This window comes from Pseudochaenichthys georgianus, chromosome 4 (assembly GCF_902827115.2).
Source record: "Pseudochaenichthys georgianus chromosome 4, fPseGeo1.2, whole genome shotgun sequence".
Classification (NCBI taxonomy): domain Eukaryota; kingdom Metazoa; phylum Chordata; class Actinopteri; order Perciformes; family Channichthyidae; genus Pseudochaenichthys; species Pseudochaenichthys georgianus.
The window spans coordinates 16,116,016-16,188,104 of record NC_047506.1 but is presented as its reverse complement, the minus strand read 5'-3'; the positions used below and the strand labels follow the sequence as shown (position 1 = coordinate 16,188,104).

Here is a 72,089-nt window from a genome sequence, read left to right as displayed (position 1 = left end):
ACCATTGGGTCAGTCAGATGGGACTAACGGCTTAACATAGGGCATTTGGTTCAGAAATATGACTCTCGTTACCGCAGAGTGGGTTGTTTTTAAGGCTATTCATACTGCTATGCAGAGGATGCCTGTAAAGTTGGCAAGCGGTTAAAAGCCCCTACTATTTTTAAAATAGGCCTAATGTCAGGGGCCTCTTAGTTCTACATGTATTCACATTATATGGACAATGTTTCCACCTGGTAAAACTAAAGGCTGCACGGTAATCAGGCTACAATACAACCATTCTGTTCTGCTCTAACGATTCAATTGATAGATTCTACATCAAAACAATTAGCTTTTATTGTTTCCAATGATAACGTCATTTTAAGTGGAGGAATGCAAACCTGTTTTCAAATGTAAGGTTTTGAATTTGTTTGACATTTCTCAGTAGTGACACCATCAGACACCCAATATCATTTATGCTATGCCTTCAGTGATAACACAGATGTTAAGGGGATGAAGCTTTTCCTCCCAAATCAGATATGCTTTGTTTTTCAACAAAGGTATACATTTCCTGCATAATATATGTTTCTCACAATTGTTTGTTTTTTTGCAAGCTGCACACAGGTGATACTGAGTCTTCTCGAGTAATAGATTATAAACTACACCATGCTTAAATAGACTCCTAAGTTATTATTTCATATGTGACATATGTAAGAAAAGGGAGGGAAGAGTCAATTATATTGAGTAATTGATTTTATATTGGAACATTTATTACTCAAACCTGTTTTATGGAAGAGAAAAAATATATATTTCTGATAAACTAATATGTTATCAAATGGTGAATTAATATAACATTTAGAATCATTGATAAGGGGTGATATCCACAGGGACTATCTCACCTTTAAATTACAATACAATTTCTCTACTTTGGACTGAAGAGTATATGATTCTTGCATGTTAAATAACTAACACAAACCTTACATTTATGCATGTGCATGTGTCGGGAAGGCTCCCAAATAATTCGGAGGGGCCTATCCTATTTTTGTAATTAAAATGATAATGTGCTAATCCATTACTTTGAGCTGTCTGCACTCAGGAAAACATCCCTATCAAGTGTTAACCCAATAACTAGGACAGCTCTGAAGGCCAAGGGTCAGAGAGAGAGGGTCACACTCTCCGGCTGCAGAGGGCATCCCCAGCCACGGGCAAGGAGGCACGAGGTCGTTCGAGATGAGAGGATTCTAATCTTCAACTATCTGAGGAGATGGGATGCTTCTTCACCATTCTGCTCGGTGGGCTCAGGCAGACAACCCTGCGGGACGAGCGAGGACTTCAGAGGCTTCATACAAGATGTCTTCCTAACCTCTCCCACCACGGGGGGAGACCTGGATGCGCCACTTGGAATACGCAGTTTTGTCTGGCACTACTCTCAAGCAGCAGAAGGAATGCAGGCGGATGAGCTTCCGTTTCACTGGGGGGATCAACTACAGTGTTCACTGATGAGCCACACAAAAGCAGAGCAATTGGGGGGTTAAAATATGGCGCTCTGATGGCGAAGAGTTTGAGCCAATCAGCACCTCAGTGCTAATCTACAGTATCAGGATGCCTTTACACACCAGACACTCGTTGTCATAAAGAAAGGAGGAGAACGAGTCAGAAAGACTGAAGGACGTTCTTCCAGCTCCCGTACAAAGATGAACTTTGAATTGATTTTTTTTACAGATGTACAATTAATGACTGTCTTTATATTTCCAATGACCAGACATGTGTTGAATAGTGGTGATTAATATATTTTTGCCAGATCAGATTACACTTTCGCACTAAACAGAATTAATTAATTAATATTTTCAGATTGAATAATAAGATATTTATACTATTATCACAGATAATGTTAATATCCATAATCGTCCAGCAATCAGGCTTAACAACACTACTCTTTAATGTATTATCCATGCACAGACAGACCTACAATGATGTTTCAAGTACTGAATTAATTTCAGTTTTGGCCCAAAACAAATATTTATAATATTTCATATAACAATTATGTAGCATATTTGATCCTCAAATTAGAGAAGTATAATTTAAAGAAATTGATATTATACATTCAACATTAGATAAACACAGAAGAATCCTTTCCAAGTACCATAAGTAGATGCTCAGGTAAGTATGGCTAATAGAAAGAATTGATAGACTTAATTTGGTACAGATCAGTGGTAGCATTCACAAATGTAATAATTCAAGTTTTAAGAACGTTTAATTCTTCCTTTCCAGGTTTTTACAAAAGTCTTTGAATATTTGCCTAACTTTTCCTTTTCAGATTTTGAACAATGTACTTGACTGAAATGAATGTATTGATTTGACTAAGTGCCTTACTCTTGACTAAAGCGTATTTAAGTAAACGTAAAAGTAATTCTAAAATTGAGGACACTGCACTTTTGCAGATTACAGATTGATCAAATCACCATTGTGAATTTTATACCCTAACTGTGATTTTTTTAGCTGGATCTCTTACGATCCTAAGTTTTAAAATGCTTTTGACTAGTGATTGCCTTGGAGTAAATCTTTAAAGCGGCAAGCTGGTTTTGATTTTATAGTTTGATGAATGAAATTAACTAATGGTAAATGTTAAAATATATTAGTTTAAAACAAATATTTAGCTATTGTGCACCTGTGTTTTATGTGTGTTCATTATTATGCTTTTGACAAAAGATGATCAAACACTGATGGGAGATGATTTTTCCTATTATGATTGGCTGTATCAATCATTGTGATTGAATGTTTCAATCTTATTCTACTTTGTGATGTAATTAATGTAAGGTGAGACCACACTCAAATCTGGAGATGCCTATTGATTTAAGTATTGACCAAATTATTATTAGAGCCTTTTCTTATCAAGCTCCACATTTGTGGAATCAGCTTCCAGTTTGTGTTCGGGCGGCAGACACCCTATCCGTTTTTAAGAGTGCGCTTAAGACCTTCCTTTTTGATAAAGTTTATAGTTAGGGCTGATTAGATTCAGCCCCTAGTTTTGCTGATATAGGCTTAGTTTGTCGGGGGACATCTTACTTCTTCCTTCTCTCTGTCTGTACCTGTGTACTCTCATGTTCCGATTAACCCAGCTTCCCCACATTTCTTTCTTTTTGGTGTCTATATACGCCGGGATCCGGAGTCATGGATAATCCTGCGGTCCTGTGTCCTGGATCGCGACCGCTGGATCTTGAGTCGTGGCTGTGGTCCTGGATCATCGGTCCTGGATGGATATCCTCGTGGATTCATCTTCCTATTATACACACATGCATTTCCAAACATTTGGACTACCTATGTTGCAAATGTATTATCTTTTCAATTTACACACGGCATCTATTGCACGTCTGTCCGTCCTGGGAGAGGGATCCCTCCTCTGTTGCTCTCCCTGAGGTTTCTCCCATTTTTCCCTTTAAACTGGGTTTTCTTCGGAAGTTTTTCCTTGTACGATGTGAGGGTCTAAGGACAGAGGGTGTCGTATTGTCATACTGATATTCTGTACACACTGTGAAGACCACTGAGACAAATGTAACATTTGTGATATTGGGCTATATAAATAAACATTGATTGATTGATTGATTGATTATTAGACTAATGTTTATAGGTTATCATAAATGATAAAAAGAGAGGACTGTTAGAGAAATTATTGACCTAGACTCCTAGATATGACGTACAGGACCAACCCTGACGTTTGTTTATCTCCTTTAAGGACATAGGCTGCTTGAGCCATAATGTTATTGTTCCCATTCTGTGACCGGTCAACACTAGGTCACAGATGGTCTGTTGTTGTGGGTGCACTGGGACACTTCCTTCTTTGTTGTTTGTGGACTCCAAGATATGACATCTTCGAGGCCATAAGTGACGGACGCAAGTGACTCAGTGTGCCCAACTGGTTAAACTATCTTATCTAAATATGTTGATTACTCTCTGTGAAACCAGTTAAATGGGCTAACGAGAGAGAGGTTCTCCGGAATTGACGTGACAACTCTCCCGTGCAGTCTCACCGTGACTGCTGTGACTTGTGATGTGAATGCTCCGGCCGTAACTCCAAATAAACCTCCAGTGTTTGACATCAAAGCTCCTGCTCTACCGTGTCTCTTTCCTGAGTCGGTGACTCCCACTACATTGCTACACAGAAGTTTCCATTACAATTATGATGTGATATGAATGATAATGGGACACATCGACGTCTGCACTCTGTGTACTTATGTTGTGGCAGATATTTAAGTATGCGTTCTTAACGCTAATGTTATAATAGTCAGATTGCTCTGAAGATGGGAGGTGATATTCTATTCATTTTCACGTTCACACAGTCGGTGATTTTTGCCGGCCGTCTTTCCTGCAACGGCAGTTTTTCTGTATTTCCTTTCTCTGCACACCGAGCTCTGATTGGTCAGCAGGCGGTGCATTCACTGAGTTGATCTCTTACCTCCAGTTTCCACCGGGTCCGTCTGCGCCGCGCCGTGTTACGGCTGCGCCGCGGCGGTCGTAAAGATCGCGGCCACTCTAGTCAATGGGTGCTATTCCACCACACGCGCCGCGTTACGGCTCAGATGCGTCCCAGAAGCGTCCCAGAAGCGGCCCAGAAGCGGCCCAGAAGCGGCCCAGAAGCGGTTCAGCGCTTCTCTAAAATTAGGATGAATCCTATTTTTGCCGCGGCGCAGCCGTAACATAAGGTCGGGCAGGCAGCTCCCCCTCGCAGGAAGTGGAAAGGTGAGCATCCGGGCCAGGCCCATCCCCCACATATACTAATTTAGCAGACCCCCCTCCTTCATCACAACACCTCCACTACGATACGCACAATGGACGACGAGGTTTTCATCATGGAAGTGGAAAAACACACTATTTTATATGATGTAACCAATGCTTACTACAAGGACAACATCAGAAAGGACAAGGCCTGGTTTTTGCGGAGTGGAAGGTAACAACTACATATTAATGTTTTAAAGTTAATTAATACTTGTTGGTACAGTACAGAGCCATTCAATAAACACAATTTAAACAGACACAAAAATAAAACATTTAACTACGTAGCCTACTTACTTTCTTGTAGAAGTACAAATGTCCAGGATGCCCGAATCAATAACAAAACTGCGAGCCTGCACGCACGACGCTACGCTTCTGAAACGCTTCTGGGACACGTCCGGTGGGTTATGGCGCTAGAGGAGGTCGGACCAAAACCGCGGCGCAGCCGTGACACGGCGCAGACGGACCCAGTGGAAACTGGGGGTTAGCCTGCAACCTAACCTGCTCCGGAGCAGGTTAGTCGCACAGCATAAGTTACCATGGAGATCTAGCCCGCTAAAAAGAGAACCAGCATCGTAGGACCGGAAAGCCGGAGTTTTCCCTGAAGTTAGCCGTACAGGCCTCTGTTCATTACCCTCCACACCAACATGAGCAGGAACCCAGATGAAACGAGTTGCTATGCCTTTGTTTTGCATTTTATATAAAATTAGAAATATTTCATTTATTATGTCCATTCTAAATGAAGAATGGTCAAGAATCTACCTGATCGTATCTCGATAATGCTGAAAAGCTGTCAGATGCAATTACACTATTATGTATTTCTTTCTCCTCTATCTCCTCTATTCTTCTCTATTATGTATTTCTTTCTCCTCTATCTCCTCTATCCATTTAAATGACAACAGTATTCACTTGTTGGCAGTGGTGAATACTGACACATGGTCTGTTACCCTTTTCTTTATATGTGTATTACTCACTGGGATATAAACTGCTGCCCCTGCACGCCCTGTCTCTGGATCTTTGGAACCATCGGTAAATATGATTGAGTCTGAGTGATATCTTGCAAAATAATTCTGGACTATGCGCCATACTGGTAGTTCTTTCTTTTCCTTTGACTCCTTTTGTATATTGAGGTCTACCCTTGGCATTGGGAATAACCAGGGTGGAATGGACGAGATTGGAACTGTGGGGCAATACTGAATTTGATTCAAACCTATACTTGCTGCTTTAACATCGCCAATCCATCCAAAACTTGTTAAATGTGACTCATTGTGCTCCCAGCAGTCTTTCAAAATACTTTTTGCAGGATGACTATCACTATGCCCCTGAAGGTTTACCCAGTATGCCAACATTAACTTCACTCTTCTTATCCTTAAAGGCATTTCTCCCATTTCCACCTGTATTGCTGATACTGGAGATGTTTTAAAAGCTCCACTACAAATTCTCAGGGCCTGAGCTTGTAGGATCCAGCTTTTTAAGGTTTGATTCCGCTGCTGCCATGAACGCTATACACCCATAATCGAATAAAGGTCTCATGAGTGCCCAATATATTCAGAAGTGATGACCTACTCGCTCCCCACTCCTGTCCTGCCTGTCCTGCCAAACACAAGTACATTGTTGACCTATTTACATTTATTTTGAACTTTTCCTATATAATTGCTCCATGTTAGCTTTCCGTCAAACCAAACACCAATAAATCTTATTGTATTAACCTGTTCAAGAGGTTGCTCATACAATTTTTGTAAGGTTTCAGCGTTAGAGTCTGTGAGCTTATTGTTTTGTGTTTATTCTGGTGGCCTTGCCGTTTATTTTGATGTTGGCTCTGTCCTCTCGTTTCAGATGTCATCACTTCCTGTTGTGGTGTGTCACTTGCCAGCTTGATTGTGATCTCCTGTTCTGGATTGTTTGCACCTGTGCCTCATTAACTGTTGTGTATACAGTATGTAGCCCTGTTCTCCTGTTGTCTTTTTTCGGTTCGTCTTGTCTACCAAGTCCATGTCTGTACTCTCTCATGCACACTTTGAGCTAGTCGAACCTAGTGGACTATTTAGTAGTCCTAGTAGATCCTAGAAACCTTTTTTTGGATAATAAAAGGTATTATTTGAAATCAAGGAAGAATCGTGCATTTGAGTCTTTGTGAATCCTTCGTGTCAGAACGAACCGACGTAAAAAGATGGACTCAGCCGATTCCACCGTGTTAAAGACGGCTTTGCAGGCGCAAGGAACACGCCTGCATCAACATGAGGAACAGCTGACAACAATGAATCAGGGGGTTCAGGACTTAAATGCCCGTCAGCACAACTTCCAGTCAACAGTGACAACGACAATAAATCACCTGGCGGAGAAAATGCGTGACATTGTTACGCACCTCGAGGCACGTCCTGCTGTTCCTGCGGCAGAGTTTTCCGGTCCAGCGGAGGTCGGGTTTGCTGAGATCCCCGTTCAAATACCCATGCCATTGTCAGCAGAATGGGCCCGAGACTCGCCTGTTTGCCAGTCGTTAAGGTTATTCATGGTTTCTATGAAAAACATTTTTGACCAGACAGCACCCGGGAGAGAGTCAGCGAGAGCCCTGGTGAAAATCAAACAACGGCAGAGGAGAGTGGCGGATTACGCGATCGAATTCCGGACCCTGGCAGCGGAGAGTGGATGGAACTCAGCAGCTCTTTTTGATGCGTTTAGCGGATCCCATAAAGGATCAGTTTGCTCCATTAGAGTTGCCTGTAGAATTCGACTCGCTCATCGCCATGGCTATCCGGGTGGACCAACGTCTAGCAGAGAGACGTCGGGAGAGAGGGGAGAAAGCAGCTTCCACTCCACTGTTCGGACGGGAGTTACAGAGGGAACACTACGGTTGGCGGAGTAATACCCGGACTTCGTCTCCAGAGCGACCAGCGCCCCCTAGCGCCGCGGAGGAACAGATGCAGCTCGGAAGAGCCAAACTCAGGAGCGTCAGCGCCGCCTACGGGAGCGGCGGTGTTTCTACTGCGGCCAGCAGGGTCATGTTCTGGCAGCCTGTCCAGCAAAAGATCAGGCTCATCAGCGGGAAGAGGGATGCTGGTGAGCCGAGTGACTTCTTTCGACCCTTCCTCAAGAAGACTGACTCAGGTACAAATGAAACTGAATGATAAAACTGTGACTCAGGATGCATTAATTGATTCTGGGGCTGATGAGAGCTTGATAGACTGGGAGCTGGCTAAAGAGTTTAACTTAAACATTGTCCTTTTAGATCAGCCATTAGAGGCTAGCGCGTTGGATGGCCGCCTTTTATGTACAGTTACTCATCGCACGGAACCCATAGAAATTGTCATAGATCAGGAGCACCGTGAGCATATTAGCTTTCATTTATTTAACTCAGCTCAACAGCCTCTCATTTTGGGTTACCCTTGGCTTGTTAAACATAACCCTCACATGGACTGGCTTACAGGAAAGGTTAAGGGGTGGGGGAGTGAGTGCTCTCGTTCATGTTTAGCCTCTCATACAGTTTCGAGTGGACCGCACAGATCTGTGAACTTTAAACAAGCGTCAGATAGGGACAGTGTCACTTCTTCTAAACATTCTGACTTTCCTGACTTATCCAAAGTGCCAGAGTGTTACCTTGACATTAAGGAGGTGTTTAACAAGACACGAGCTACTTCCTTGCCTCCCCATAGACCGTATGATTGCCCCATAGAACTTCTCTCTGGCTCTACTATCCCCAAAGGACGGTTGTATTCTCTCTCTGGTCCTGAAAAGGAGGCCATGGAAGAGTATATCGGATCATCACTCAAAGCTGGCTTGATTTGGCCATCATCATCCCCAGCAGCAGCAGGTTTCTTTTTTGTAGGGAAAAAGGACGGTTCATTAAGGCCCTGTATTGATTACAGTCCACTTAATCAGATTAAGTTAAGAACAGATATCCCCTTCCACTCATCTCTACGGCATTCGAACTGTTACAGGGAGCCAATATATTTACCAAGCTTGACTTAAGGAATGCATATAATCTTGTGCACATCCGGGAGGGGGATGAGTGGAAAACAGGTTTCAATACACCTACGGGACATTACGAATATTTGGTGATGCCTTTTGGACTTTGTAATGCACCTGCTGTTTTCCAAGCCCTCATTAATGATGTGTTAATAGATTTCCTGAATGTTTTCTGTTTTGTGTATCTCGATGATATTCTCATCTTTTCTCCAGATAAGAAAACTCATGTTAACCATGTTCACCTTGTTCTTCAGAGACTCCAGGCTAACCATTTGTTTGTAAAAGCCGAAAAATGTGAGTTTCATGTGAACTCTGTGGCATTTTTGGGCTTTGTGATTTCCCCTAACAAGGTGGAAATGGACCCACCTAAGGTCAGCGACGTGGCTAATTGGCCCACGCCAGACTCTAGAAAGAAGGTTCAGCAATTCTTGGGGTTTGCTAACTTTTACAGACGTAAACATACGCAATTTCAGTGCTATTGCCTCTCCTCTCCATGCCCTTACCTCTCCCCATGTTCAGTTTGTGTGGAATCCACAGGCAGAGAAATCTTTCCTGGAACTGAAGAGGAGGTTCACCACAGCTCCCATCCTGACTGTACCTGATCGCCACCGACAGTTTGTAGTGGAAGTGGACGCCTCCAACGACGGCGTTGGAGCTATACTGTCCCAGAGGTCAGCGGGGGACAACAAGCTTCATCCGTGTGCATATCTCTCCCGTAAGCGATCTTCTGCTGAGAGGAATTACGACGTGGGAAATCGGGAACTGTTGGCTGTGAAGATTGCTTTGGAGGAGTGGCGGCACTGGTTGGAGGGAGCGGAGCAGGATTTCCTGGTCTGGACGGATCATAATCATATAATCGTATTTTTTTAAATCAAGGAAGAATCGTGCATTTGAGTCTTTGTGAGTTCTTCGTGTCAATTTCAACAATATAGGAGCAATGTTATGACGTTTTGTAAAACAAATGACCTGCGTCTTAGCTACTGACAGTTTGAATCCCCATTTATTTGTCCATTTCTCCACTTCAACTATTGCAGCTTGTATTTTCTTTCCAACATGTGCTACATTGCGGCCTTTTGCCCACAAAGCCCCATCATCTGCATACAAAGATGTTCCCACACTTGGATGAACTTGATTGAAAATGTCATGTATCATTATATTCAACAGCAACGGACTACATACACTACCTTGCGGAGTACAATTTTCCACAGCATAAACACTTGAATATTCTGCACTTACTCATACTTGTATTTTCCTGTCCAGTAGTAACCCAATTATATGCATTACCACCAATTCCCAATGATTTTAACTTGATTAGTAGTCCTTCCTTCCAGAGCATGTCAAAGAAGACTGCAATCACTACTTCCTTGTTGGTCTGTGCTTTCCTGATGTCTGATTCTAAGCACAATATAGAATCCATTGTATTCCGACCCCTACGGAACCCACTTTGATAAGCGGACAAAAGAGCTTTACTTTCTAAGATATATGTTAACCTTTCTGTAACCATTCTTTCCATGATTTTGCATAAATTAGATGTCAGGGCAATAGGTCTGTAGCTAGATGGATCTGAAGGGTCTTTCCCTGGCTTTAGGGTGGGCACAATTATCGCTTGTTTCCACACTGAAGGAAGTTGGCCAGAATCGCACACCCTATTAAACAACCTTAACACAATGACTAGGGTGTTATCTGTCATGTGTTCCAGTATTTTGTAACAAACACCATCTTTCTCAGGAATGGTTTGACGAGCACTAATAATTGCTCTTCTCAACTCAAACATACTAAAATGCAGGTCCAACTGATCCCCTAACATCTTCTTCTCTATCCAATATTCTTGGGTTTTCCATTAATGTATTATTCCTGCACTGCCTGGCTTCCTCTGTAAGGTTATCTGAACTATGAACTTTCCTAAATGTTTGAGCTAGAAGTTCCGCCTTTCCTAAGTTTGTGACAGCCATTATGTCCCCTCTGCTCAAAACTGGCAACTCATAATTCCTTCGAATTCCCCCCATTCTCCTAATAATGCCCCAAACATATGCAAGCTGTACTTCTCTTCCAATACTATTGCAATATTGCCTCCAAAAAGTGCGTTTTTGTGTTCTTATTGTTCTCCTTAGCCTGGGCCCTTTTATACTGATTCAAAGCTTCCTGAGAATGGAGTTTACCTGAATGCTTTATTTCTGTCTTGGATTTGCTACATTCACCATTCCACCAGGGTACACTCTTGGTACGCCTAACTCCTGCAATTTCCGGAATTGTTTCTTTAGCTGAATGAATGATAACCTTAACCAGCTCATCATTGAATTTATTTATATCATCATAATTTTCCTCTTGAAATGTTTTACATCCATTCATACTTACAACTTGGAAGGCATCCCAATTAGCCTTTCCCAATTTCCATAGGCATTTTCTTTTCCTTTTCAAACCTTATGTTGGTCCACTCCCAACTTTAGTCATTACCGGATAATGATCGCTGCCCACTGTAGTATGCTTTACCACATTCCATGTACTTATACCTGCTAAAGGTACAAATGTCAGATCCAGTGGCGGCCGGCCCATAGGGGCGCTAGGGGCGCCGCCCCACCTCTTCCCACATACAAATAAAAAAAATATATATATATATTTAAAAAAACATTATTTTATTTTTATTTAAAAAAAACAAAAACAGACTGTCTGTGTCATGGAGAATACAGTCGCTGGTTTATTTATGTCTGTATAGGCCGTTGTTGCGAGTGTGGACGGTCGGAGCATATATAACGTTAGCTTAGCCAAGCTCCATTTAGAAAACACACATTTTAAAAGGGTTTTTCGCCTGCCGTCTGTCTGCAGACTTGTCAAAGCGTTAATTCATGGTTTTTACTAACCGGTATCAGTATGTTGTTACTTCGGCATCATTTTGAAACGTGTATTACAATTAAATCACGGTCAAATATGTTCATCTTGTTGTAGTTGTAGACCCCTTGCCAGCGATTCTCTCTCTAGTTTAGCATACTCAGCCCGACTCAGCCTGGTTGTTCCTGGCCCTAGAACCACGATTTTATGGGGCCAGAAAAACTGTGAATTAGGACCCGCCAGCCGCCACTGGTCAGATCGAGTACTGTTTCTATATTCTTCGTGCAATTATATCGTGTTCCTTCTCCAGTATTAATGCACACTAGCCCGTGGTCATCTATAAATTCCTCAACTACTGCACCATTTGCATCTGTGCTACTGCTTCCCCTAGCGAGTTATGTGAATTAAAATCCCCACACCATATTACTTTGTCTTGTAGTGAACCCCCAGCATCCTCTAATATACTTTCATCTAATTTCCCACATGGATTATAATAATTTACTATATCTATAGGTCCTCTATCATTCCATACCCTTATAACTATTGCTTCATGATCTGTACTTACATGCATAACTTTGTAACTTATACCACTCTGTATGAATGTTGCAACTCCTCCCCCTCTGCCAGAGTCCCTATCTCGTCTTACTGTAGTATATCCCTTCACAATAAAATCCAGTTGTAGTTTCAGCCATGTTTCCTGAATACAAAGTACATTAACTTTCTCTCCCAGGTTGTCAATATATATTTTTTAACTCTTGTCCATTTGCAATTAAACTTATAGCATTCCACTGCAGTACAATTAACACCATCAGGATGATCCAGTCCATGTCTGAGGTTATTGGACGTCATCATTTAGGATATCTTTCACATTTTCCCAGTGCATCCCTTTCACATCAAGGTACTTTTCAGCTGATTTGACAATTATTTTTGATTCTTTCATTCCAGCTTGTAGTCTACGCTGAACAGTTGATAATCTCTGCCATAAACAGTATACAAACTCTCACTATCAGAGTGTCCTCCTTCAATTTAACACAGTTGTGGACTTTTTCTGTTTCTTTGCTCTTATTGTTGTTTCCCATTGTAACCTTCGTTCCTTCTGAAAATGTCTTTGCTGCCTCTACATAGCTAACTCCCTGCATCACCCTGACTCGCTGCACCTCTTCTGCTTTCTTGCTAACCTCACATCCCCGGTACGCTGAGCTATGCTCCCCTCTGCAATTGCAACATTTCAGCTTTGCCCCTTCTTCACATTTGCCGTATTCATGATCTCCACCACATCTGCCACACCTTTGTTTTCCCTTGCACACTGCCGCCACATGTCCAAATCTCTGACATTTAAAACATCTTAGTGGTGGTGGAACATACAGTCTCACATCATAACACATATATCCAATAAGTATCTTTTCCGGAAGCCTTTTTTCATCAAAGGTGATCAGAACCGAAAGACAATCTTCTTTAATCCCATTGCGGTTTGCTTTCATGCGTTTGACATCACTTATTTTTGCATTTGTTATATTCCCTTTCACATCATCAGCTGCTATTCTGACGGGGATTCCTGTCACAATTCCCCGTAAAAACAGTTCCGATGGTGAAGTATGTAATTTACTTGCCCTAAATTAGTTTTCTTTTCAATGTGCGTTTAAATAAGTAACACTTAAGCAACAATGAGAACATGTTTTAAGAACTCATTCATTTGTAAATTAATATCAGATTTTCTGAACTTTCTTTAAAAATACGTTTTGGAGAACTTAATAAAAATGCTTTTGTCAACGCCACGGTCATGCCACACCCTCAAACGAGAATACCGCGGTGTGAGACTTCCTGGTCTTCTTTGCAGCGGTTCTTCAGTTGGACACGTGTTTGCGTTGGATTCTCTTCAAATCATCGTAAAACAAGTAAGCATACCTCCTGAGTTATTAATTACTGCCAACTAGCAAGTGTTATTTACTTTTCTTGTATTCACTGTTTTGAATGAAACATCGATATTTTAATGCATGCCAGCGCCATTACTGCTGTTAAAGTTAGACCCTGTCGTGCTCATGTAGTCTATTTCTTCACGCAAAGTTGTTGGACAAAGTTTGCATCAAGTGCTTACCGACGCAACTCTGTTAAAAGTGGTTAAGTTATGAGTACGTATTAAGAATCAACTCCGCAAACTGTTCCCCTATGCCGCTCTAAACGTTGGCCGGGCACCGTGATGCGGCCGCGGGGCTCAGAGGCTCTCCTGCCGTGCATGTTGTGCGGTAAAATACCTCCGTTATAACTATTCCCTACTACTTTATAACCCAGCGGTTATGTAAGAGTAAGTTACTAATGCGCCTATTTGATATTAATTCCTCTGTATGTATTTCGCCGTTTGTTTTACTGTGAGCAATGAATTATCTTTCTACAATCTTAGTGTACCCAATTTAAACTCATAGTCTGCAACATCGAGTTGTTATTATACAAAATTAAGTGCAAACTATATTTTTCATGCTATGCAACGCTATAGATGCACATCCGTGTTGGAATCTGCAGGAGAGTTAAAGGGAAATGGAAACACTTTTCAAACTGCTTTCCATGCGACAATATTCCCATTAGGAAATGTATTTATCTAGTCTATTTCCAATGTAAACGATCGAGATATGCACATTTATTTTTTTAAATACGCGCCTAATGACCTTGGGCGCTTCCATCGATCCGGGACTTTCCCAGTGACGTCACTGTGTGGGTACGGCTTCCTGGGCCAAAGCTCAATACAGCTGCAAACAACATGGCGTGCAATGCACCAGTAGTTTCCAACAAAAGAAAACGGTCGTCGTCAGGAGTTTATTGTATTGCCCCAGGCTGCACAAATGGTTTTTATACAAAGAAGGAAGAAGTACATTTCCATAGGCTGCCACTAAAGGATGAGAATCTGCTCAAAGCATGGGTTATTTCCATGAAACGGTCCGATCCGCCGCTGAATCAGTATGCACGTGTGTGCAGCTAACACTTTACAAATGACGATTATGTCCACAAAATGAGGTTTGATGAGTCTGGATGCCTGGTTCAATACAAAACATCGGATTTGAAGCCAGGATCTGTTCCCACAATATTTGATTTCTCATCGTATGCAGTCCGGAACACCGACCGTCCCAGCACGTCGGCCGCGCAAGACAATGACACCAGTGTCAACAAACGTGAAGTTCGAGCCACCAAACGAGCTGCTTCAGCTACCGAGGGAGAGGTAAATATTGCAGCACTACCAGATTACTAGCTCACACATGTATTTGCTGACACAATGTGACCTTATTAATTTATGTATATATATATATATATATATATTATGTAATAATGTACTGGAACTGGTGGTATCCCAATCCACGAGTTCAGAACCGTTGGTACTTCCGGCGGATTCCGGATCAACTACCGGAATATGTTTCCTTTCCCCTTTAACGTTAGCTCTCAGTAGCCAGTGACAGAGGTGATTTCAGTTAAGATGCATTCAGGCGCAATTCAGTAAAAGTGTGTATTAGGCAAAGATGCATTTCTAACGTCAGCAAGATGTGTTCAATGTATTACAGTAAAATGCAGTCTTTAGCGAGAAATATCAATAAATACATTTGTATTAACCCACCGGTATCATTCGATTGGACTACGCAAATTAGTAATTAGAGACAAAAATGTCCACTGCAAAAGACTTTGATAAAAACATTATATTAAAAGGTTTTTTTTAGGGGTCGACCGATTATCGGCCAGGCCGATTATCGGGGCCGATATTCATCATTTGACCGATTATCGGTATCGGCCTTTTTTTTATAAAATTGCCGATAACACTTTGGCTCTGATGCGGCTGTTTCTCTGTCTGCAGTCACCACTCTGTACACGAGCAATGTCCCGCCCACAGCGCTATCTGATAGGCTATTACTGAAGTGTCAATCAACACTGAAGATTTTCCGGGCGGGAGCCAGCCATAGAGGCGGGACCTTCTCAGATTACAGGCAGGTGCGAAGAACGCAGACACAGACAGAGGCAAGCAGCAGCGCTGAGCGGCAGAGCCATGCATGTGTTTTGAAGGTAAATCAGTTGAAAGCCGAAGTTCAATAAACATCCCAATCCCCTATGCTTAAATTGCAAAAACAGTACGATCTATTGATCCAATTCTATCAGCTTCCCAGTTACACAGGGACGCGGGAAGTCAGTTAGCGTGCAGTGTCTCGCAGCGGAACTGTGGTGCGGAGGGGGGGGCTGCGAGTGAAGCCTCGCAGTTTTTCAGGTTGATATGTGAAGCTCATTAGCTAATGTATTTAGCAAATGTTTAGCAAAATATTAGAAGTGAGGCTACTAGTCTAACGTTAGGTCTACTGTAATAGCCTCACTTTTAATAGTTTGCAAAACATTAGCTAGCACTAGTGTTTTGCAGTTGCTAGCAGCTTATTGGGATTTTATGCTAGATAGACAGGCATTGGTTTGATATAATAAATTAAGCATTATTGTTAGTTAAGCATGTCAGCCTGCAGCCCCACTTCTTGTCTCTCTCTAACTCATAGCAGATGGCTGCACTAAAGAAAAGGGCTCAGAGAGGAAACCAGTTGTAATTTGTTTAAAAGTTCATTAAACATAATATATGCTTAAATGCATTTCAAAGAAGTTGTGTTGGAGTTTGTGTTACTCTACATTTTGACACCAAGATTTTCTGATTTTACTGCAAATGTATATCGGTTCCAAATATCGGTTATCGGTCTCCTTGATTACTAATAATCGTTATCGGTATCGGCCTTGAAAAAGCCATATCGGTCGATCCCTACTTTTTTTCACAACTTCACACAAGTCACACATTAGTCATCCGGGACAAAAATGTCCACTTCCAGAAACTGCTCTAAAATGAAAACAGATTAATATTTTTTTAAACTGTTTGGGGTTAAATCTTTCAATCAACTTCAGTCATGATCAAAAATACCAAATGTTAAATTATGTTCAGGATTTTAACCCTTAAACTGCCAGTTTGAAAACATGAATTTGCGTTTTCTATGAAAAACATGCACAAAAAGGCAGTTATTTTCCATATAATGAATGTTGGGTGGGTCGGCTTCTTTTTTTTTTTTGTAACAGTCTTTGATATGTCAAAGATTAGCAACAAAATAGATTTGTTTTTGCATTATTGCTTTTTGCACAAAAGCAGATTGAACAAAAAAAGTCACATTAGTCATTCGGGACAAAAATGTCCACTTCCAAAAACTGCTCTAAAATGACAACAATATATGTCAAAGATTAGCAACAACATCTATTTTGGTGGATTATTAGTTTTTGCACATAATCAGATTAAACAAAAAAGTCACATTAGCCACTCGCGGACAAAAATGTCCCATCCACTCCCATTATAACCACATATTTTGATCTCTCCGCCATACCGGTATAAAATCATGCATTTTGTAATGTCAGGGTTTTATATTGGAGTAGAATAATTAAATGTGTCCTTTTGACTGTATATGACCAGATGTGACATTTTACCATTGAATTACATGCTTGTAATTTCTTGGTTTCTTTGCCTGTTGTATAATGGGGCCCTGACAGCCATTGGAATACATGTATGCAACTAATATGATGTAGGTGTGTTGGTATGGATGTGGAAGAGTGGTATCAGCTGAGAAATGTGTGTGTTTGTGTGTGTGTCTAGATCAGGGGTGGGCAATTATTTTTCCCAGGGGCCCAAATGAGCAACTGAAAATATTTTGTAGGGCCGGGCCAAAATGCCGAACTCAATTATGCCTAATATACATTTTATTTCTATATAAAAAGCAGTAAATGGCATTGTTTTGACCGCTGGTAAGAGTGTATGTTATTATTTGGCAATTAAAAGGTGAGGTTAGCTTTCAAAAATATCATTTATTCAACTAGAATTTCCAAAATGATAAACATTTTCAGTCACATTAATAACAAAGGGCATTTTGAGTTTCATATACTATTGAAACAAGGATTTTCTTAGCTTTCTAAAGACATCAAATCATCTTTGTAGCCAAAATAAACAAGACATATCACTGAACTGTGTAACTGTGTAAAGAAAAGTGTCCCAGTTTTGTAGCCTTTTTGACTTTACATGCCTATATTAAACATTTAATGTTTTCAGAACTGCGCAAAAAAAAAGATCAAGTGTCCCATTTCACTTGTTATATTTCCACATTTTGGTGTTCTTCAGTTCTTTTTTTTCATTCAGTGTGAGAAATCCAGTCTCTGTTGAGCTTTAACAAGTCCATCAAAGTCAGGTTGAATGTCTGAGGTGGAGATGCGAAGCACAGCTGACAGATGTTCATCAGTGAGAGAGGATCTGTACCTGGAATTGGTAAACTTCATGACTGAGAATGTCTGTTCACATGTGTAGGTGGATCCAAAAAGAACCAACATCTTCTGAGCATGTCTCCTCGTGTTTGGAAAGTTCTCCTCCTTGAGAGCAGAGTAGAACTCTAGCAGTGATGCTGACTTAAAGTGCTCTTTCAGTAGTGAATCAGACTGCAGGTCAATGAGTTCAAGCTGAACATCAGTGGGTGCACGATCAACACTGCAGGTAAAGGGAGATGAAACCAGCTGCATTTCATCCTCAACCTTTTTGAAATCTTGAAAACGCCTTGAAAATTCATCATGCAGTGCTCCTAACATGGATGAGTACCTGTGCCGGTGATCAGCTGATGGTTTGACTTCTTTCAGGGTTTTCATGTGTTCGAGATTGTTGCTGCCTAGTTGCCTTGAAATTAATTGCAACTTTGTCATGAAGGCTTTCACATGGCTATGCATTTCATGAGCAAAAAGGCCCTTGCCCTGCAGTTGTGTGTTCAGTGCATTCATCATTGCAGTCACATCAACAGCAAATGTTAAATCTGCCATCCAGTCCTTATCAGACAGCTCTGGGATGGTTTTGACTTTCATCTCACAAATCTCTTTTATCTCTGATTTCAGAACCCAAAACCTTTTTAGCACTTTGCCCAGGCTGAGCCATCTGACAGCTCTGTGGTACCTGACATCACCATGTTCGCTCTCTTGCTCCTCCAATAGTGAAACAACTGCCTGTGATGTAATGCTCGCGCTCTGATGAAATTAACTGTTGTAGTAACAACATCAACCACATGGCTAAGTTGTAGCACTGACTTGCACAACGCTTGCTAATGAATAATACAATGTATAAACACCAATTTCTGCTCTGCGTTGAGTTCACTCACTTTATCTTGCATTCTTTTCAAAAGCCCAACATTTTTCCCTGTCAAATTCGGACATCGTTTACCTCGGTGAACAGATCACTCCCCGTTGTGGTTCCTTTCATTGGCCGCATTGCTGCCAGCTGCTCCGTAAGCTTGAAGAAATATGAGCAGCTGGGCTGTGTCATGGACGTCACAGCTCTCATCCAAAGCCAAAGAAAAAAAGTCGAAGCTTCCCACTTCACTTTGCAGCTGAAACTCCAGATTCTCTGCGATGTCCTCCACCCTTCTCGTCACGGTGCGGCGGGACAGCGGGATGTTTTCAAATGCTTCTTTTTTCTCAGGGCATAGCAGTGCTGCAGACTCGACCATGCACTCTTTCACAAACTCCCCCTCCGAGAATGGCTTACTGTTCTGGGCGATTTTGTGGGCTATCACAAAGCTGGTTCTGGTCGCTGCATCTCTGTCTGCATGCAGCTTTGTAAAACAGCCTTGTTGTTTTTCTAGCTTTGCTAGTAAATCCGTTGATGTCCTCGCTCGTTCGGCATCAGTCAAGTTTTTGTATTTCGCGGCATGTTTCGTCTCGTAATGCCGTTTCAAATTGTACTCTTGGCGACATGCTCCCCACAAACCAAACACACAGGTCTACCCTTGACTACAGTAAAGAAAAAATGAGTAGTCCATATTTGTTTGAAAGTTCTGCTTTCGGCATCCACTTTCCTCTTTTTTGGCATGAGCTGACATTTTCGCATTTTTCAGGGGTGACAAGGAAGGTAGACACGCATTTAACTTGCACAGTTGACGTGCACGATTGCGTGTACTGTGAGAATAAATGGGCTTCAAAATAAAAGCAATGCGGTTTTAGTCCACCCATAAGATAATTAGAAAATATGTTTTATTTTCTAATTATCATGTAATCTTTCGCGGGCCGGTCAGAATCATCCCGCGGGCCGTATTTGGCCCGCGGGCCGTACAATGCCCAGGTCTGGTCTAGATGTACAGTGTGTGTGTGTACAGAGACAACAATATACAGTAGATTTGGTTTACAGCAAGTCGCAGTTTTCACCTCATATCTTTCATTCTTTCTCTCTCTCTTTTTCTCTCACTCCCTCATTCCCAAACTCATACACACTCGTACATATTAAACCTCCTTATACCTTGTATGTGTGTGAGTGTGAGTGATTGGTGTGAGAATGAGACAGGAGTAAGTGTGCTCTCATGGCGTTTTGTTTTTCATTTGTGCTGTCTCATGTGTCTTTGAGGTAAACAGATGTATGATCTTGACCCAGCTTGACCTCGATGTTTTTAATTGTTTGGAACTTCAAAGTCCTTTGATAATGTCAAACAGACATACACAGCGATACATACACTCCTTGAAGTAAATAAAAACACCTGGCTGCAAAGCCAAAGCTTCAAATATGTGTAGTTTGGCTGGCTGGTCATTTCATTCCTGTGATACGCAACAAGCAGTAAGATGAAGAGGAGCATCTCTGTGGGACAAGAGGTCTCATGCAGCCCGTAACTTCAGCTGCAGGACTCATCCTCTGAAACAGAAACACCCTGAGAAGGAGAATCTGGTGTGGATCTGCCTGAACTGTGCTTGAAAGGAGTCAGCACAAAGATAACACTTTTTTGCCAAACATGAGAAGGAGAATCTGATGTGGAGTTTGTAGTGGAGTCTGATCCTTCTTCGTCCGACCCTTCCCCTACGTCGAGGCGGGGGCAGGGGCGGGATCAACTCCTGAACAACAACAAAAAGCCGGCGTTTTATCCAGTTTGTACACAACGATGGAGAAACTTAACAAGCAGCAGTGGTCCACTGAAGAGACCAGCTACCTACTGGGAATCTGGTCTTCCGAAGAGGTACATAGGAAGCTGGAGCACCAGTCGGACTCTGAGCGGTTGTGGAAATTGATGTAAAATATTGTAACGAAGAAGTGAGGCAGCATATTTTTGGTATGTTCATTTTAATGTCACCCATCTATAGGAGGTGTATTGCATCATGTCATCTCTAATATGTGTGGGTTTATACATTCCTGTGTGTTAATAGTTGAAGGAACAAAAAGTAAATTTTTCCTCTTAAATATAGGGAGGTTTTTTATAGATTCCTGAAACAATGTTCCCTTTTTCTTGTAAGTAGATTAGCGCAATAGTCTTTTTCTTTGACTTTTACCTGTTTATCAAAAGGGTGTTTTTAAGCTATTTTTGCAGAATTAATTGTGAGTTCTGTTTTGAGAGAAAAGATTACCCCTTTGAGTGTTTTTCTGGGTTAAACCATCGATAGGCTTTGCAAATTGGGAGGGACATTTTCCCCAGATATAATGATGCGCATCCTGCAGGCCTTCCCAACACCTGTGGCTTTCATAGCGGGAAAACATATGGACTATTGTGTGATAAGCTACATAATAAGAATGTGTTTTGCTTCAAACGGAAAACTGTTTGGTTCTCTGCTGCCCGCGCTGATTCCCTGTGAGACAGCGTTTTGGTATCTCCCAAATGAAACTCCACCCCCTTCCTGTTTGTGTGGGTATTGATAGCTTGTTTAGCTTGTTGTTCTCCCTCTCTTCTCGCGCCGCCCGGACCGGAAGGTCGTGGCAGCCCGTGAACAAGGCAAGGAGTAGGCATACTCCTGACATTACGCATATGATATGGCTTTGTATGGTAATGTATGATATGGTATTGCATTATTACCTTTTATGATTAAAACAGATTTTTGTTTAACCCTCGTCCTGGTTGTTTTGAGTGTTCCTTCTTTTAAAGCAAGCTCATAGGAACGGCGCGGAGAAAGTGCTACCTACTCCTTCACGGTGTGAAAAGAGCCGGAGCTAAACCGAAGAACCGGTTCTGAACCTGAAAAGCTCTAGCACGGAGCTTGAACCGGAGTTGCGTTGGTGTGAATGAGGTATATGGGCACAACACCGGCCCTGGAACCGCGTTAGTGTGAAAGGGGCATTATAGAGTGGCAAAGTCACGCTCCATTTACTTCCGGTCCATGGGACCTTATTTCGGAAAAATTATGCATTGAGGTCAATGGAGAGACAAAATGTATCTTTCGATCCCGTTTAAATTGTGCCACGAATTACGCATATGATGTTTGTCAATCTTAAAAAATCATTTCCATGTCAAAAAAGTCACAGTTTGTCGTAAAACTGTTGAAATATAAGACTATGAAAAATACCCAACTTGAAAGACTTCTTTGGAAGTTTTTCCTTGTACGATGTGAGGGTCTAAGGACAGAGGGTGTCGTATTGTCATACTGATATTCTGTACACACTGTGAAGACCACTGAGACAAATGTAACATTTGTGATATTGGGCTATATAAATAAACATTGATTGATTGATTGATTGATTGACTACAAATCCCAGAGTCGCGTAAGTGTCATAACTGATGTCACAATTGTTTTCCTCCGCTAAATATAAGAGATAGCTAAGATAAGATAACTTTTAACAAGATTCATGTGTGCTTAGTACCGGGTTGTTATCATACCAGCAATGGGTCTTGCTCGTTCTTTCGCTTCCCGTCTGATGAAAGGACCAGGAGTGGCTGGCTGGATCAAGTTAGCTACCTAGCTAGTAGCAAGCACGTTAGTTAGCATTACAGTCTTAGCCTTGTCATTTGTATTAGCCTTAACATGAAGTAACATCAAGTAACCCAAAATGTTAAACAGTAAGAGTAGTAGTCATATTTCGTGAACCCTTTGAAGAGTACTGTCACACCGGTGTGATCATTCTATAATACACCATTTAATTCCGGGGGCGAAATGCTAACGCTACTATAGCACCGGCGATCTGTTCTACTTCATGCTATCTGCACAAATGGTTGACATTAAACATTAAAAAGATCAGGCAGTTCAGAGAGAATCAAATGAAGGCAGGCAGCTTTGCATGACATTCTTCTGGACGTGTTGATAGTGAGGGTAGTCAATCACTTTTTTGACAAGACAGTAGTGACGGCCATCTTGGTGACGTGTGTTGTTGTGAGAGTCTGCGAGACCAGAGATGTAGTTCATTTAGCGTTTCACACGAACAAATGTGTTACTTCACAGTTTTACGACACATTTTAATTTTTTTGACTTGCCAACTTATCTTTTAAATTGACAAACATCATGTGTAATTCGTGGCATAATTCAAACGGGATGTTTTCAACATGAATTGACTGAATTTATTTTAAAAGTGGGCTTATTAACAACATGAATACTACTGTGTAATATATGTTTACATATATATTTAAGAAGTACAATAAAAGCACCCGTTTCATTTGTGGGCCATATTTCATTATACTTTTTTAATTTGCTGAGGGCCGATTCAAAATGGCCCCCGAGCCGTAGTTTGGACACCCCTGGTTTAAATGCAGTGTTGGGACTAACCCGTTATTTTAACGCATTACTTTTTAAATTCAGTAACTCAGTTACCGTTACTACATGGTGCATTACTCCGTTACTGCGTTAGTTTTTTCCGAAGAGGTACATAGGAAGCTGGAGCACCAGTCGGACTCTGAGCGGTTGTGGAAATTGATGTGAAATATTGTAACGAAGAAGTGAGGCAGCATATTTTTGGTATGTTCATTTTAATGTCACCCATCTATAGGAGGTGTATTGCATCATGTCATCTCTAATATATGTGTGGGTTTATACATTCCTGTGTGTTAATAGTTGAAGGAACAAAAAGTAAATTTTTCCTCTTAAATATAGGGAGGTTTTTTATAGATTCCTGAAACAATGTTCCCTTTTTCTTTTAAGTAGATTAGCGCAATAGTCTTTTTCTTTGACTTTTACCTGTTTATCAAAAGGGTGTTTTTAAGCTATTTTTGCAGAATTAATTGTGAGTTCTGTTTTGAGAGAAAAGATTACCCCTTTGAGTGTTTTTCTGGGTTAAACCATCGATAGGCTTTGCAAATTGGGAGGGACATTTTCCCCAGATATAATGATGCGCATCCTGCAGGCCTTCCCAACACCTGTGGCTTTCATAGCGGGAAAACATATGGACTATTGTGTGATAAGCTACATAATAAGAATGTGTTTTGCTTCAAACGGAAAACTGTTTGGTTCTCTGCTGCCCGCGCTGATTCCCTGTGAGACAGCGTTTTGGTATCTCCCAAATGAAACTCCACCCCCTTCCTGTTTGTGTGGGTATTGATAGCTTGTTTAGCTTGTTGTTCTCCCTCTCTTCTCGCGCGGCCCGGACCGGAAGGTCGGGGCAGCCCGTGAACAAGGCCAGGAGTAGGCATGCTCCTGACATTACGCATATGATATGGCTTTGTATGGTAATGTATGATATGGTATTGCATTATTACCTTTTATGATTAAAACAGATTTTTGTTTAACCCTCGTCCTGGTTGTTTTGAGTGTTCCTTCTTTTAAAGCAAGCTCATAGGAACGGCGCGGAGAAAGTGCTACCTACTCCTTCACGGTGTGAAAAGAGCCGGAGCTAAACCGAAGAACCGGTTCTGAACCTGAAAAGCTCTAGCACGGAGCTTGAACCGGAGTTGCGTTGGTGTGAATGAGGTATATGGGCACAACACCGGCCCTGGAACCGCGTTAGTGTGAAAGGGGCATTATAGAGTGGCAAAGTCACGCTCCATCTACTTCCGGTCCATGGGACCTTATTTCGGAAAAATTATGCATTGAGGTCAATGGAGAGACAAAATGTATCTTTCGATCCCGTTTAAATTGTGCCACGAATTACGCATATGATGTTTGTCAATCTTAAAAAATCATTTCCATGTCAAAAAAGTCACAGTTTGTCGTAAAACTGTTGAAATATAAGACTATGAAAAATACCCAACTTGAAAGACTACAAATCCCAGAGTCGCGTAAGTGTCATAACTGATGTCACAATTGTTTTCCTCCGCTAAATATAAGAGATAGCTAAGATAAGATAACTTTTAACAAGATTCATGTGTGCTTAGTACCGGGTTGTTATCATACCAGCAATGGGTCTTGCTCGTTCTTTCGCTTCCCGTCTGATGAAAGGACCAGGAGTGGCTGGCTGGATCAAGTTAGCTACCTAGCTAGTAGCAAGCACGTTAGTTAGCATTACAGTCTTAGCCTTGTCATTTGTATTAGCCTTAACATGAAGTAACATCAAGTAACCCAAAATGTTAAACAGTAAGAGTAGTAGTCATATTTCGTGAACCCTTTGAAGAGTACTGTCACACCGGTGTGATCATTCTATAATACACCATTTAATTCCGGGGGCGAAATGCTAACGCTACTATAGCACCGGCGATCTGTTCTACTTCATGCTATCTGCACAAATGGTTGACATTAAACATTAAAAAGATCAGGCAGTTCAGAGAGAATCAAATGAAGGCAGGCAGCTTTGCATGACGTTCTTCTGGACGTGTTGATAGTGAGGGTAGTCAATCACTTTTTTGACAAGACAGTAGTGACGGCCATCTTGGTGACGTGTGTTGTTGTGAGAGTCTGCGAGACCAGAGATGTAGTTCATTTAGCGTTTCACACGAACAAATGTGTTACTTCACAGTTTTACGACACATTTTAATTTTTTTGACTTGCCAACTTATCTTTTAAATTGACAAACATCATGTGTAATTCGTGGCATAATTCAAACGGGATGTTTTCAACATGAATTGACTGAATTTATTTTAAAAGTGGGCTTATTAACAACATGAATACTACTGTGTAATATATGTTTACATATATATTTAAGAAGTACAATAAAAGCACCCGTTTCATTTGTGGGCCATATTTCATTATACTTTTTTAATTTGCTGAGGGCCGATTCAAAATGGCCCCCGAGCCGTAGTTTGGACACCCCTGGTTTAAATGCAGTGTTGGGACTAACCCGTTATTTTAACGCATTACTGCGTTACTCCGTTAGTTTTTTTATATAGTCAACAGCCAGACGAACAGAGATGAGAACTATACTTAAGTACAGTACTTGAGTAAATGTACTTAGATACTTCCTGTGTCATATGCGGAGACGGGCTGTGGACGTGTTTGTGTTGTTTACTAACAAGACTATCATGGCGGCGGCGGAGCTCAAGTCTAGTTTCTCCACCTGGAGACAGAGGTGGGACCAAGTCATTGTTTTGCAAGTCCAAGTCAAGTCTCAAGTCTTTGCGCTCAAGTCCGAGTCAAGTCTCAAGTCTTTGCGCTCAAGTCCAAGTCAAGTCTCAAGTCAGGTTGGGAAAGTTCAAGTCAAGTCCAAGTCCTAAACTTTGACAAAACGAGTCATAAACAAGTCATTATGTGTTTTTCACCAAATGTAATGACATCGATCAACAGAATAATACTTAATAATCAAACTGCTCTTTATTAGTCACATTAATAATTTAAGAATCCATTTTCTCTCTGCTGGTAAAGTAATGTGTTTTTTTCTATTTTAAGAGGGAACAATAAGGTAAGGCTACCGTGGCGGTTTGATTCAGAAGGAGTTTAATGTATAAGATCCCTGATGTTGGGGTGACAGAATGTTTATCACTGTGTACAACATGTTATAAGGGACCCACTATCTATCTGTATGCAAGGGATAATGTGCAGCCAGGCGGTCTCTATGGGGAAGAAAACACCGGCATCTAGATCCCGCTGCAGGTGGTACTTTAACTATATTTTGATGCTAATACTTTTGTACTTTTACACTGTAAGCCCCGATAAGTTGAATCTACTTTAAAAAATAGAGGAAAGTGGTTGCCTTTAAAAATTTAAGTAAAGCATTATGAAAACTTGAGTAAATTAAACTTAAATTAATCAAGGACTTTAATTGTTATTTGAAGTACAATGCACTTCATGTCAAGTTGATTTTACTTACATTTTTAAGTCAACCACTTTCTATTTTTTTAAGTAACGCATTAGGAAAACTTGAGTGAATTTAACTTAAGTTATTCAAGGACTGGAATTGTTATTTGAAGTACAATGCACTTCATGTGAAGTTGATTTTACTTAAAATATTGTGTAATATCAATTGCTTTGCCCAATTATATAACTTAGAATTTTTAGTTGAAAGTGGTTACATTACGTATTTATATTTTTTATTCCGTCAACTACAAAAAAGAAAAAGACACAAAAATAAAGTTTTACCTTTTATTAAAACTTGGATACAATGAAATTGAGCATCTTATAAAAACTGTAGCAAAAATATTGTACCATACATTTTCACATTAAACCATAGCAATCTCTCTATATATATATAAACAGATATATATCGCTCTGAAAAAATTAAGAGACCTCTTTAAAATGATAACTTTCTCTCGTTACCTCGTTACTCGCGAGAGTAAGATAAATAATCTGAATTCAGGGTGCAGTTTACTTTGACGTGGGGGTGAGCAGCAGAGGTGGGGAGAGGCGGGGCTATTGCCTCATCATTATTGCTGTAGATGTTGCACAAACAACTGTAGCATGGTCAATAGCGTCCGGAGCACGATAGCAACTCTGCGATCCGCCATTGTTGTTGTTGTTGGTGGCGAAACACTTCAGCACTGGCGCGGGGTAAGCGGAGGTGAGCAGAAGAGGTGGGGCTATTGCGCAATCACTATCAGTGATCTGAAAATGTCCGTATAGGGCGCACACACGGAGCCGTTTGACCCCCCAGAGAGTGGCGTATGCATTTCTATCCACCTTGGGACCCGTTGTCGTTTCCTCAGTCGTTTAGTGCCATATTCGGTCGTCCTCGTGTGGCCGAACGGTCTATATGACACGAAACAGTAACGCAAACGACCGAATTCGTCCTCGTGGGGCCGCAGCCTGAGACAGCCTGTGGTGGCAGGGTTCTAGCGGCGTTCAATGTGGGGTGGTGTCCGATTCACACGACTAAAAGAAAGGTGACAAAAACAGCAACTGGGTGAAAAATAAATCTACGTCTTTCAGTGAACACGAACAAATGAAAAAAGTACAGCACTGTCTGTTTAAAACTATCTGCACCTCGTAGCCTACTATCGCTCAGTAAAAGTTAACAAAAGCGAGGGAAACACACATTGCCTGACTGCATAGCGTAGAAGTGCTGCAGTTAAGTGATGTAAATCAAATGAAAACTTAATGTGGTCGCTATTAAGATCTAGATCCCTCCGCGGGCTCCATGATCACACTGCGGGGATTCTCCCCCCCCTAATGACCACCTAGCAGCACATTATACCGCTTATTACACGGCTACATACTAAAAAACAAACGAATGATTCATAATATCGATTTTAAAATGATTTAATTGACTTAAAAATTATCGTAATAATTCCGCCAAAATAAGTCCGTTCCACGGCGCACCAACGAATGGAACTTTAATTCAGAAAATAAACGGCAGCATTATTCGAATTTACCTGTAACTGTCAAAGTCTGTTAACATTTTATTTTCCTCTAACAAGTACTTAAACAATGCGAGAGAAGCCCACACCGTGTTCCCGCCAGTTGATACTTCCTGTGGCTGTGTTACACCCAAAAGTACGAGAATTCAACCAAGCCCTGTTAGCTAAATCACTCACCAGATTCAGTAGATAAGGCAGCCGTGCAGCGTCCTTCCTTTGGAAGCGTAGACAGCGCGGTGAAAGGGTGCAAGTCCGGCGTTCAAAGTGGGGTTGCGTCCGACTGAGAAATTGCGAGCTGGAAACGTGGCTGCAGCACATCCAGATCCTTCTCTTTCCCATAATGCATTACAAACATGACTAAAACTTCATAATGTGAAGTTACTTAACTTAAAATTATTGACACATTGCTTAACTAACACATGTAAGTATTCTATGCTTACATTTGGTAGTCAGCAAGTAGAATAAGCTTACATTTGATAGTAATGCAATGAAACTTAAATAATGTCAGTAATTTGTAATTCATTATTTAATTAGATATGAACTCCGGGCTAACAGCTTGTAACATTTTGAATGCAGGACTTTTTATTGTAACCGAGTATTCCTACACTGGTACTTTTGTACTCAAGTACAAGATCTGAAATTCTCCCACCTCTGACAGTAAATCCTGAGTGGTTACCAAAATAAAGGTAACCAAAAAAGGTTATTTTCATTTTACAAATCCTGCACTCAGCTTTGCTTTCTCCAATATCGTTGAAAAGCAGCCAGATGCTGCTTATTTTTTCGGTTTTTGCTCATTTCTTGACTTTTTCTGACGCACTTGCATTTAAATCCGTCTCCCCGTCGCTCTGTGCAGCTGGCCTGTACCACTACACCTTCTGTGCCCCCCACCCTTCTTTCACATAATGGTATGATCCTAGTGTGTCCTCGCATATGATTGGCCGCTTGGTGGCCCAGCTAAATAAAGTCCCGCCCCTGCCTGCAAGGATTCTCAGCAAGAGTAGGAGCGGCTGAAGATTGTGCTCTCCCCAACGGGAGTCTGCTCTTCTAACGGCAGCTCGCGATCGGCGTGTTGGAGACCTCTGAATTAAAGTATCAAGTCACCTCAAGTCAGAAGGCTCAAGTCCAAGTCAAGTCCCGAGTCATTGGTGTTCAAGTCCAAGTCGAGTCGCAAGTCTTTTGTGATTGTGTCAAGTCGAGTCTCAAGTCATCAAATTGGTGACTCGAGTCTGATTCGAGTCCAAGTCATGTGACTCGAGTCCACACCTCTGCCTGGAGATATTCTCACTATTTCACTTTTGTCGAGCACAAAGAAAAGAAAGTTTCTGTAAGTTGTGTCCTGGCGGGTCAAAGAGCCTATCTACTGCCCAAACCAGTAATTCAAATCTCTTAAAACATCTGCAAAAACAACATGCTGGGACGAAGCTAGTAACTAGACCGGCACAGACCCAGACTCATCCAACGCCACTCCACCTCCACCTAAGCAACAGCGGCTGGATTTTAACCAAGGGACTGCTAGCCAGGGAAAAGTCGATAAAGCCATTGCACGGTATGTTGTAGAACACTGAACACTGTAGCAATAGCTACAGTGGAGTCACCCGCTTTCAGGGAGCTAGTTAGCATGATACCATGTCCGGGCGGCACACGGCATATGGGACGGAAAACCTTTTCCAACTACCTGGAGAAAGAATATACAAAAATGGAAAGCCAGCTAATATCGATGCAATCCAGATTGCATATAATGCATGTCAAGTTGATCAACAGATTGTATTATTCTCCAATGCAATAACAATACTGAAATGAAGGCTATAAGGGCATTAATGGGAGCCCTTTTTTTAAGTAACTAAAAAGTTACTTTTTACAGTAATGCATTACTTTTTGGTGTAAGTAATCAGTAAAGTAACTGAGTTACTTTTGAAATGAAGTAACCACAATAGTAATGGTAACTAGTTACTGGTTTTCAGTAACTATCACAACACTGTTTAAATTTACCATTTCAGAAATATTATATTTTCTTATAAACCACATATTTATGCATGTATAAAAGGTTAAAATGCACCAAAAACAAAGGGTTAGCTCTGAGCAAAATTATGTTTCAGTTACAAGATGCTGATGCTGCAGCCCATAAACCCACTATAGTTTTCAAACCATTGCAACACATCCTCACTCCCAGGTCGGCCTATGTTGACGTTATGTCAAGTCCCCTGCCGGCTTTTTCCAACGCAAGGGGGGGGGCCTTAGCGTCCATTTTCAACGCAAGGGGGGGGGCCTTAGCGTCCATTTTCAACGCAAGGGGGGGGCCCTTAGCGTCCATTTTCAGCTTTCCGGGATGTCCATGTGCTTCTATGGACGCTCATGGAAGCACGGCATTCGTTTGTGTCAACTGCCCTTAAAGGCAATGAAGACACTACACTACCCAGAATCCCCAGCTATCGTTTGGACACCATGTGCTCTGTTTAACAAACCCAGTGATAGTCCTCAAGCTCTGTGATTGGAGAGTGTGCTCCGAGGGTTACCGAGCCTCGAACAGCACTTGAAATGGGATGGAACCACGGCAGACTGTTCAAAACTGGATTTGAACGGGTCCACCGCGTCCCCCCCCTCCCCCACCCCGTCCCCAGAACTACACATGCTGGCTATTCTGTTTCGCAACATGTTCTCTATGGCACGTCTCTACTGGGAGTTGTAGTTTTAAAAGACGTTTTCGTATTTCCCATAATAAGAAGTTGCCAGTATTAAACTGTGTACATCCCTGGAGGTTTAGGGGACAGGAAACACTCACATTTAAAACATATAATTAATAAATGGGTGAAAATTGCTGGTGCCCATAATGGGCAGTATTAATATATATACCCACACGCCAGCTAAGGTCAGAAGAGCTTTATTTAACAGCTGGACTTATGTTTGTGACCCCTCCTGTTGTTAATTGATAACATTACATTACATTACATTAATTGATAAGCCTGAAACATGCACAGGCACATTTTGCAAATATGGCAGGAGCCATCGATCAGCTTAAGATAAGATATACTTATCTTTGGAAGTTGGAACATTTGCGTTACATCAGCATGTGTAACAGTTAAATATGCAGTGGTGTTTATTTGAAAATCATTTAGTATAATCACACAAATTCTGTGTTTTATATTTAACAATTCTGTGTTCTTTATTTATTGATTGTTCAATACCTGACAAGGCCGGAGATGAAATATCTGCATACATCTATAAGAGTATAATACATTATGTATAATATCAGTTAAAATAAGTGCTTCAACATAGTTAACATTGCTGGAGGTATGCACACATATTGATAGATGTCTTGTAATGCACTGTTGAGGAACCTGCGACCCAAGTTTTTCATTCAATGCAGAACTACACCATAGTTGTGTTAGGCCTATATGATATGTCAATAAACCTTAGAACATCTTGAAATCTTGAAAGGGATGTGCAAAATAGTCATTATATACAGTCTTTAATTAACTATTAGTAGAGAATAACGAGTAATGAATATACTTTATAGGGATCCTATTAATATCTAATAATAAAAATAATGAAATTCAAATTCACCAGGTGTCTCTTTATATCATCTGTGCACCTTTATGGTGTAAATACAGCCTATCTACCAATTGGATCAAATATAAAAGTGAGCCGAATTAGTGTTGATACGGCAAGGAGACGTATTGTGTGAAAAGAAATGTAAGATGTTGTTTAATGGCTGATATATTTATGATCCACGTCACGTTTTCAGTTCCTCATGTTTGTCTTCTCATCAGGGCTATAAATACAAAACTATAGATATGTAATATTTAATGCAGCCGAACCGTGTATTACAATGCCGTTATGTGATGACTTTCAAAAAGAAAAGCAAGCACACTCGGAATAAGGTATTATTTTATTTTTTTTAAATGTTTTCGGTCTGTTTCCGGTATTTGTTAATGACGATGTGCTGTGAGATGTGAGACTGGAATTGCACAAGGGGAAATAACGTATCTTTAGATGCGGATTTTGTTAAACTAATATGTTTGCGCTGTGGACCAACACTATACATTGACGGGGAAGGGGGTAGCAATACAGATAACACCATTAAACAGTTACACAACATAACATAAATAATATCGATAGCAGCGTCCCTAACAACCACCTTGGTAACAATGAAAACGTTGGACGCAATTTCCTGAAGTAATCTTCGTAATAACTAGCAAACTAAAGATCATGTACATCCACTGCACACATAACCTGAAATAACAACTCATATTTCTCGCATCAAATGACATCAAAACGCATTTTAATGGCCAAACTAACTTTAAAATAGGCATTTTACACCCAGAATAAAACGAAGTTCGGCCATGTTTTCTTTTTCTGCAGGGAGAAATGATAGCTGGGGATTCTGGGTAGTGTAGTGTCTTCTGCCACCCTTTACTCCGAAAAAAGATTTGTTTCTCCGAATCGAAGGGGAAAAATACAAAAGCATTGCACACAATTTAAACCAATCAATGTTGTGTAATTAACAAGGATAATCTGGTGTTTTTTAGTCGATGAGTAGTGCAGATATCACTGTAAAATCAATCGTCAGTAAGGGGAATATTTACTTCCGGGTGTACAATTCTCTGCTATCCAATGAGAATGGACGCTCACATTGCCTTTAAGGGCAGTCGACACAAACGAATGCCGTGCTTCCATGAGCGTCCATAGAAGCACATGGACATCCCGGAAAGCTGAAAATGGACGCTAAGGCCCCCCCCCCCTTGCGTTGAAAATGGACGCTAAGGCCCCCCCCCTTGCGTTGAAAATGGACGCTAAGGCCCCCCCCCTTGCGTTGGAAAAAGCCGGCAGGGGACTTGACATAACGTCAATATAGGCCGACCTGGGAGTGAGGATGTGTTGACCATTGTTATAACGCTGATGCATTTGGGAACATGAACAATTATTAATTATTTAAAATAAAAATGATCTCAAAATGTTGCAACTATACAGCTCTTACATTTAACAAAGTGTAAAGATTAAGTTATGTTTAACCAAGATGCAACCATCACAGTTATTTCAAGGTCAGGACATTCTACAAAGGCTGCCATCTTAGAGAGAGCAGAAGTAGTGGAGAAGGAGGCCCATCAGGAGGAGCAGCAGGCTGGGGTGGATGGATCCAGCGTGGTCAGGCGGGGGCAATTCGCAGTTCTCGTAGGGCTCCAGGCAGGCAGCATAAGCCAGGACGTGGGCAATGTAGTTCTGCTCCTGGACCCCATGGAAAAGGTGTGACATGGGACCTTTGGCAAATATGGCAACATCCTCTATGCCGTGGGTCTCTGAATCAAGCGGGACAGGAGCCTGCTGACGGTAATCATCAGCCGCTGAGGAAGAATGGGACGAAAGACAATTATAGTAGCTAAATTGGCCACATCCATCCATCTTCTCCCGCTTATCCGTGGTCGGGTCGCGGAGGTAGCAGTTCCAGCAGAGAGCCCCAAACTTTCTTTTCCCTGGCCACATCAACCAGCTCTGACTGGGGGCTACATCCGTATAACACAAATCATATCAAAAACAGCCACATGGCAAACAGCTACAAAGCTTTGACATGATAGATAGAATTGATACATGTATTACACTGGAATGATTTGCTGCCTTTTAAAAAGAACCAACATTAGCTTGGAACAATAGCACTTTCTCATATTAGTTAGCATGTGGTTGTTCATGGTCCTCATCTTGGCATTTGTGTCACTCTGAACACCTACATGGAGTTCTCTGTAGGAGTAGGAATGCTGTTACACCACAAGATGGAGCTACTAAATTACTTTGTCTTCTCTAGAAATATTATCAATGTATACTTACATGAAATTGACTCATTCATATCTGGACGGGTTCCATTGCGGTACCCTGGTCCATTTCCATAGACAGCAGTGGTGTAGTGTTTTCTGTCCTCAGCTAGTGAGCGAGACACCCCTGTAATCACAGAAGAAATGTGGATTCTATTGTACAAATGTGGATCACCAAATGAAATTCACTTTTTATTATTAAACTTTTCTTCTTCTTGTAATCAAATTATAAGTTATTTATTATTATTATTAGTTATTATTATAGTTATTTTTATTATAATATAATTATTTTACCGAAAACAGAATTTCCTCTGGCAGAACTTCCTCCAAAGGCAAAGACATGTGAGTGGTCAGCGGTGACCACTGACAGGGTATCCAGCTCGCTGGTGAGCTCAGCCGCTCGCCCGATCGCCTTGTCAAATTCAACAGTCTCATAGAGAGCTCTTTTGGCCCACCCTCCATGGTGGCCATGGTCAATTCTCCCACTTAAAGTTCAAAATAAAGTAATTTAATAACAAATTAGAATCAGCAGTATTTCCCTCGTAAAAGTTATTCAGAATTTAAGTTAATGTATGGTGTGAGGGACAGAAACACTGAAAGTATGTTTATTTGGTTGGTTGCTGTCTGGGAAATATGTACAGAAAACAATTACACTTATCTTCTACAAAGAGGTAAAATCCCTTTTTGTTCTTGCTGAGAATCTTAATTGCTTTTTCCGTCATCTCTGCAAGGGAGGGGTCCATAGACGAATCACGCTCCAACTCGTAGCGGCAGTCTTTGGGCTCAAAGAGACCTAGATGCAGAAAAGGTTTGTCCAGTTTTGAATAGACACAATTAAATATGTGCAATTTTAGTTGGCAGAAAATAGCTAAATTGTAGATGGTATACATACTTATTTATTCACTCCATTTGCTCAAAGACATTTCAGTTAGTCCTTTGAGCACAACATATTGTTGTTATTGTGGTTTTGCTTTAGAAGAATCAGGAATTAATGATTAATTGATGATCAAAACTTTGAATTAAATAGTTCTTACCCATCAGGAAGTCTGTGTTTGCAGGTTTGACAGCATCAAATTCAGCTTTGTTCCAAACATATTTAGCTTTCTGTAGGTAATACATTTAAAAAAAGAAATTAATTCAAAGTTTTTGGAAGGGTGGGAGAAACAATTAACATTTTTTAAATGATTAAATCAAAAGTACCCTTGGAAGAAATTACCTCTTTGTTTTTGAGCCACTCTTCAACAAGATTTTGTCCATCCTCTCGGTCTCCTGTAGAAGTTGGATACTCTGGGTCTTTCATGTCTACCGGAAACATGTACTGTCGACCTCCACCAAGTATGACCTGGTATGAAGAAACATGGTAGCAGTTAATATACTGCAAAAGACCGTGCTATATATCTCTTGTGTCAATGAGAAGTTTCTTGTGTTGGTGAGGATGATGGGATTAAATAATGTACTAAAAATAGTAGAGAACAGAGCATGCAGAAGAGAACAAAACATCCATCATCCTAGTTACTAATGATTCAGACATATTCTAGAACATATGCATAGCCACACATGGTTTTTTAGTATTTTGTTATGCGGCCGTCACACTGTCCCGAAATTGACACCAGATGGACACACGAATATGGAATTGTGAATTTCACACGAAAATGGCCCCGAACTTGGTCAACGGCCAAGCAACATCCGAAGCAACAGCCGAAGCAAGTACGATGCCTACAGAAGGCCACACGATGGCGCCCGACCCACACACAAAGGCAACAATTTGCATTACATTTAAGACATAAAATTGCAAAGAAAGTAACAAAAACAATTATGTTAAAGTACTATGGGACTTTACATTTTAGAAATTTGAGATTGTATATAATAAAAATTGTCACTGATATTTTCAGATTTTGTTCTTTACTTTTTCCGCCTTTATATGTAGAAGATATAGAGTGCCACAGTGACGCGTCCTAAAATCGATCCTAAATCGATCGATTAGATTTATGATTCGAAATTATAAAATGTGGATATTATCCGGCTGAACAAAAGGTGATCTGTCTCTTCAATTTGTGTCAACCACAGACCTTATTTCGAGCTATTTTCCAAAATCCTGTGGAGAAATTGCATTGGTTTTGGACAAATGCTAACTTACTTCCGGGTTTTAGGACGCGTCACTGTGGCACTCGTCATGTTGTTTCCATAGCAACTACAACTTCCTCTCAACAGCGTAAACTCGCCTTGAAAACAAAAGCATCTAAATAAAACAGGAAGTTAACCTAAATTACATTTAAGACATACAACAACTACAACAAAAGTAACACAAACAATGTAATATCCTTTTCAGTTTCACAGAACACAAATTGGGTAATTTACATAATATGTTTACATGATTTTGTTGTGCAATAAAACAACCAGAGAAGCCACCTGCAAGGAAACATTGCACACCATGGTCCCATCTCGATGTCATCGTACTATAATCAAGCCCCCAGGAAGTGCGCCGGACTCTGTGCCAATATCCGTTTTGTCCAAACGGCGGTACTGCAATTTCCGTATCAGTCCGTGACGTCACCCGGCCCAAAACAACTTTTTCCCATTGACTAACATGGGGAAAGAGACGTCTGTAAATCGGTGGATAATTTATTTTGAACTAAATAAACTACCCAGTATAAACTATGTTATAGCCCTTATTAGAATCATTCGGTCCTTAAAGTTGTAAAATGCACTAAAAGCCGAATCTAGATTTATTTTCTCTCTCCATTCATTCTACTGAGCGAGAGTGGGAGCTTGGGGGGCGGGGCTTAAGGAGCGCCTGCTCTGTCACTACATACGGGTTCTTCTGCTCTGACAGCCAGGCATGACGGGTAATCTGTGACGTTTCGCTCTCTCAAAAGTTGGGGCATTTTGTCTTCCTGCGCCAATGAGCAGCTCTCATAGGAAAGAATGAGACCCCGCCTCCCACGCTGTATCCATTTCTTATTATACATCCATGACTATAATACGATGGCTACACGACAGCATTGCGAGGGCTTCACGTAGTCGTGTTGCCTTCCTAAGACAATCGGGCAGCTTCTTGTTTCCTTCGTATTGTCTTCGTGAGGCGAAAAATGCCCGATGGCACCGATGATCACACGAAGTAAAGACGAAGCTGACACGATTTGACAAGATGCCCTCACGCTGGCCTTACGAAGAGCAAAATGGACACACAAATTCAACACGAAAATGAACCTTTGCAAGGTCTTTCGGCATTTTTTGGCATGCCAAAGATTTTGCCACCGCTCACAAATGCGGCTTTCACACCAGCGCTTTTCAGTTTCTAGCTCCGAGCGGGAGCTTTTCTGGTTCAGCTCCGGTTTCCCTTTTCAGCTCCCGCTCTGTTCACACCGCCCACTGGCGCCCCAGAGCTGCCCCTGCTGCGTCATGACGTCACCGTTTACATCGCTGATTTGCCCCCCAACGGCACCCATTACGGCGCTCACAACAACAACAACAGCGTCGGGTCGATGATCGTGTTGCTTTTAATCACACAAAGCCAGAATAAATTGAATAACGACTTCTCCAACCTTATACTTTGCTCCAGAGTGCCATGGTTCATTGTTTATTCATGTGTTTCTGCAGCATTTACCGACCGCTGCAGTGCTGGCTGCTCTTCCACGGGAGTTTATTCCCCCGTTAGCTCCCGGTTAGCTCACACTGCAGCGGCGGCTCTAAAGTATTCACTGTCCGACTCACACAAGCAGCTGATGCATATCCCCAGTGAATGTGTGTCAGTCTGAATTGACACTGTTTGGTATCACAACGCTGTTATGAAAGTTTCTCTGGTATAAAACGGGTGATGTTAGCATAGCAACCGAAGCTAAACTGACTACTTGCATCCAATAGCTGCAATAATACAAAACAACACGTCTGCCTCTCTCCACAATGATCGATAACAGTGAACGGATGGTCAAAGTAAGGTACAAATAAACAGAATCACATGAAGCCTGGTTAGTGTTGCCTGACTTTATAAAGTGTGTTTATAAGTACTACTGCTTGTAGGCAGGCATGACAGTCGACCCATGTTCAGGGGAGGTGGGTTTAGTTTCCTGCACGCCTCGACGTAAGAGAGACGTAAGCGACGTCGCCTCTTAGCTCCAAAGCTCTTGCCTCTGGGCCGACAATTTTTTGGAGCTGGAAATGAAGCGGATTCCGGAGCTAAGAGCCGGCGCCGCTGCGGTGTGAACAGGAAAACCCGGCGCTTTTCAGGCTCTAGCTCCGAGCCGGAGCTGAAAAGGCGCTGGTGTGAAAGGGGCAAAAGTTGCTGCCGGAGCCTGAGAAACTCCACCGGCGGTCATACGATGGCTTAAGATGCCCTCATGAATGGCCTGATGTTGTTAAGATCAGAGCCGAATTTGAACATTTCCTTTATCGTGTGTACATCTGGTGTCAATTTCTGGACAGTGTGACGCAGGCTTTACAGAAATACGTTGACATTAAGGCTTACATCTATCTCTGTGTTATGAACTAGCTGGTAAGCAATGTCGCGGCAGCCGTCTTGGATGGCCTCAATGCTGAGGTAGGAGTCAGCATACCATCCTCGGTTGGCAGTGTGAGCGTAGTTGGCCCCAGGAGAAGCATGCTGCACTCTGGTTGTAGTGACAATTCCTACAGATTTTCCTATGAAACAGAGCAGCTCAAAATGTGAAACAAAATGTATTTTGAAGACAGATATGATCCACAGTATATGCAAATTATTTTTTAACAACATGCACATTTCAGTTCAGATAATCTGTCTATCAATAGCACTGTAATTCATATTTAGAATATTTGATTACTTTTAAAGATTAGATCTATGGTTATGTAAATATGATAGATATTGTGAGTGACAGACGTCTTACATGAGCATAACATGAATAAACCAGCAAAGTAAAGAGCGAATGTCTGAGTAAATGTCCTAAGTGAATAACACATCAACAAGGAAGCATCTATTGAAGTCCAAATAAAACAGTATAAAGTTAAGGTGTTTGAACCTGAGCTCACCTGCTTTCTTGGCGCGGTGCAGAATAGATGTGACTTCGTTTCCATATGTAGCATTACAGTTGTACCTTGGAGTTGCGGCAGTGACACCCAGAGTGCCGTAGTTAGCCTTCACACCACATAAGTAGGCTGTGGCTGTGCCGGCGCTGTCAGGCATCTGCTGGTCCACGTTGTATGTCTGAAGAGACAAATATCTAATATCTCCATTCATTTAGTATATCAATCTAGCACAGCGGTTCTCAAATGGGGGTACGCGGACCCCTAGGGGTACGTTGGAGTACTGCAGGGGTTACGTGAGATTTATTTTATGTTAATGAAAAAAAAAACTTTCATGCATTTACACAAACTACTAATAGTAGATTAACTACTTTATTCAAAAGTTTATAGTAATTCTGGATAATAAAATGGGGAAAATAAACGGGGTGCTCTCTTTTCCTCTCCCTCTCCTGACTCGTGCAGCTCGCTGAAGTAAAGAATAAATATATGTATAACTATAGGTTACTTACGTAACCCCAGCACTCAGAGTGACATGAAGTGAGATGTCTCACTATGGGATGCGCCTCATCGCGGAGCAAACAGAAGCATCAATCTCATTACGCCAATCCTGATTGGCTGGTGATCTTGACTAATGTTATTGGCTAATGGCTACACAACCCAAAAATTATGACATCATAAAGTGGCCAAAATCTGATCAGCTCATTTTCAGACAGGTTTTTATATAAATGGATCAGGACAAAAAGAGAGCGAATATTTTTCCTGAAACTTTCAGAATCTCTTTGCACAGAGGGGAGACATGTTTATGTATAAAAGGCATGGAGAAGTGGATTTTGCATAATAGGTGACTTTTAAATGCACATTCCTCTGTAGGGCTCGGATTTTCAGAGTGGGCTCACCTTAGAGAGTGCCAGGTGAGGAAAAGTATCCATAACCAGACTGGTCTCTTCCCCAGAATGTCCTGCCAACTGGCCTTTGAGGATCCGGGCAGCAGTCACTGTCGGTATCCCCATACCTGGAAGCAGGTGGAAACACACCTGAGTGTTGGATAACATAGGCAAGGCAGGGACAGGGCTGCCATTGTGCTCCATGAACCTCATAAGGCTCAGCTGATATGACAGTTTAAAAAGCGTTGAAAGACATCCAAGTTATTTAAAAAACAAAACATGCCAAGCAAACAGCATTATTCCACATATCTTCTTCTCTAAGAACTTTATTATACTTATTTTATATTGCATGATATATTCAGTGCATTTGGGAATTTCCACCATATTGCCGATAAGAAAGATGTTTTAATTCCTCCATACATTTGCTAAAATTGCATATACTTTTCTCTGGGTATGAGGTCATTATGTTCATAGTTGACTCAAGTTAGATGCCTTTGAAAATCTACTATTTTATTTGACAAAAATCAGCAAAATGCATTATAAAATGACTGAGTTGTGCGAGTTCCAAATAAAATATATCATTCTTCCTCGTGAAGTTATATTATTGTCACAATGCCAAGAACTTGTATTCATAAAATGCTTCTAATCATTCCTAGTCCCTGCATGATACAATCTTAAATGTGCTGCTATCAGCAGGTGTGGGTTCAGGGTGGCAGCACTAACCATAAATCTATATTGATCTATAAATTATGTGTGTGTGGTCCCGGGTCATGGCAGAGGTTTAATGGTCATTCCAGAAAATATCAGCTCATTTTCCATTGGATTATTTTCTATTTTTCCATTTCAATTTTTTCTTATCATCTAAATGTTGTGAACAATTTGTTGTATTATTTCTTGATTTATAATAATATAGTATCATCTGATAACCAGTCATCCTTAGAGTTAAGAGATTTCAGTATTAATGGAACTTGAAACTTATTTAATATACAAATAGTTTTCAAAACTTTAGCTATCTATTATACCTTGTTGAATTCTTTGCAATGATTTCTCATTTTGAGTGTTCAGTTTAGGGCACATGTGGAAATAGCTTCTCATGCAGTGTAGACTGTGGTTTAGCCTCAGTTCATTTTGTTATGCTTGGCTTTCTAAGCAGTCATAACTGCTGGTGATCAGATGTCACACATTGATCTCTTTCTTCCCATAAATCCATGCTTTTTGGAGAACAAATAGCGGTTTGGTTTTCGATTGCATTCTCTCGCTCCCTTGGTGAACAACACCACAATTATGATGAGACTCACAATTGCAAGCTATAATGGTCTATTCTTACCTGAACACACAAACTGAAGTGAAAGGAAACACAAATGAAAGAAACCTCTGAAATGCTGGGAAAACTCAGTCAGACTCACCGTCCCCGAGGAAGAGGATGAGGTTTTTGGCTTGGTGGACATCAGGCTGTACATTCAGGGCAGTGTGGAGAGCCTGCCTCGCCTTGTTGTTCCAGTAGCTAGCATGGAGTTCTTCCTCTAAAAGCAATACCAAGACAAAATGATAATGTCATCCACATCAAAAGTGGCTTTGTTAAGTGGAATGCTATTTTAAGTCCATATGAGCAATTCATTGGGAACTGCAATAACAGGTATGTAAAAACCAATGTGCTCATCACTGCCGATTAAACTAGCAAATTCATGCAGGACAGGTCATTTCATTTCCCCACCATGCTAGAACAAATTAGACAAACATCTTGGTAACAAATGAGTTACATAACTAGTGAATATTTAAGAATGGTTAAGGCAGCATCAGTATGATAACCTAACAAAAAATATGCCAACCTATTTATTCTTTATCTGTAAGTTGATTTGTTTTTTTACTGACAGTTTGGCATGCTTTGTGTTGCCATTGAAATCCAGTTGTAAAAAGTAAAACCTGAAAGCAGTCGGCAGTCTTAGTTTCCGCAGATATCACATTTGTGTCTAAGAGCAGCAATATGTAACCGATCCTTACCTGAAACAGACACAGTCCAATGCAATGAAATCAAAATCAACAATCCCGTAAAAATGTGTCTAAGTTTGCTGGCCATGGTGCTGGTGATATGTGAATAAAAAAAATTGGAAAAGTTTCTGTCCTCACACGGTTAGAGCTGCAGTCAAGGAGGGAGCAAAGGGCACATGGAAGAGCCCATTAACGTGAGCAACAAGTTATATATGAACACACACACACACACACACACACACACACACACACACACACACACACACACACACACACACACACACACACACACACACACACACAACATAACTTTATAGGTATCCAATATGTGTGTGGATGAGGTAGCAGGTGTACAGGCAGTTTGCTGGCCATGGTGCTGGTGATATGTGAATAAAAGAAATTGGGAACGTTTCTGTCCTCACACCGGTTATACACTGAACAAAAATATAAATGCAACACTTTTGTTTTTGCTCCCATTTTTCATGAGATGAACTCAAAGATCTAAAACATATTCTATATACACAAAATAACCATTTCTCTCAAATATTTTTCACAAATCTGAAAAAATCTGTGATAGTGAGCACTTCTCCTTTGCCGAGATAATCCATCCCACATTACAGGTGTGGCATATCAAGATGCTGATTAGACAGCATGATTATTGCACAGGTGTGCCTTAGACTGGCCACAATAAAAGGTCACTCTGAAATGTTCAGTTTTATCACACAGCACAATGCCACAGATGTCGCAAGTTTTGAGGGAGCGTGCAATTGGCATGCTGACAGCAGGAATGTCCACCAGAGCTGTTGCCCATGAATTGAATGTTCATTTCTCTACCATAAGCCGTCTCCAAAGGCTTATGGTAGAGAAATGAAAAAAATAATTGAAAAAATGTACCTTAGTGATGAAATGTTCACTTGCAGAAAAAAATATATTTTTTAAATATATTTTCCATTACAACCACAACTTGGTTATTACAACCTCTCAAATCAGATCTGCTCTGTGCAAGCCCACCTTAACCTGCCATCAGGCCCTGGGGCTGATTTATAGCCTCGGCAGGCTCTGTGATCACACACACACACACACACACACACACACACACACACACACACACACACACACACACACACACACACACACACACACACACACACACACACACACACACACACACACACACCACTAATTGAGCACCATGAACAGCAACATAGGGTCTCAATGCCAGGTATCAGTAGATGAGAATGATCATTATCTCCGGTGGATTAACACAAACCTAGTTAGGTAAAACGATGCACATTTAAACCTGCAGGCTACTGGGAATCAATGAATAGTGCAGCATTGCCTTACCTCTTTAGCTTCCGTCTGGTTTTCTTTGAAGAAAAAGCCTTTATGATGTTCTTAAAATCTATCTCACGAAGAATGTCATGCTCAATTGACATCAGTGTTAGGTTTCCTTTTCCGAGCGCCACTCTCAACATTTTCTTCTCCAAAATGTTCTCCTAAACAACCTTCACCTGTCACTCAATCACTCGCAATTTGAATAAGTCACATGTGAAACATATTCTCATTCTGATTGGCTGTTAAGTGGTGCCCACTGACTGTTACGGAGTCATCATTTTTGAGAAAAATCTCTGGAATCCATCGATCTGATTGATTAGCGGAGCAAATGATCAAAATAGTATGGAGGGAAGATATTTTCGTTTGGATTACTGGTCTGGGGGAAGCTCGCGAGTGTGTGTGTGTGTATACGTGTGTGTGTTTGTGTATTTTTGCGTTTGTGTGTATTGTCTTTGTTTCCCGGGGAAAACACCGGCTGTTGTTATGCCTGCTGTGACGTCAAGTTACTCCGTTCTCCGCTTGTAATTATGCAGTTACAAGCTTCAAAGTTGTATTTATCATCTGAATTTGCAGAAACAAGTTTAATATTCTGAAAGCCAAGACTTTGTTTAATTGAAATCAGATGAAAACAAACTGTAACGGACCCTGCCGTGATATATATGATTACTATACGCCTTACATTCATAATTTCAGCGGAGGGAGGGGAAGCGGCGCTGCAGAAGAGCAGAGTGGCGAGGGAGAGCTGTCATCTTCCCTTTACAAGCTTCAAAAATGTATTTACCGTGTGATTTTGGAAATAAAAGTTTCATATTCTGAAAGCCAAGACTTTGTTTATTTAAAATAAAAATAAAACACCCGAAATAATAATAAAAATAATTAATTAATTAATTTTTTATTGGCTCATGATAGGCCTCCCATCTCCGTAGGCCCCTGGGCTTCAGCCCATGTCAGCCTGTGCATTAAGGCGGCCCTGGCTCTGTGGCAGTATAAATGGAATCTGCGGCCTTGACTTTTGCTACACTTCTTGCGATGAATGTGTCGCTAAAGTAATTTTCACCTGTAGATGTGGGGGGAGGAACATGGGGAGGAAGTGGGGTTGGAGCGAAGGGACGGAGCTATCAGAAAGAGGAGGCGCAAACTCGGGTCAGTCACACAGCCATGTCAGGATGAGCTGGATGACTGCGGGGCCCTGCATGTTGCCCCTTTCACATCAACGCGGTTCGGAGCTTGTGCCTGATAAGCACCGGTTTTTCCTGTTCACGCCGCAGCGGAGCCGGCTCTTTTCCCCAAAAAACGGTTCTTACCAAGCTCGAAAAAGTGTCGGTCTAGGCAAGATGTGAACTGCATACGTCACGCTTACGTCGGAGGGGGGCAAGATTAACCGGAACTAACAGTTTATGGAGAGTAGCCTACGGCAAATGAAAGTTGAAACAAGCAGTAGCGCTGAGCAAAATGACTAGAACGCAACCACACACTTACAAAAAAGCACAATTTATAAAGTGAGGCAACACTAACCAGTAACCAGGCTTCGTGTGATTCTGTTTATTTGACCATCCGTTCGCTGTTATTGATCATTGTGGAGGGGCCAGACGTTTTGTTTTGTATTATAGCAGCTATCAGATGGAATCAATACATGGGCTGCACAGGTTTTCATGTCCAGGGCCGGACTGGGACAATAAGTCAGGCCGGGAATTATACACCCAGCCAGGCTACTACCAGTTTTCTTTTGTGCCATTTTCCTGGATTTATTTGTCAATATTTACAGCGTTTCTGCCCATAGTGATAGCCCTAAACTTTAAATCTACTACCCCAGAATAAACATATGGACATGGGTTACTATTTAAAAAAAATGTGCCAAGCTATTTAGGAACCTATCCATGTGAACATATTTTAAGTGGAGGTGGACCTCAAATCTTCTAGGGGGGTCCGGGCGCATGCTCCCCCGGTAAGATTATTTTTTTAAATGTTGGACTTAAATGCATCAATCTGGTGCATTTTGAGGGGGAAATAAAGAGACTACACCCATATGAGACAGAACTGTATACATTTAAATAATCATAAGAACATGGCCATAACCAATAACATACCATATCCAATATGAAAAACCATTGAAACTTGTTTATTTATTTGTTTCTGGTTCATTTATTATTGTGAGTGTGTCTGGGCTCCTGAATCAGCCTCTCCTGTCTCCCCCTGCTCCTCTTTGAGGCAGCAGCTGTCAAGATCTGTATGTGTTGTGTTTTGTCTTGTCTTTTTATGTCTTTGGTTTCCTGTTTTGTTTTGAAAAGTGTTCACCTCCTGTTCTATTTCGTATAAGGCTTCGCCCTCTAAGGCTATCGCTATTGGGTAAACCCCACTGCACGTGTGCAGCACTGACAGACTTATTCCACGCCCACCTACGACGTGGGCCCCACCTCCGGGCTCACTTCCGTATAAATAGGAAGTAGGCCCTACAATCCGCTCCTACTTTTCTTCAGCACTCCGTTGCAGAAGCATTGACAGGCAAAAACGGTTCTTTTGAGAGCTACCTCTGAAAAACAAAGATTCCTCCTAAAAAGCTTTGTTTTTCTAACATGGAGACTGGACAGGAAAGTCAAGGCTGTGTCAGGGATTGCCTCGTGTGCAGGTCGGGCTACATCATGAGCTTTGACAGGCACTCACAGTGTGAGTCCTGCCTGGGATTAGAGCATGCGAACACTGATCTCATTCCCGGGGTAGCATGCTCGCATTGTGCCCGTCTCCCGCTGGCCCTCAGACAGCAGAGCGAACGCTCTCGCTGCTACAGCTGCCGAGGACGATTGGCACGTCCGGGAGGAGTACTCCGGGGACAAAGCCATTGACTTTCTGGATCAGAGTGGAGGGCACGAATCGGACGACTACGTCCCCTCCATACAGGGATCAACGGGTGATTCCCCCATTATCTCTCCCCTCCGGACGGAGGAGACAGATAGGGAAACCGGTGTTGGTCCGGTGTATGATCCCGTGATCCCTATCTCCGCCAACACGGCATTGCCGTCGATTGGCGGGATTCTCCTGGAACTGCCAGAGATTATATCCAAGGCGGCCGCCTGGAGAAATCTCCCCGTTCCCCTAGCTCAGGAGAGCTCGTCGCCGGATGATATGTCCGGGGTGTTCTCCCGGGTACACAGGGTCAGGAGGGACCCAGTCAGGCCACGCTTCCCGGCCATAAGGAAGTACCAGGAGGGGGCGGCAGCGGACCCTGGAGTCATGAGGTCTCCGATAGGGACATACGTGCCTCTCACGAGAGTGGAGGGACTCACAGACGTGGGTTTCCCGACCGTGCCTCCGCTAGAGCCGAACCTCACGGCATTCTTTGGGGCTAAGCAGGCCAGCTCGGTTTCCGGACGGCAACTCATGCTGGCTGCCACCAAAGACAGGTTTTTCGCCAAACAGACGGACCGGATGCACCAGTGTGCTTTCCAGGCGTCAGCGGCGGAAAATAACATAGCGTTGCTGACAAACTCCATGGTGGAAATGTCGGAGCAGTCTAAGACTATGTCCTCAGGGGAGGCTGAGGAGATAGGCAAGGCGGCCAGTACTGCACTCACCCTGTGCGCAGCAGTCTCGCAGGCGCGGATTGCGGCCCGGGCGACACAGGTCCACCGGTATCTCTGGCTACAGCAGGGGAATATACCGGAGGGTGCAGGAAAAGATCTTCTGGAGGCTCCAATTAGTCCGGACGGACTATTTGGACCACAGTTCCATACCATGGTGGAAAGTATTTCATTTCATTTCATTTCAAACCTTTATTTAACCAGATTGGTCCCATTGAGATCATAGATCTCTTTTTCAAGGGAGACCTGCAACACCTGTATGAAGTCTGCTTCAGAGCAAGCAGACGACATAAGGCGTCAAGCTAGCTGGCTACAGGACAAACGTCCGCAGCGACAGCAGCGTCAGCAACGACAGCATCCGCAGCCCCCGCTACAGTCTCAACGGGGGCAGAGCGGACAGCGGCGAGAGCAGCAACGGCGTCAGCACCGCCCTTCGGCAGCGGCAGGGGCTCCGTCCCAGGTCTCCGCTCCTCCGCCGCAGAGACAGGATCTGCAGGCGGCGAGTCGGAGGGGAAGGAAGAACCCCCGCTCCTGGTCTGCTCCTCCGAGAGAACCTCCGAGGAAGCAGAACAGAAGATGACTCTTTAGGGGGGTTATGTGGGAAGAGAGATTGGTCAATAAAACTGATTCAAATCTCAACAGTGTGTCTGTAGTATCTGTGTCTCACGTATCCCCCACACTAGTCAGGCCGGTTGCTATTAATCTATTGATTAAAAAGCAGCGGGACTTGTTGCATAATCCATCTGCTGTTAACCAGTCGGTTAATAGACAGAGGGACTCGCTGGTGGAGCCAGCTGTTTCTAATCAAACGGTTAGCAAACAGCTAGGCTCGCTGTATAAGCCTGCGGTATTTAACCAGTCGGTTATAAGACAGCAGGGCTTGACATTTAAATCGGCCGCTTCTATCCTAAAGGCCCTGACACACCAAGCAGTCACCAGAGGACTAGCCGACGCTGAAGTCGGCTGTTGCCTGGCCGTGTTCTCCTGCGTTTTGGCCATGTGTCGCACGGGAACACACCGCACCGACTTCAGTGCGTGAGTGGCAATAACTCTCCTTACCAGCAGGCGGCGGTAGTGTGTATTCGTCATTCAAAAGAGGCAACAACCGGAAGACAGAGAAGAAGAAGAGTATCTTTTCTCCGTAATATCATACAGAGCTGGCCTCTCCTGGATCAAGGTGATGAGCAGGTCTTCGTTTGCATCATTCCAGATCGCCATGATGAGATGAAAATGAATAGCAGTCTGTGTGTGCCTTCTTAAATCGTTTGTTTACGTCCCTCACTTCCGCTTCGCTTCTCATGCACTGATTCGCTAGCTGAACAGCCAATCAGAGTGATTATTTGGTCCGACTGCCAGACCCGATGCATGGCCGATTCAACATGTCACACGACAACCAGGAGAGAGTCTGCAGAAAATGCAATAAAGCGGGACATCTGATGAAGGAATGCCCAGAGGTAATGTGTTATGAGTGCAAGAAAATGGGGCATTGCGCAGCTAACTGTGGCGAAAGGGGCGGGGGAGGAGCGGAGAGTGGAAATGAGGAGAGGATGGATGGGGAGGTGACTGTGGGTGGGGAGGGGGAAGCAGGGGAAAAAAGACCACGAGAGGGTGGGAGTGATGATGATGAGGATGTGATGTTAAATGAAGGAGAGGAGGTTGCGGCCAATGCGGGGGGGGGAAGGAGTGGAGAGTGTAGAGTATGCTGTGAAGAGGAAGGATAAAAAGAGGATGAAGGGGAGTGAGAAGGAGGGAGAAGAAGCTGAAGATGTGAGAATTAGGAGGGAAATGATGTGGAGATTGAGATGGAGGAGACTGAGGGGGGGAGGGGGTGAACAAGTAAGGGAGGGAGGGGGAAAGGATGTAGAGCCTGGGATGGAGGAGGATAGCGAGGATAGCGTGGATGAGGAAGAGGAGAAGCAGTGTCTGAAAGAGGAGGAGTTATTTAGAGTGAAGAAGGTGGAGAAGGGATGAGAATGAGGAAAGAGCGGAGGAGGAGGGAATGGAGGACTGGAAGGTGATAACAAAATATATAGGGGTGATTAATAAAAAGGGTGAGTGGTTGGAAAGCAAGAAGGATGTGCATCGCCTCACGCTAACGGAAAGGCCGTATGGAAAAAGGAGGGGAGAAACGGTGGGGAAGTGGGAGGAGGAGTGGGAAAGGAGAAAGGCATGGGCGATATTTGAGACGCGGAAAGATGTGGAAAGGGGAATATGGGATCAAAAGTAATTGATGGGTGTAATGTATAACAAAAGTGTGCGATGGTTTGAATATTTGTCTGCTATATTTGAGAATGCTTGAGGTAAGCTGAGAGTGTGGTCTGCATGATTATGTTTTTGTTCTGATGTGTTATTGATATGTGATATGCAGGAGTGAGGAGATGGGGAGTAATGTTTTTTAATGGTTTTTAGTATGAAATAGAAAGTAGATTATGTGTATATTGAAGGAATATGCATGAAAGCTGAGTTCTCATTCATAACACTCCGTTCGATGTCTCACTATGGGATGCGCCTCATCGCGGAGCAAACAGAAGCATCAATCTCATTACGCCAATCCTGATTGGCTGGTGATCTTGACGTCAGCATCAGGGGAAATCACCCCCTATAAGTAGCTTGCGCCACAACGCATGCGTCATTCAAACACCTCTTCTCGCTTCAGAGCACATCTACAGTAGCCGGGCAAGCTTCACTGTCCACAGACTGAACCCAAATACCCATTTCGGTCGACGGGCGCTCGCCGGCTACTCCTTCTGCTTCGCAGGAAGACGGTAGTACTAACGCCAGTTAGTATTAAAATCGACCTCGCCCTTCTCTTCCCCGGAAAGTAAGGTAGGTCCGATTTTTTTAAGCTAGCAGCACACCTGTTGCTAGCTCGCTCCCTCTCTACCGACACCACGGTAGCGAGGACGTTTTTTCTTTTTTGTCCTCCACGGAGGGGAAAAGGATTAAAAAGGAGCATACTACCACACCAGTCAGTATTCTCCGGGAATAAAAGACCCACACTGTCCTTTTCTCCGGATTAAGGACAAGGTGGTTTTATCTTTTCTCCCGTCCCACCTGTCGAGAGCGGGCCCTCTCCACGCCACGAGGCGGCCAAGATGGACGCCCCTCTCCCTCACACCAGAGGAGTCAGGGACTCGGTGGCTCGACTCTGCGGCTGCGGATTGAAGATATCGGGCACAGACACACACCAGGTCTGTTTGTCCTGCCTCGGGCTGGAACACGCCCGAGGCACTATCGACAACCCCGGCTCAAGCGGACATTGCGTCCGCTTCACTGTTAAGAGCCTCCGCCGACGGTTAGCTCGACAAGCTAGCCTGTCGGAACAGGACCCCCCCCATGTCCACGGACCCGCCGACCGGCAGTCAGGACACGGGGCGTCCGCCACAAAGAGTGAGCCCCTCTCCGTGTCGGTCTGGGGCTCACTATCCGCTATGGCTATAGAACCAGAATCCCGCGCCCTGGCAAGCCGGGACCCGGTGACGGAAAGACACGCGGGAACGGTTTCCCGCGCTCCACCAAGCTGGGACTCCCGGTTAGACCTCACCATGGTCTCACCCGCGGAAGGATGTCCTCGGGCCTGACTACGAGGAGGACAAAGAGGAGGATGCCCTGGCGTTCCTCCTGTCCGAATCGGATGAACAGGAAGAGGACACCTTCATGTCACCGGCTCAGGCTGCAAAGCCTGAGGCAAGTGCTGTTCTCCCGGTCTGAGCATGGACCTGCAGGCCGTGTGTAAATGCGCTGCGGCCAGACTCAACGTCCCGTGGCCCGAAATGGCCAAGGAGACCTCCAGGTCCCGCTACGAGGGAAAACATCTTCCCCAAGTAGCGGGGAAAAAGAGACAACTCCTTCCAGTCTTCCCAGAGATGTTGGATGAGGTGTCGGTCTCGTGGAGAGACCGGCCCTTCGGCAACAAGGTCCCAATCCAGGGTGCCTCCTCCCTAGACTGTGACGGAATGGAGAAGCTCGGCCTGCTCTGCATGCCGCCCATGGAACCGCTGGTAGCGGCTCACCTTCTACCAAAGGTGGGCCCGTCACCAAGCAGGAACCCCACGCTGCCAGCAAAGTTGGACCGTTTTCAGTCAGCAATGACTGAAAACGCCTACAAAGGCCTACAAAGCGGCAGCGTTGTCCGCCAGGGCCCTGAATGTGTCCTCGCTGTTAACCGCCTACCAAGCGGAGCTCTGCAAGGACCTGTCGGGTAACCCGGGGGCAGCCACTCTGGACGAGATGGCAGCGGTCACGGACATTTGTCTCCGTGTCCAACGCTGCGCCGTCCAGGCCACGGGCAAGGCAATTGGGATCATGGTGGTGCAGGAAAGAGCGAGATGGCTCAACCTCACCACTCTCCCAGACCGGGAAAAGGAGGATGTGCTGGATATGCCCATCGTTCCCGAGGGAATTTTTGGCTCCGCTCTCGCCTCCATGCAAAGGAGGTGTGAGACAAAGAAGAGGGAGGACGAGGCACTCCACCTCTGCCTCCCTCGAAGGGTCCAGCCGCTGCTCTCGCAGCAGTAGTCCTCTGCCCAAGCTGCCTCGAACTCTGCTCGGTTTAAAACACTGAAGACGCAGAGGTCGCAGCCCAGGCTGGAGACAAGGGCAAGTTGGCCGAGAAAATCTCCGGTTCCGGCTGCAGCTCAGGCTCAGCCAACCCAGAATTTCGGCCAGCAGTCGTGGAAGAAGAAGAGAGCGGTGTGACAGCCCCTCCTTCTCCCTTCCGTGAATGTGTTCCCGCCGCCTCGAGAGATGCCTAAACACCATCCTCAAGTCCGTACAAACACATGTCACATGCTGATTGATTCCTCTGTCATAAAACATTTGCCGCTGACGCATCCAGGCTTCAGGCCGAGGGCGCAGCTCAAAAAAATGAAAAGAAAATCAATAAAACCAATAAACAGGCCGCCAATTCTCTTCAATCCCTTTTGAGAGCAGCTACAGCATCTCTCAAAAGGCGGATTATTGACGGGTCTGTGAACGCACTACCGCCACGCGCACGCGCAGTGCCGGCTGGGGCTTTAAGGGCACCACCGTCACGCGCATGCGCAGTGCCGGCTGGGGTCGTAAGGGCTCCACCGTCACACGCATGCAGATCTGTTAAATCTGTTCGCATAAAGAAAAAATGCTCAATGACAGCTGTTCTCTTTAATGCATGATTTAAACGCACTGTTAGGCGGGGACGCACTCGTAAACGATTGACCTCCGGGACCTCTGTACGCGTTCCCACCCCTGGCTCTGTTACCCCCAACTCTGGCCAGAGTGAAGGAGCAACGCCACACACTTACTCTGATGTTTCCGCCCTAGCCCGCAACGTACGGGCTTGCGGAGATATATCAGCTGTTGTGCGGGCAGCCATGGCAGCCCCCACCACACAGGGACAGATTGTCTCAGGCGGGGAGGGTGATCCTTCACCCACGCCCAGAGCGCGGGGCACTATGGGCCTGACCCTTGAGTGGTACAATCTGAATACAGTGGGACTCCCTCAGAAGGTGATAAACACTATTCAGAGTGCGAGAGCTTCCTCCACCAGGTCTCTTTACGACTGTAAGTGGAGGGTGTTTGAGGAGTGGTGCCTTCAAGAAGGACACATCTCTTTTCAATGTCCTGTCGGGGTGATTTTATCATTCCTACAGGACTTGATCGATAAACACAGAGCTTTCTCCATGATCAAGGTGTACCTGGCTGCTATTGCTGCATGCCATGTGGGCTTTGAGGGTAAGACGGCTAGCCAACATCCTTTGGTTTGCCGTTTTATGAAGGGAGCTCGCAGGCTCCTGGCAGTGGTTTTAAATGGGCTCAAAATGACCCCATTTGAACCCCTGGAAGGAGCTGACATGAAACATCTGTCACTCAAGACAGTGCTGTTACTGGCCCTGGCATCCGCCAAGCGGGTCAGCGATATTCATGCACTGTCTGTACATCCCTCATGCACTCAGTTCGCCCCAGGGCAAACGAGAGTGTTGTTGAAACCCAACCCTGCCTTTACACCAAAGGTGGTTGGTTCGTGTACCCCAATTGACATTGAGGCATTTCCTCCGCCGCTGGTTTCCTCCGGGGAGCAGCAGCAGGATCTGTTGTGTCCAGTCCGGGCTTTACACACTTATATGGACAGATCAAAAGAGCTTCGTCTTAATGACCAACTCTTCGTGTCCTGGGCTAACCCTCACAAGGGTAAGCCTGTTACTAAGCAACGGCTCTCCCACTGGATTGTGGAGGCAATTGCTGTGGGGCCCGTACACGTCAGAGCTCGCAGGCACCCTCGGGTTCGCGAGTTTTCTCTTGACTCAGGGTCTGGCGGCAGATCCGTTTGAGCAGGAACTATTAGATTATACCTTTTATTTGTCTGACTAAGCTCATCGATGGATAGGAGCGGTCAGGGTTCAACAGCGAGATGCTGCTCTGGCAGAAGCATTCAACCTTACAATGAAGAAGCAAGATTTGGTTAAATTCTTACCTGCCTGGCTTTTGGATTACCTCACGGTTTGTTTTCCCGATCCTGATAGACCCAGGTCTCCCAATTCCCTTTTTGATACCACACGCATCGGTGTGGTCCGTCTGGCGTCAGCTCCTGCTTCTCACCCAGTGTTTGCTACAGTCCAGGAGCCATTCGCTGGTACTCGTCTGGCTTTTGGAGGTCCACGGAGCCTCCAAACGGCTCCATAAAAGAAGGAGTCGCAAGGCCAGGTTAGCAGCACAAGCCCAAAGTGCCATGGTTCCAGCCCCAGTTCTGGCCCCAGCAGCTATGGTTCCGGCCCCAGTTCTGGACTTCCTATGTTTCAAATGTATTATCTTTTCAATTTCCACACGGCATCTATTGCACCTCTGTCCGTCCTGGGAGAAGGATCCCTCCTCTGTTGCTCTCCCTGAGGTTTCTCCCATTTTTCCCTTTAAACTGTGGGTTTTCTCCGGAAGTTTTTCCTTACATCCGTACGATGTGAGGGTCTAAGGACAGAGGGTGTAGTATTGTCATACTGATATTCTGTACACACTGTGAAGACCACTGAGACAAATGTAACATTTGTGATATTGGGCTATATAAATAAACATTGATTGATTGAGTGAGTTCTGGCCCCAGTAGCCATGGTTCCAGCCCCAGCAGCCATGGTTCCGGCCCCAGTTCGGGCCCCAGCAGCCATGGTCCCAGACCCAGTTCTGGCCCCTGCAGCCATGGTCCCGGCCCCAGTTCTGGCCCCAGCAGCCATGGTTCCGGCCCCAGTGCTGGCCCCAGGAGCCATGGTTCCGGCCCCCGTTCTGGCCCCAGCAGCTATGGTTCCGGCCCCAGTTCTGGCTCCAGCAGCTGTGGTTTTGGCTCAAGTACCGGTCCCAGCAGTCATGGTCCCGACTCAGGCTCCTCGTTACCTGTTGACTCATCGGCCGACGCCAGATCCCCGAGTCCTGTCGGCATACCGGCCGACTCCAGCACCTCGTCTCCTGCTGGCTCTCCAGCCGACGCCAGCTTCCCGTGTCCTGTCGGCGTACCGGCCGACTCCAGCACCTCGTCTCCTGTTGGCTCACCAGCCGACGCTAGCTCCCCGTGTCTTGTCGGCGTACCGGCCGACTCCAGCATCTCATCTCTTGTTGGCTCTCCAGCCAATGCCAGCATACCGACCGACACAAGTTCCCTCTCAAGTGCCCTCTCAAGTTCCTACCCGAGTCCCCTCTCAAGTTCCTAATCAAGTCCCCTCTCGAGTTCCTCTCGAGTCTCCTCTCGAGTTCCCTCTCGAGTCCCCTCTTGAGTTCCCTCTCGAGTCTCCTCTCCAGTTCCTTCTCAAGCCCTCTCTTGAGTTCCCTATCGAGTCCCCTCTCGAGTTCCCTCTCAAGCCCTCTCTTGAGTTCCCTGTCGAGTCCCCTCTCTAGTCACCTTTCAAGTCCCCTCTCGAGGCCCCTCTCAAGTTCCCTCTCGAGTCTCCTCTCGAGTTCCCTCTCGAGTCCCCTCTCGAGTACCCTATCGAGTCCCCTCTCTAGTCACCTTTCAAGTTCCGTCGCAAGTCCCCTCTCGAGTCTCCTCTCGAGTTCCCTCTCAAGTCACCTCTCGAGTTCCCTCTCAAGTCCCCTCTCGAGTCTCCTCTCGAGTTCCCTCTCGAAATTCCTCTCAAGTCACCTCTCAAGTCACCTCTCGAGTCTCCGTTCAAATTCCCTCTCGAGATCCCTTTCAAGTCACCTCTCAAGTCAACTCTCAAGTTTCCTCTCGAGTGCCCTCTCTCGAGTTCCCACTCAAGTCCCTACTCATGTGCCATTGGAGGTCCCGCAGACTACTCTTCTGCCGGGGGTCCTGCCAACCCCATGTCCTGAGCCGTTGGAGGTCCCGCAGACTACTCTGCTGCCGGGGGTCCTGCCAACCCTATGTCCTGTACCGTTGGAGGTTCCGCTGGGGGTTCCACTGGGGGTCCTGCCAACCCTTTGTCCTGTCCCGTTGTGGGACCCGCAGACTACTCTCCTGCCGGGGGTCCTGCCAACCCTATGTCCTGTGCCGTTGGAGGCCCCGCTGACTACTCTTCTGCCGGGGGTCCTGCCAACCCTAAGTCCTGTGCCGTTGGAAGCCCCGCCGACTACTCTCCTGCCGCGGGTCTTGCCAACCCTATGTCCTGTCCCGTTGGGGGTCCCGCCGACTACTCTCCTGCCGGGGATCCTGCCAGCTCTATGTCCAGTCCAGTTGGAGGCCCCGCCATCACCTGTCCTGCCGGGGGTACTGCCAACCCCTTGTCCAGTTCCGTTGGAGGCCCCGCCATCATCTGTCTCGCCGGGGGTGCTGCCAACTCCTGGTCCTCTTCCGTGGGGGATCCTGCCGAAGCCTGTCCCACCGGCTCTGGTTCCTGTTCGGCCGACACCGGGTCCTGCCCGGCCTCCAGAGCTGTTTGTCCTTCGCCCCACCCTGAACTCTGCCTTGCCCCCGGGCCGTCCGCCCGAGACCCCTTCCTTGAACTCTGCCTTGCCCCCGGGCCATCCGCCCGAGACCCCTTCCTTGATCTCTGCCTTGCCCCCGGGCCGTCCGCCCGAGTCCCCCTTTTTGAACTCTGCCTTGCCCAGGGCCGTCCGTCCGAGACCCCATCCTTGATCTCTGCCTTGCCCCCGGGCCGTCCGCCCGAGACCCCTTCCGGGTCCTCCGCTGTCAGCCTAAGCCCGTCCTCCAGACCCCCTCCACCCACCCTGTTGGCCTTAGTTTTGTGTCCCTCCTCCGGTCCCTCTCCATCCACCCTGCTGGAATGTTTTTTGGGACGTCTGGGATCCGTCCCTTGAGGGGGGGGGTACTGTCAAGATCTGTCTGTGTTGTGTTTTGTCTTGTCTTTTTCTGTCTTTGGTTTCCTGTTTTGTTTTGAAAAGTGTTCACCTCCTGTTTTACCTGTTGCCTTCTGTCTGTTTTCCCTCTCTGATTACCCGATTGTGTGCACCTGGTGTCCCTGTGTTTTCTCCTCCCTCCTCACCTGTGTCTTGTTTGTATAATTAGTCTTGTGTGTATTTAAGTTCTGGTTGTTGTTCTGTCTGTCTTTGTCGGTTCGTCTTGTGTTATGACTTGGTCTTCGGTGAGTGTTCTGTTCTGTCTTTGTGAATAGTTTAGCCTTGAAATAAAGGAGTTATTTTTGACACTTTAATCTGCATTTTGGTCCTGCTTCCTGCATACACCGTAACAGCAGCAAAGACTAGTTTTAGCTCTCAACAAGTTTTTTAAGTTTATCTTACCTTTTGTAGTGGCAATTTCTTATATTACTTTATATGGGAAAACCAAAGGATATTATGCTTAGAAACTGTTTGGTCAACTCGACCTGTTTTACCACACTGTAGCTTCCTGCCAAGGTCGTACCTGGAGAATGCGGCTCTCCCTATGAGAGCATTGTAAGATAACAGTCAGGAGAAAGTCTTATCTCTTTTCCTTTCTGCACAGCAACAGTCCTATAAAACACACACACACATGATTATACCCTGTGCCAGAGTCCTGCACGGGTCTGATTTTCAAGACCCGCTCCCGCCCCGCACCCGCGACGTGCAATACCGAACCCGCCCGCTACCCGCACATATAACCAATTAGTTCCGCAACCCGACCCGTCTGCACAAGATCCGCAACCCGACCCGAACCCGCATATATATGAGCAGTGAAAACGTGCAATTATTAACACACGCAGTTGCATATTTGTCTCTAAAAGCGTGGGATGTTGGTTATTTTCTCCATCTAGAATGACACCAAAAGCCTCCCAGACATTGGATTTCGCTCTTGAGGAAGTGTTATTGAAAATGCTGTGTTCTCTGCTAGAGAGCTTCACCTCAGCCATTTCGAATGTGGCGCGCTCAGAAGCAGATTGATGCGCTGCAGAGGTTATGATGATGCACGGTCCCGCGGGGGAGAGGTCTGAGGATTTAAACATTAAACTAAATTATCGGAATGGATGGAGAAGCTCGGCCTGCTCTGCATGCCGCCCATGGAACCGCTGGTAGCGGCTGGTAGCGGCTCACCTTCTACCAAAGGTGGGCCCGTCACCAAGCAGGAACCCCACGCTGCCAGCAAAGTTGGACCGTTTTCAGTCAGCAATGACTGAAAACGCCTACAAAGGCCTACAAAGCGGCAGCGTTGTCCGCCAGGGCCCTGAATGTGTCCTCGCTGTTAACCGCCTACCAAGCGGAGCTCTGCAAGGACCTGTCGGGTAACCCGGGGGCAGCCACTCTGGACGAGATGGCAGCGGTCACGGACATTTGTCTCCGTGTCCAACGCTGCGCCGTCCAGGCCACGGGCAAGGCAATTGGGATCATGGTGGTGCAGGAAAGAGCGAGATGGCTCAACCTCACCACTCTCCCAGACCGGGAAAAGGAAGATGTGCTGGATATGCCCATCGTTCCCGAGGGAATTTTTGGCTCCGCTCTCGCCTCCATGCAAAGGAGGTGTGAGACGAAGAAGAGGGAGGACGAGGCACTCCACCTCTGCCTCCCTCGAAGGGTCCAGCCGCTGCTCTCGCAGCAGCTAAGCATGCTTAGAAACTGTTTGGTCAACTCGACCTGTTTTACCACACTGTAGCTTCCTGCCAAGGTCGTACCTGGAGAATGCGGCTCTCCCTATGAGAGCATTGTAAGATAACAGTCAGGAGAAAGTCTTATCTCTTTTCCTTTCTGCACAGCAACAGTCCTATAAAACACACACACACATGATTATACCCTGTGCCAGAGTCCTGCACGGGTCTGATTTTCAAGACCCGCTCCCGCCCCGCACCCGCGACGTGCAATACCGAACCCGCCCGCTACCCGCACATATAACCAATTAGTTCCGCAACCCGACCCGTCGGCACAAGATCCGCAACCCGACCCGAACCCGCATATATATGAGCAGTGAAAACGTGCAATTATTAACACACGCAGTTGCATATTTGTCTCTAAAAGCGTGGGATGTTGGTTATTTTCTCCATCTAGAATGACACCAAAAGCCTCCCAGACATTGGATTTCGCTCTTGAGGAAGTGTTATTGAAAATGCTGTATTCTCTGCTAGAGAGCTTCACCTCAGCCATTTCGAATGTGGCGCGCTCAGAAGCAGATTGATGCGCTGCAGAGGTTATGATTATGCACAGTCCCGCGGGGGAGAGGTCTGAGGATTTAAACATTAAACTAAATTATCATTATTTTAATATATTTATTATGCAACACCCGCAACCCGACCCGCATCATCTTTGTTTTACCCAGAACCGAACCCGGAAAAAAGTGTTTGAAAAAATACCACCCGCGAATCACCTTTTTTGCGGGTCACCCGACTCTGCCCTGTGCACACTCCTGCAGACTATCCTATACTCTGTGAGACCTGTGCCTTTGAAGCTTCAAATAAATAACCAACAAGACAACGCTGTTTGCTTTCACCAGTTTATTATTGATTACTCTCATTGTCTTTGCAGTATTGACGAGTCTAAAATATCCACAACACTTTTTTCACCTAGTTAAAAATGTTTTGTTATTATTCATGCATATTTTACTAATCACTCCCCCCTCAAATGGAAATATGTGTTTACATAAATGGTGACCAAACCGTTTGTGACCCACAGAGAACTTAGACTAAGTTAACTATCTAAACACTCAGAGTCCTTTACCTGACCTGAGCTGTAGTTATCAGTCTCTCAGTCTGACAGGAGAGGACTCTCCTCCACCTTGTTGACAGCTCATTATATATCCGTTAGCGCAGCTAGCTAGCACCAGATGCTAACAACAACAATACACGTAACCGGTGCGTGCGCTTTCTCTCTCGCCACACACACACCCTCCCGAGCTTGAATGACACACAGAGACCAATCGAGCGCATTAGTGTATGATCTGTATGAAAGTGGCCATGTCGGCAGGCTACATCATGTAGACAGCCAGTCACCCTCTGTGAGGCAGAGTCAGACCCACATTTGTGCAGCGTTGCGTTCACAATACATACATACATACAAAAAATCCTCAGGCCAGCAGGCCACTTAACAGGCCAGGCCATCGGGAAACCTCCCGGTCCTCCCGATGGCCAGTCCGGGCCTGGGGCCTCATTTATAACGCCGTGTGTAGGATTCACGTGGGAAGGTTGCTTCCATAGTAGAAAGAATCCAAAGAATAGGTACAGAAATGTTCCGCCATTTTCCGATTCACCAAACATTGCGTACCGGCGAGGAAAGTGCGGACAGCACTTCCTACGCCGGTTTCCCTTTATAAATCACAATCGACTCGAAATGCGGTGCAGCTTTTGCGGGCTTCACGTAACGCCCATATTTGCCTATAAATAGTCAAAGAAACGCCCATTCATTCATTCATTTTGACTGACTGCATGAAGAAGATCGCAGGAAATGACGACAGAACAGCTAAAAAAGACATCTCACACCGTGTCAGATTTTGGTTATTTTGGGGAGGTTGAGATAAATCATATCTCAGGCCTATGTTTTCGTATTTGGTGGTTTGTGTCCCAGCTGTCGATCAGCTGTGCGCAGCTTCTCCACGGCAGCAACTCTATATCCACCAGTTAAAGGAAATACAACTAATGTGTTGTGTTATATTAGCTGTACAATTTACCACATATGGTGTTCTTAGTTTCCATACCTCCTGTGTTTTATGAGCGACTTATCAAGTCTTAGCAAATGGCATAAAACATGATTAAACATGGTAGTATATAAAACCATGCTCGTACAACCTATAGAAATGCAAAACCGCATCATTTATGAGAAAACATTTCATAACATTAACACAACATATTCGAGGTGGTTAACATATCCGTATTTATTTATTTCTCCAAGTTATGTTTGTGTGTGCACTGAGGAGTCTCAAACAGGCGTTTGTTTAATTAAGATTGCTTTAATCAATGTTTGAAAATGAATTCTTCATATGATAAATGAGAGGTAACATTTTGTTTATGGTATTATTTCCACATATTTCTCTCCATTCTTCCTTCTGCCAACGGTGTCGCAGTTTCTCGTCTCTCCCGTTTTTGTGCTTAGTGTGTACGCATGGGTTAGAGTTTGCGTGGAGGACCGCACGTTTTCCCGTCAAGTTAGTATTTTATAAATCGCAAACATTGCGTAGAAACTGGCGTACGCCATTTTTTGAGCGGAAATCACTTTATAAATGAGGCCCCTGGTCATGTCTGACTATCACAAGTAGAATCATAATGAAAAATACGGCGGTAAAATGTGCCTGTAGAAAACGGCTTATGCCACAAGTTATAACAACAAGCTACGAGTAGCCTTAGGGACGGGTGGCGCAGTGGTCTGTGCATCCGATCATCAGATCAAGGGGGAGTGCTGGGGAACTCCAAACCCGCTCCCGCCCCCACTGCGTCAGGCCGTTGTGTCCTTGGGCAAGACACTTCACCCGGATTTGCTCCTGTGGGTATTGTCCACAGTACATATATAATACCTGTACCTGTGTACTTGTAAAAGCGCCTCGATGATCTCGAGGCGTGAAGATGGAACGGTGTGGCTCTGTGCAATGATCATCAAGGGGTGAAACCCGCTGCTGCTGCGTCTGTAAAGCCGGTGTGTCCTTGGGAAAGACACTTCACCTGAACATGCTCCTGTGGGTATTGTCCACAGTATCTGACCATTGCATGTATGATATATGTGTAATGTCTGTATATGTAAAGCGCTTTGAGTCATTGAAAAAGCGCTATAATAAATGTAAGGAATTATTATTAATTAGTCAATATAGTCAGCCTAGCTTAGGTTGCTATGCTAACATCACCCATTTTATACCAGAGAAACTTTCATAACAACGTCGTGATGCCACACAGCGTCAATTCAGACTGAAACACATTCACTTATGGGGAATTGGGGATATTTATCAGCTGCTTGTGTGACAGTCAGACAGTGAATACTTACAGCGGCCGCTGAGTTAACGGGAGAATAAACTCCAGTACCGTGGTAAATTTGGTTTTATATTGGACGTTGGATATTCGACACATTCGAAAAATCTATTTAACACTGGCTTCGATGGACGAATTTTTGTCAAAGCAACTTCGATGTGTTAATACAAGGCCTGCCTATATAACACAAAGCTTCTTTTGTCAAAAAACCCACCTTTTGATTTTATACTATTTTGTTAATGTTAAAAAATGCTATAAATCTATTATGCGGCTTGACCTTTGCACCTACCCATGTCAAAACACATCTGATGAACTCAGCTAACTGCCCTACACTTAACACAAAGCTTTTTTTTCAAAAAACCCACCTTTTGATTTTATACTATTTTTTTAATGTTAAAAAATGCTATAAATCTATTATGCGGCTTGACCTACCCATGTCAAAAAAATGCCTTACGCTCATCAATGGGCTTTGCTCGGAATGTACGACATTTGCGTAGTGGATATGGCTTTTCATGTATCGGACACATTTTATCAATGTCCTCAGATCTTGATGGGGGCTCACCGGTTTCAGTAACGACTCTGGGGAAGATCTCTGTTTTGTGGACAGAGACCTCCCGATATTTGTTTGGTTTCCAACCTGTCTTATCATTCTGTTTAGCTGTGTCTGTGTGGGAGGCGAAGTTGAAGCTTGGATCATTCCTCATGATAGCCTCCTGGCTGACAAAGTTCACGAAGAAGTCAAAGGGTGGATAGTGGATAAGATTTTGCCGCTTGTAGGATGCACCGACTGATGCCCTCTTTCCCTGCAGACCGAATGGAAGCTTCTGAACTATTGGGTTGACGCCTCTGGCTGTGTCGAGGAAGGAGAGACCAGGCAAGTCTCCTTCTGCTTTGGCAGATTGAAGTTCCATTAATAGATCACTTAACTGTGTCAGTTTGGAATAATCTTGATTTGTTATTTTAGGAAAGGTGTTAATGCGTTTGAACAGAGCGTCTTCAATGACTTCTGGTGAGCCATATGTTCGCTCGATCCATGTCATTGCTAATCCTGCTTCAGGGTGATTTATGTGTATTGCTCTTATCTGTTCGACATGTTGTCTTGCCTCGTTACCAAGCCACCTGTGCAGAAGATCCATCTCCTCACTTGGTGTCAGGTTTAAACCCCGGGTTGCGGTCTGGAAAGACCGTTTCCATGCTCTGTAATTCTGAGGTTTTTCATTGAATTGAAGCAAACCTGTAGCAACAAGCGCGTGCCGTGCAAAATATCTCACAAAGTCATTCAGGTTTGAGTCGTCGTGATTGTAATTTGGAGACATGGGATGGGGCGATGAGGAAGGATTACCACTGTGGTTTTGAGGCCTGTAATACTGTCCAGGAGTACAACGGTTGTTCTCAAACTTTACATTGCGTGAACACACTCGTCTCCGTTGATGCCAGGCTGCTGTGAGGTAATATGAGGTGATTGGGATCCAGGATTGGTTTGATGGAGAATGAAAGGTTTGGCTTCTGGTTTGAGCTGTGAATGTGAAATGCTGTCGCCAGTACTTGGCTCTGTATTTGCTGGTACATAAAGATCACATAGTTGAGGTTTAGCCTCCGCTATTTTGGCTTGGTCAGCAACATATTGCTGTGTGCGTAATGCTGCTTCCAATGATACAGAGCTTAAATATGTTTTACTCCTTTCTTTCTCAATGTCTAAATCCTCAGCAGCTTCAAACATTTCTGCTTCAGCTATAGCCGCAGCTGTATCTTTCTGTCTGTTGAGCATTTCCATAGATGCTTCCAACTTAGCTTTTCCCAGCCTTAGATTAATTTCCTCTTCGGCGTAGGAAAGACGTGCTTTAGCTGCTTCTGCTCTCACTCGTGCCCTGACTGCAGCGGACCCAGTTGATGATGCTCTTGATCGTAGTTGGGAGCCTGAAACACGGGAGCGCGTGTTTAGCGAAGAAGCTTTTCTGTCATGGCACCGTCTGATAGTGTACCTCTCTTTAGACACTGTTTTGACGGTCATCCAGTGGCGGTATGTGAAGATGCTGTCATTATCTGCCAGCTTACACTGTGTTGTCCTGCCCGCTAGAATGCCGTATTTTCACTGTGCTGTCCCCGGTATATGTAGTGTATATATCTTAACAGCCAGATAAACTCCCTCCGTAGACTAAGACTCTGTTAGCTGAGTTCATCAGATGTGTTTTGACATGGGTAGGTGAAAAGGTCAAGCCGCATAATAGATTTATAGCATTTTTTAACATTAAAAAAATAGTATAAAATCAAAAGGTGGGTTTTTTGACAAAAGAAGCTTTGTGTTATATAGGCAGGCCTTGTATTAACACATCGAAGTTGGTTTGACAACAATTCGACCATCGAAGCCAGTGTTAAATAGATTTTTCGAATGTGTCGAATATCCAACGTCCAATATAAAACCAAATTTACCACGGTAACTCCAGTGGACGAGCAGCACTGCAGTGGTCGGTAAATGCCGCTGTAACACATTAATAAACAATTAACCACGGCACTCTGGAGAAAAGTACAAGGTTGGAGAAGTAGTTATTTAATTTAATCTGGTTTCGTATGATTAAAAGACGATCACCGACCCGACGCAGTCCCCCATTGTTGTTGTTGTTGTGAGCGAAGCACGGAGCTAGAACGGGAGCTTTGTTGGTGTGAAAGGGGCAACAGTAGTCACTTGTGTGTGACTGACCCGAGCTTGCGCCCCGTCGTTCTGATAGCTTCGCCTCCCTCCCCCCACATTTACAGGTGAAAATTACTTTAGCGACATCGCAAGAAGTGTAGCAAAAGTCAAGACCGCAGATTTGTCGATTTATACTGCCACAGAGCAGATTTGTGAAGTTGCAATGACTGATTTGAGAGGTTGTAATAACCAAGTTGCAGTTGTAATGGAAAATAACCTTAACTTTTTTTTTTCTTCTGTGACTTCAAATTTGGTTCACAGATACGTGGATATTTTATACAAGTGTAAATGTATGCACACAAGCTCACAAGATTTTTTTTCTGCAAGTGCTCACATCAGGTTTTACATGCTCTCGCATTTTGCACCATATCTACCTTCATAGGGGAAGGCCTTTTCTGTTCCAGTATGACTGAGCCCCACAAAGCAAGGTCCATAAAGGCCTGGTTGGGTGAGTTTGGTGTGGAAGAACTTGACCTCAACCTCATTGAACACCTTTGGGATGAACTAGAATGGAAAGCCAGGCCCTCTCGTCCAACATCAGTGTCTGACCTCACACATGCTCTTCTGGATAAATGGGCAAAAATTCCCACAGACAGACTCCAAAATCTTGTAGAAGCCTTCCCAGAAGAGTGAGCTGTTAAAGCTGCAAAAGGGGGATCAACTTCATATTAATGCCTAAGAATTTGGAATGGGATGTCATAAAAGCTCCTGTAGGTGATATGTGTAGGTGGCCCAATACTTTTGTCAATATAGTGAATGAAGAGGCGCATGGAGGGCACGCCCCACCTCCAAAAGCACATTACAGGGGCAATGGAAAGATGTGGGCTAAAAAGACCAAACACACAGACCACCCAGCCACATATATTGTTTGGTCCAAATCACTGATAAAATAATTATTTTTAACAAAATTATTATTATAGTATTGTTTATCATGTGACCCATGTGTGCAAACCTGATGTATTACTACAAAAACTGTTTTAGTTCCTACATTTTGAAAGGTTGATTGAAAATAATGATGTGTGGTGATCAAAAACAAGATATTTAATGAATACTTGGAATATTAAATGATTAAATAAATGGATTTCCAAAAATATAGCTAAGAAAAACTCAGCCATGCATGAAATAACATTGTAAGTCAATACGGGTAATTTTTGACCCATGTTGTCCCTTAGAAGGGGTATGCATAGCTTGTGTATCAAAGGGTTAAGATAGACACAGCTTTTCACTGCTCTGTTGGGTCAAATAGAATGACCTCGATGATCTTAACGCCATGAAAATGTGTTACTCAATAGTCACAGGCTTCGATTTGTGTACTCAGTGTATCAATTGATGGTAAAATGCATTTTACTCCTCTGAGGCTTATTCTTTGAGGCCATGTATCTGATTTTGGAAACAGACCATCTTAGTTTGTATGAGAGATACTGTGTGACAATCATATTCTAACAGATCTCCTCACAATTAAATCTGCTAGTCAGATGTTTGCATTGATTGATGCATATAAACCAAAGTCCCTGCATTGTGTAATGCTTACATTCAACTTAATTTTGTCAAGTATTTTTTTATTTGATCCTGAAATATTTATGTAAAGAAAATAGTAAACCCTTTTCATAAAATGTCCCAAATATCAGTTGCTCTGTAGGCATTTATGAAACTAAGGGCCCTATAAATGCGGTGTTACCTTAAATAATTGCCATCAAATAATTGTGACTCAAGAACGCATGAATGTTTTCATCCTTATTTAAGTAACAAAAAACACAGTATAAAAATACATTGACAAAAGTGTTGCTTGCAAAATACATTCATGTACAATCTAAATAGATTAAATATCAAGTGACCTGGAAAGAGAACAGATTGACTTTATGGAGGTCAAGATACAAACTTGATAAAATATACTAAAAACGAATAGCTACATGTTTCTCAATCATGAGGGTATACAGCATCTTCATGATTCGTGTAAGGTCTGTTGGTGTCGCAGCTTGTCATGGCACGATGGCTAGTTCAGGTTTCTGATATCATCAGATAGTCATTTATTCCATCCACACAGTCACAGCCATAAAGATCAACATCTGTGTGTACTTTCTTAATGTCCACAAGCTGAACAGTGAGCCCTCAGTGTGCTTGTTTGTTTCAAGTTATTCCTTGTAAATCCTCAGAGGTGTAAAAAGGATGTGTAAGCAGCTCCTCGTAGCTCTGATCAAGCAGTATCTAACTTTGGAAAACAAGAAGACAACTGAAATTTAACTAACTAAAACTAGTTAGTGCAAGTTAGTAGTCATGTTGCAATACAGGTTTTAAATAGTCCTTTTGAAGTAAATACAGACAGCTCTGTAATAGCGACCGTTGCATGGACTGTATCTTAAAGAGTTGTTTGCATATTTGTTTATGTTCTACCCTGCCTGTTTGTTACTACATGCACCTGGATTTGGATTTTCTCTTGAATACATGCTCATTTGAATCTACACTTTGTGATCAGGATGTATGAGGTTATATTTGTACACATATGGCATTGCATATGTCTACCCCTGCAATCTGACCTGAATGCATATAGTCGGTGTGTGCGCATGTTCTCATGTATCAATGTTTAGTGCATTAAGTGTCTGATTGCTGCATGCATACATCGTATTTGTGACCTTTTTGTTGTGTCGATGCAATGTGTTTATGGGGTCATCTGAGTAACCAAAGGAGGGTAAGCAGGCCAAACAAGAGGCTAGAGGTTGTGTTTACGCAGCTGCTTGAGGTGTGGCTGTGGGGATGAGGGGGGCAGTCTGTGTAGGGCTCTAAGCAGGCAGCGTAGGCCATGACATGCGCCACGTAGTTCTGCTCTTTCACCCCATGGAACAGGTGAGCCATTGGGCCTTTGGCATAGATGGCCACATCCTCCCCGCCGTGCGTCTCAGAATCCAACGGGACGGCAGCCTGCTGCATGTACTCCTCATCATCTGGAGAGAAGTTCGTAACAAAGCACTGTTTCAAGCAACTCTCTGCTTTGATCATCAACTGTTAATACAACACAGATGCTTTTATGTCACCACAAATATGATGTCAGAGAATACCTTAGCAACCCATGTCACTGTTAGCTTTTAAGCACTGGATTCTCTTTGTTTGTCATTCAAATACCACCCACAGGGCACCTAGGAATAGTTTTAAGATTGCATTCACCTTTGGCTGTTGCCCATAACTTGTGTCTTCAAATCTTCTGGAATTTACCTAATTACATTTAATTACAACATTTTAAAAACCAAGAACGTTGTTTAAGTTATTTACTTAAATGACAGCATTTACTGCCTGATCTTTCTAAAGTGTACAGACAGATTCCAGAACTTTTTTTTATGCAAACAAAGTGTAATCATTGGTGTGCTCTAGATGAAAGGTCATTTTGCAGTTCTGTGAATTTCTCATTGCCAAAACTATGTTGGAAAACCTTAATGTATTGTCTAACCACGTCAACTTTTTAAAAAAAAATTGCAATAGTGTTTTGGCCTTATGGTTTTAATCAGAATATAAATGCTGTCTTTTTCATTGCTTCATTTTTCTCCAGATGGATACTTAAAGTTTTAGAAATGAATGTCTCACTTGTAATTGCATGTTTACTTAGGGTGCCAGATGGGTTGAGTGTGCACTTTTGAAACACAGATATTAAACTGTCCATTCAAAAATACAAAATTGTGGATTTTAAAAGGTAAATCATTCCTGTAAGTATTTCCACCTTCAATGCACACTCATGCAATGATTAAAGTGAATGGTGCAGAACAAGTGGAGGAGGAACTGGATCATTGCTGTCCAGTGTTCCACAAAGAAATACAAATAGCTATTTTTAAGCAAAGTTACATGTACTGTAAACAATGAGGCCTGTTGAGAGAACGGAGGAGAAGACATTACAGTCACTATCATAAATATTATATCCATCTTCCCATTCCAGAGAAAAACATGGGCATGAGTCAGCCGTAACCACATGAGTTCACGCTGTCTCTACACGTCAGCACAGACACATCTGAAAGACATTAGTTTGTACCATAGGTTTGTACTTACGGTAATCCACCATTGTGATGTTCCCTCTGGTTCCATTTATATGAACATAACCAGGGCCGTTGGCATACAGTATGCTGGTGAAAGGCATTTTGTCATCGGCTCTCTTTGGTGCCAGGCCTGAAAGACAAAGGGTCAATACAAAAACATCATTCACATTTTCTTTTCACTGAGAGGCAAAACGAGCACTCAAAATGTATTTCGTGAGACAATTGTACAATTGAATGTTTTGAACTTGTTGTGTGAACAGTCTTGAATTTTTAATATAAAACCTCATTCATGAATGTCTAAACAATTATTTTAGGCCTATTTTCCACATATGGTATTTATTATCAAATCCACTTTGTTACTCTTTTTTTTTTCTCTACACTTTTTATGTGCCCTCGTATATAACCTTAATGATCTGGACTGCAGTCACTTCTTTGTGCTTTGGACCATACCGAAGATGGGATTCCCTCGAGGTGTGTTTCCTCCAAAGGTGAAGACGTGGGAGTGGTCAGCAGTGACCACGGTGAGAGTATCAGATTCCCTGGTTAGATGTGCAGCGTGCTGAATGGCTCGGTCGAACATCACAGCTTCTGTCAGGGCCAGTTTGGCAATGCCGTCATGGTGGCCGTGATCAATTCTTCCTCGTAACAGAGCAACACAAAACGGATAAATAAGACCTGGCCCAAAACATCTGACGACACACCTATAACAGACTTAGTCCACATTTCCTGTATGATTATGTTATATATAGCTTTTTCTTAACATTATTCAAAATGATTTGGATAAGTTGGAAGGATTTTAGATATAGCACTCATCTTCCACAAACAGGAAGTATCCTTTGGGATTCTTGCTGAGGATTTGTATGGCTTTCTCCGTCATCTCCACGATGGAGGGGTCCCGTGTTCTGTTCCGAAAAACCTCGAATCGCATGTCCTTTGGCTCAAACAGACCTGGAACCCCCAAAAAGAACAAATCATAAATTAAATGTATTCATAAATCAATCATAAATTACATGTATTACTTCTGTTTTTGGAGGGTTGATAGAGGAGGTGCTGATAAGACATTACAACATATTCAGAAAAGCTTTCCCATTGATTAGAAACATACTCTGATGATGCTAATAAGAAAAACAATAATATAAGAGTAAACCCTCTCCTAAAGAAACCCATACTCAACCCGTCTGATGTTATAAACTACAGGCCTGTCTCTCTCCTCCCGTTCCTGTCTAAAACACTTGAACGTGCTGTCTTTAAACAACTCTCCTGTTATCTCCATCAGAACAACCTTCTGGATCTGCACCAGTCTGGTTTCAAGGCAGGTCACTCCACAGAAACTGCTCTCATTGCTGTCACTGAGGAACTGCACACTGCCAAAGCAGCATCCCTCTCCTCTGTCATCATCCTGTTGGATCTGTCTGCTGCATTCGACACGGTGAACCATCAGATCCTCCTTCGCACTCTCCAAGAACTTGGAGTTTCAGGCTCTGCACTTTCCCTCCTCACCTCATACCTCAAAGACCGTACCTACAGGGTAACTTGGAGAGGGTCTGAGTCCGACCCTTGTCAATTAACTACAGGGGTCCCTCAGGGCTCTGTTCTTGGTCCCCTCCTCTTCTCCCTGTACACAAACTCGCTCGGATCAGTCATTAGGCCGCATGGTTTTTCATATCACTGCTACGCTGACGACACCCAATTAATTCTGTCCTTTCCCCGCTCAGAGACCCAGGTCGTCGCACGCATCTCTGCTTGTCTAGCTGACATCTCTCAGTGGATGTCTGCTCATCACCTCAAGCTCAACCTTGACAAGACTGAACTGCTTTCCCTTCCGGGAAAGATTGTCCCACTCTTGACCTGACAATCAACATCGGCACCTCTGTTGTTTCTCCGACTCAGACTGCAAGGAATCTGGGTGTGATCCTAGATAACAACCTGTCCTTCACTGCAAACATAGCTGCTACAACCCGCTGCTGCAGATACACGCTTTTCAACATCAGGAAGATACGTCCCCAGCTGACCCAGAAAGCCACGCAGGTTCTGGTCCAGGCTCTCGTCATCTCACGCCTAGACTACTGCAACTCCCTGGCTGGTCTACCTGCATGTGCCATCCGACCTCTGCAGCTCATCCAGAATGCAGCGGCTCGTCTGGTCTTCAACCTTCCTAAATGTTCCCACACCACTCCGCTCCTCCGCTCCCTCCACTGGCTACAGTAACTGCTAGAATCCACTTCAAGACACTGGTACTTGCATACCATGCTGCGAATGGATCTGGCCCTTCCTACATCCAGGACATGGTTAAACTGTACACCCCAGCGCGTGCACTCAAACAGCTCACTGCACCCGCACTGCGAGGGGGACCCAAGTTCCCATCAGCAAAAGCACATGGGTTTGCTATCCTGGCTCCAAAATGGTGGAATGAGCTCCCCATTGACATCAGGACAGCAGAAAGCCTGCACATCTTCCGGTGCAGACTGAAAACTCATCTCTTTCGACTCCACTTCGAGCGATAGAATTACTAACAAAGAACTGCTAACAGAGCACTTATATACTAATAAAAGACTGGCTTATCTATAGCCAGTTGAGTAGCACTTGAAATGTTTGGCTCTATGAAACCTGATGTACTTATTTGATTCTGTTTTGTTCAAGGTTGTGTCTTCCTGGTCGAATGTACTTATTGTAAGTCGCTTTGGATAAAAGCGTCAGCTAAATGCAATGTAATAAAGTAATAATAATAATCTATTGCTGCCATTAAGGAAGTATGTAGAAGCACATTTGTATCCTGTAAAGATTACAGGCAATAAACGTGTTTCTGTAACACATACATGAAAGCAATATAACTGGCAAGACATACTGTCATGCGCATCATTACAACAAAAAACGCCCTTTCGTTAAGTATCACTGTAGTTAGGGGTGATTTTACCTGCTAACTGTAAATGTTTACTGCAGTCATAACTACATCATACGACTGTAAAGATGCAGAAGTGATTAACAGTAATTGAAATCCTCTTGTTTCTGAGCCACTGAGAAGGTTTCGTGAACTCAGATAAGACGTTTATCTGTTAACGCCTGAGAAGTACGTTATGGGTCAGAATGTGTATGTTGTGTGTGCATTGTTGTATATTATGTTTTTTCTTTCCTGTCAGTGTTGACGGATAAACAGTACTTACCCATTAGCCTGTCAGTAGTTTTAACATTAATCTCATCAAACTCCTTCCTGTGCCATACATAGTGTGACTTCTTTTTCTGAAAAACAAATCAGAGACACTTTAAACCCTTGACTCATATGTTAAGATATGTGGAAATATCTCAAATAAATGTTTAATAACCTACTGGTTTAGCCTTTAGCCACACATCAATGAGGTTCCTTTTGTCTTTGCGGTCCCCCTTTCGAGAGTTGGAGGTAGGGTACTCGGGGTCTGCAGTGCCTTTTGGTGTCATATACATCCTGCCTCCCCCAAGAATTACCTTTAATGGATTGTCAGAATGGGATCATTATACTTTTTGTTTTGCATATGATGTTCATTGCAAGGCAAGGCAAGGCAAGGCAAGTTTATTTATATAGCACTTTTCGACGCAGGGTAATTCAAACTGCTTTACAAAAAAGAAATGAAAGACATTAAGCATTAAAAAAGAAAAGCAAATAAAATAAACATTAAGGAAAAATACATGGATAAAAGTTACAGTGCAGTCTAAAATATGAATAGTTCAATTAAACATTACAAGAAAAAGTACATGGATAAAAGTTACAGTGCTAATAAAATAAACATTAAGGAAAAATACATGGATAAAAGTTACAGTGCAGTCTAAAATATGATTTAATTTAGACAGACTTTCTTCACCATATTTTGCTCGCATGACATCCACAATCGGACCCTCAGGAGGCTGTACACACCCCTCCCCTGCTTTGCTTCCATAACAAAGTCTTTAAAGTGTTACCAAAACACTCCGTGTTACCAAAACACTATTTTTCATCCGTCGATGCCAGATATTCCAAATATCTCTGCTTTCGAGCAGTCCCTCTCATAAATGTCATGGAGTTTAATTACGTTTAGAAAAAGTACATGGATAAAAGTTACAGTGCAGTTTAAGATATGAAAAGTTCAATTAAAAACAGCGACAAAAAGAAAAGTCTTCAGCCTGGATTTAAAAGTAGTAAGAGTTGCAGCGGACCTGCAGGTTTCTGGGAGTTTGTTCCAGATATTTGGAGCATAATAACTGAATGCTGCTTTACCATGTTTAGTTCTGACTCTGGGGACAGAAAGCTGACCAGTCCCTGAAGACCTGAGAGATCTGGATGGTTCATAGTTTAGCAGGAGGTCAGTAATGTATTTTGGGCCTAAACCATTCAGTGCTTTATAAACCAGCATCAATATTTTGAAATCTATTCTTTGACACACAGGAAGCCAGTGTAAAGACTTCAGAACAGGAGTGATGTGGTCCACTTTCTTAGTGTTAGTGAGGACTCGAGCAGCGGCGTTCTGAATCAGCTGCAGCTTTCTAATAGATTTTTTAGTGAGACCTGTGAAGACACCATTGCAGTAGTCGAGTCTACTGAAGATAAAGGCATGGACAAGTTTTTCCAAAT

General features: G+C 43.6%; 2 protein-coding genes across 2 annotated transcripts in view; both read right to left on the bottom strand.

Moving 5' to 3' along the window:
* Nucleotides 1-32,718: 32,718 nt before the first annotated feature.
* LOC117445694 (intestinal-type alkaline phosphatase-like) lies at nt 32,719-41,775 on the bottom strand. The gene is made up of 11 exons (XM_034081505.2): nt 41,623-41,775; nt 41,028-41,144; nt 39,634-39,749; nt 38,744-38,918; nt 38,208-38,380; nt 34,959-35,084; nt 34,777-34,846; nt 34,401-34,535; nt 34,037-34,228; nt 33,759-33,869; nt 32,719-33,280 (listed from the first exon to the last, which is right to left on the bottom strand). Exons 1-11 carry the CDS (start codon nt 41,696-41,698, stop codon nt 33,009-33,011), a joined length of 1,563 nt encoding a protein of 520 aa, XP_033937396.1. The 5' UTR covers nt 41,699-41,775; the 3' UTR covers nt 32,719-33,008.
* Nucleotides 41,776-65,274: 23,499 nt separating this feature from the next.
* Nucleotides 65,275-72,089, bottom strand: part of alpi.1 (alkaline phosphatase, intestinal, tandem duplicate 1) — a 19,834-nt gene continuing 13,019 nt past the window's right edge. Inside the window, exons 6-11 of the mRNA XM_034081521.1 lie at nt 70,835-70,969; nt 70,672-70,747; nt 68,324-68,458; nt 67,961-68,152; nt 67,524-67,640; nt 65,275-66,433 (exon numbers count right to left, since the gene is read on the bottom strand). Coding sequence (XP_033937412.1) covers nt 66,159-66,433; nt 67,524-67,640; nt 67,961-68,152; nt 68,324-68,458; nt 70,672-70,747; nt 70,835-70,969 — 930 coding nt within the window. The 3' untranslated portion in view covers nt 65,275-66,158. The remainder of the gene's footprint in view (nt 66,434-67,523; nt 67,641-67,960; nt 68,153-68,323; nt 68,459-70,671; nt 70,748-70,834; nt 70,970-72,089) is intronic.

Coding starts and splice junctions, on each gene's coding strand:
- LOC117445694 (XM_034081505.2), bottom strand. CDS start 41,698: ATGGCCAGCAAACTTAGACACATTTTTACGGGATTGTTGATTTTGATT. Junction 34,847..34,958: donor AGTGGCTCAAAAACAAAGAG/GTAATTTCTTCC, acceptor TATTACCTACAG/AAAGCTAAATATGTTTGGAA. Junction 34,229..34,400: donor ATTTTACCTCTTTGTAGAAG/ATAAGTGTAATT, acceptor TTTGAACTTTAA/GTGGGAGAATTGACCATGGC.